This window comes from Dasypus novemcinctus, chromosome 30 (genome assembly GCF_030445035.2).
Source record: "Dasypus novemcinctus isolate mDasNov1 chromosome 30, mDasNov1.1.hap2, whole genome shotgun sequence".
NCBI classification, from domain to species: Eukaryota; Metazoa; Chordata; class Mammalia; order Cingulata; family Dasypodidae; genus Dasypus; species Dasypus novemcinctus.
In genome coordinates, this window is record NC_080702.1 from 28,317,145 (window position 1) to 28,389,233 (window position 72,089).

A 72,089-nucleotide genomic window follows, 5' to 3' on the forward strand; every position below is an offset into this window, starting at 1 on the left:
AGGAAAAAAGACAGGGAAAAGAATGCAAAAAATTGAACAAGGGTCTCAGGGAAATGAATGGCAACACAAAATGCACAAACATATGCATTATAGGTGTCCCAGGAGAAGAGAATGGAAAAGAGGCAGAAAGAATATTTGAGGGAATACTGACTGAAAATTTGCCAACCCATGAAAGACCTGAATATCAATACTCAAGGACAATGTACCCCAAACAGAATAAATCCTTAATAGACTTACTTCATGACATCTACTATTCAGATTGTCAAGGCCAAACATAAAAAGGATTTTGAGAGCAGCAAAAGAAAAGCAATGCACTCCTTACAAGGGAGACTTAATAAGGCTAAGTGCTTCAGAAGGCAGTGGTATGATATATTTAAGGTGTTGAAAGAGAAAAACTGCCAGCCAAGAATTCTTTATCCAGCAAAACTATCCTTCAGAAATGAAGATGAGTTTACAGTCTTTACAGACAGACAAAAACAATGTCCCCAGGAGACTGAATCTACAAGAGCTATTAAAGGGTGTGTTACAGCCTGATAGGAAATGAAAAGAGAGAGCATGCTGGAGAAGAGTGTAGAAATGAAGAACATAAGTAAGAGAAATTCACAGGGTTAAAAGACAGACAATAGAAAGATATGACAACAGAAAACCATGAGATAAAATGAATGAAGTAAGGCCTTTATGGTAATAACACTGAATGTTAAAAGGATGGAAATCCCCAATTAAAAGGCATAGACTGCGATATGGATTAAAAAAACATAAGCCATCTATTTGTTGTCTATTAAAGACTCACCTTAGACACAAGGACACAATCAAGGCTGAAAGTAAATGGTTGGATAAAGATATTGCATGCTAATAGCAATAAAAAAAAAAAAGAGCAGGTGTGGTGATACGAATATTGGATGAAATAGATTTTAAATGCAAAACTGTTACAAGAGATGAAGTAGGTTACTATATATTAATAAAAGGGACAAGTCACCAAGAAGAAATAACAATAATAAATATTTATGCACAGGCCCAAAATATACAAGAGACACACTGGCAAAACTGAAGGGAGAAATATATGTCTCTAAAATAATAACTGGAGACTTCAACACTCCACTCTTCGTATTAGATAGAACATCTGGACGGGATAAATAAGGAAACTGAGAAGCTTATTATGACAAATGAACTAGACCTAACAGACATTTGTAGAGCATTACCTCCCAAAACAACAGGATATACATTCTTCTCAAGTGCTCATGGATCTTTCTCCAGAATAGACCATATGTTGGGACATAAAGTCAGATCTCAAAAAATTTTAAAACATTAAAAGTATACAAAAACACTTTCTCTGACCATGATGGAATTATGTTGGAAATTAATAAGTGGAGGAAAAAGGGAAAATGCACAAATATGGAGATTAAGCAATATATTCTTAAATATTTTTAATCAGTGGATGTGGCAGTTTGAGATTATTTTATGGCTCCCCAGAAGAGAAAGATTATGTTTGTAAACTATTCCTCTGGGTGTGATACCTTTTCATTGCATTAAATTCAGTTGAGAAGCCTGAGATTAGATTACATGTTAAGATTGCTGTAGGACTTTTTATTGGACTACATCAGTGAGGAGTGAATCAGGTTGAGTACCTGCCCCTTGCTACGACTGACATAAATGGAAACAGAGAAAGACAGACTCTGAAAGACACAAGAATGGAGAATACTGTCATTTTTTTGATCCTACCATGTGGCAGAAAGGAGAGGCTCACACAGCTGAGGCCCCGGGGAGAGATGAGACATTTGCCTGATAGCTCACAGAACTTGGGAAGAGTGTGAAACAGCCAAGACTAATATAGGAGGCCCAGAAAGAAAGTCTGTGTCAGGAGAGGACTACAGGATCATGTAAGCAGGAAGCCCTAAGAGGCTGGGCCCATGCAGCAGCTCAAGAAGAATGAGCCCAGAAGGGAAGAGTGAAACCTGGGCAGAGATCAGTGGCCGTCTTGCTTAACCACATGGCAACACGCCAGCCTCAACAGTAGCTGACTTTGGTGAGAAAGCATCTCCAATGATGCCTCAGTTTAGACTTTTCATGACCTGAGAACTGTAAGTTTTTACCCCAAATAAATCCCCTTTATAAAAGTCAGCATATTTCCTGGTACTTTATATCAGCAGCCATTTGGCAAACTAAAACTGGGTTTAAAAACATTACAAGAGAAGTCAAGAAATTCCTGAAGGCAAATGAAAACAAGAACACACCATACCAAATACTTACAGGATACAACAGCAAAGGCAGTGATGAGAGGGAAATTTATAACCCTCAATGCTTATCTTAAAAAAGAAGAAAGAGCTCAAATCAAAGACCTAACTACATACCTGGAGGAATTAGGAAAAGAACAGCAAACCAATCCCAAAGCAAGCAGAAAGAAAGAAATAATAAAGATTAGAGCAGAAATAAATGAAATGGAGAAAAAATGGAGAAAATCAACAGAACTAAGAGTTGGTTCTTATGAAGATCAACAAAATTGATAAACTCTTAGCTAGATTATTAAAGAAAAAGAAGATGCAGATAAAATCAGAAATAAGAAGGGTAACATTACCACTGACGCAGTAGCAATGAAAGAGAAAATAAGAGGATACCATGAATAACTCTGCCAACAAACTAGACGACATTGAAGAAATGGACAAAGTTCTAGAAACACATGAACCAGACTGACCCTAGAAGAAATAGAAGACCTCAACAAAACAATCACAAGTAAATAAATTGCAACAGTTATAGAAAACCTTGCCAAAATGAAAAATCTAGGACCAGATGGCTTCCCAGGTTAATTCTATCAATCATTTAAAGAAGATCTAATACCAGTCTTATTCAAACTCTTCCAAAAAATTGAACAGGAAGTTTATTAGTCTGCCAAAGGGGTGCTGAGGCAAAGTATCAGAAATCTGCTGACTTTTACAAGGGGTATTTATTTGGAGTAAAAGCTTACAGTTACAAGGCCCTAAAGAGTCCAACTCAAGGCTGCTTTTTCACCAAAGTCAGTTGCCACATGTTGAGGCAAGATGGTCACTGATATATGCCTGGTCTCTCCTTCCTGGGCTTCCTCTCTCTCTTGGCATAGGGCTTGTGTCTTTCCAGGCTTTCTATATCAGCTGCCAACTATTAGGTGAATGACTCATCTATCCCTGGGGCCCCAGGATGAAAAATGACAGAGCTTTTCCTCTTAAGTGAGTCTTCTTGAGTGAGTGTTCATTTATATCAATCCATCAAGGGGTTAGGGACTCAACTTAAGTCACACCCTACTGACATAGTTGAGTCAAAGCCCTAATCTTAACAGGTAATTTAATCAAGACATCTCAGCTGAATCTAATACAATCAAAGGGTATCACACCCAGAGAAATAGATTAGTTCACAACACAATCTTTTTCTTTTTGGGATTTACAAAAATAATCTCAAACTGTCACAGGAAGGAATGCTACCAAACTCATTCTATGACGCTAACATCACCCTAATACCAAACCCAAGTAAAGATATTATGAAAAAAGAAAATTACCAATTTAGTGAATATGGATGCAGAAATCCTCAACAAAATACTGCTAACCAAATCCAAAAACACATTAAAAATTATACATCATGATCAAGTGGGCTTTATCCCAGGTTTGCAAGGGTGGTTCAACATCAGAAAATCAATCAGTGTAATACACTAAGTTGATAAAAAAGAAAAACCACGTGATCATTTCAATTGATACAGAAAAGGCATTTGACAAAATGCAATATTCTTGGTGAAAAAAACAACACTCCAAAAGATAGGACTCTAAATATGATACAGTGCATATATAAAAAACCCACAGCGAACATTTTACGTAATGGTGAAAGACTGAAAGCTTTCCTGCTGAGAATGGGAATAAGGCAAGGATGCTCGCTCTCCTGACTGTTATTCAATATTGTGCTAGAAGTTCTAGCTGGAGCAGTTAGGCAAGAAAAAGAAAGAAAAGGTACCCAAATAGGAAAGGAAGAAGTAAAACTTATATTATTCACTGATGATATGATCCTATACTTGGAAATTCTAAAAAATCCACAACAAAACTATTAGAACTTAGTTTCAGCAAGGTGGCAGGATACAAGATTAATATGAAAAATCAATAGTGTTTATATACACTAGTAAGGAGTGATCTAAGGAGGAAGTCAGAAAAAAATTCCATTTTCAATAACAACTAAAAGAATCAAATATTTAGGAATAAATGTAACCAAGGACATAAAGGACCTGTATTCAGAAAACCTTAAAACGTTGCTATAAGAAATCAGTGATGATCTAGATAACTGGAAGTACAATTCTGTGTTCATGGGTTGGAAAACTAAATATCATTAAGATGTCAATTCTGCCCAAACTCATCTACAGATTTAAGGCAATCCTGGTAAAAATTCCAATATCCTTTGTAGAATTGGAAAAGTCAATTATCAAATTTATATGGAAGGATAAGGGCCCTCAAATAGCCAAAAATATCTTTAAAAAAATAACAAATTGGGAAACGGACTTGGCCCAGCAGTTAGGGCATCCGTCTACCACATGGGAGGTCCGCGGTTCAAACCCCGGGCCTCCTTGACCCGTGTGGAGCTGGCCCATGTGCAGTGCTGATGCACGCAAGGAGTGCCGCGCCACGCAGGGGTGTCCCCTGTGTAGGGGAGCCCCATGCGCAAGGAGTGCACCCCGTAAGGAGAGCCGCCCAGCGCGAAAGAAAGTGCAGCCTGCCCAGGAATGGCGGCGCCCACACTTCCGTGCCACTGATGACAACAGAAGCGGACAAAGAAACAAGACGCAGCAAATAGACACAAAGAACAGACAACTGGGGGTGGGAAGAAATTAAATAAATAAATAAATCTTTTAAAAAATAATGCTGAATCAAGAAAAAGGCCACGTAAAAGTGGTAAGATGTTTAAACAAATAAATAAATTTGGAGGACTCTCACTTCTAGACTTTAAGGCATATTATCTATCTGTAGTGGTTAAAACAGCCAGGTGCTGGCATAAAGACAGACTGACCAATGGAAATGAATTGAGAGTTTGGAAATGCACCCTCACATCCATGGTCAAATGATTTTTGACAAGGCTGTCAAAACCACTCAGCTGGGTCAGAATAACCTATTCAACAAGTGGTGCTGTGAATACTGGATATCCAAATTTAAAAGAGGACCCTTATATATCACACCTTATGCATAAATTAAAAATGGATCAAGGACCTAAATATAAAAACTAGAACCATAAATCTCTTAGATGAATATCTAAGAAACTTCTTCAAGATCTTGTGCTTGGTGGTGATTTTATAAATCTTACACTGAGAGCATGAGCAACAAAAGAAAAAATAGATGAATGGGACTGCCTCAAAATTAGATTCTTCTGTTCCTCAAAAGAATTTGTCAAGAAGGTAAAAAGGCAGCCTACTCAGTGGGGAAAAAAATTCTTCAGAAACTATATATCTGATGAGATTATCTCCATGGTATATAAAAAGATCACACAGCTTAATGACAAAATGACAAGCAACCCCATTAAAAAGTGGCTAAAAGAACTGAACATTTTTCCAAAGTGAAAATAGAAATGGTTAAAAGACACATGAAAAGATGTTCAACATCACTAGCTATTAGGGAAATTCAAACCAAAACTACATGAGATAGCATCTTACACCACACAGAATGCCCATTATTAAAAGAACAGAAAACTTAAAGTGCTGGAGAGGATGTGTAGAAATAGGAACACTCCTGCACTGTTGGTGGGACTGTAAAATGGTGCAACCTCAGTGGAAGATGATCGGGCAGTTCCTCAGGAAATTAAATATAGAACTGCCATATGATCCAGCCATCCTGCTACTAGGAATATATTTGGAAGAACTGAAGTAAGATGCAAACAGATGTGGTTTATGTAGAATGTTTAATAAGGTTAAGTGTAAATATGATAATGGTTAGACTTGATGGTAACACATTATAATGAATGTAACAAACATTGTTGATTTATGGATGTGATTGTGGCTGAAACAAGTAGTCTACAAAGATTGTTACTTGGAGGACAGCTGGAGGATAATACTGGCAATGTATAACAATAATTTTGCAACCAGATGATGATTGTGGTCAATATGAATTCAGAAATTTTCTACTACAGGGTATTTGTGGTGATACATGGGGAAAATAGAACTAATGTAATTTATGCACTATAGTTAGCAACATTGTAAAGTTTTCTAGCAAAAACAGTTGAATTAAGAATATGAATTCTTAAGGTTAAAAAAAAGAACATGGTGTTTAGTTTTGTGAAATGTGAATACGATTAGGCATTCTTTCACTTTTTTTTTCATTAATAAGGATACCTTGATATTATCATTTAACTAATCTGTGTATCTTTCTGAACACTAGAAGAACAGCAGAGTTGGCAGTTGGAATTAGATGAGAGAAAAGTGCCTGAAAAAGAACTTTTTAGGAGTAATGTTTCCATAACTTGTTGAGCTGCCTTTTTTTGTTTTTATTTTTGTGAATTTGAAATAGTTAATTTTTTTTTAATTTGTTTATTCATTTTTTAAAAATATTACATTCAAAAAATATGAAATAGTTAATTTTTTAAAAAGCCAACATAGTGTCATGAGAACATGAGGAGCACTGCAAATCTGCTCCCTGGTGGAACTGGTGAAAATTATTTTTAAAGCTACTTAAAGCCGTTGGCAATGGTCCTAAGGGTATAGAGTAAATGAAGAAACATTTATTTAAGGAAATCTGCTAAGAAAGCAAGAGTCTGATATTTCAACCAAGACCCATTCTAAAACCATTTTCCCACACTCCTAAAGTAGATAGAAAACCCTGCTGGACCACCTAAACACAAAACGGACCTTTTTGGATTGACTCCATTGGGTCCCTGGGGAAGGGAAACCCTAAAGGGGAAGAAACTGGGAACAGAAAAGCCCCCAGAAAACAAAAAATGGGGGAACAGAAATGCTGAAAGACAGGAGGGGTTCCAGAACTGAAAAGTATAATGAAAAGGAAACCCTGGGTGAGGGAAAGAAATTAAACAAATCGTAGGAGCTGGAGAGAAAATTCTCCACAAAAATAAACAGAAAAGATCAAGATTCTTAGAGAAGAGAGAGGGGAAAGGAAGCTTTCTTCTGGAGGTTAAACAATTGTACACAAAAAGGGCAATATTATGGAGTAGCTATAGCTAAAGTGGTTGAGTGCCTGCGTCCCATGTATGAGATCCTAGGTTTGATCCCCGCTATCTCCTAAAAACAAATGAAAAGACTATCATTGGGGAGTGAATGTGGCAACACTGGATTAAAAAAGTACAATCCCACTACATGTTGTTTACAAGGGACTAACCTTAGACTCAAAGAAACAAATAGGTTGAAAGTGAAAGGATGGGAAAAAATATTCCATCAAGTGATAACCAAAAAATAACTGGGGTAGCTATAGGAATATTGGACAAAATAGACTTTTTAAGCCAAAAGCTATTACAAGGGACAAAGGACACTATAAATTAATAAAAGGGTCAATCCACCAAGAAGAAATAACAATCTTAAATATTAATGCACCTAACCACGGTTCCTCAAAATACATGAGGTGAACATTGGCAAAACTAAAGGGAAAAATAGAGACCTCTACAAAAATAGTTGGAGACTTGAATACACCACTCTCATCTACAGAGCAATTAGTTAATACACCAATAAGGAAACAGAGAACTTGAATAATAACCCTTACAAACATATATAGAACATTACATCCCCATACAGCAGGATATACATTCTTCTCAAGTGCCCATGGATCATTTTACAGGATAGACAACATTTTGGATCATCAAACAAGTCTCAATAAATTGAAGAAAGACTGAAATTATACAAAGCATCTCTCACCACAGTGGTAAGAACCTGGAAATCAATAACACGCAGAGAACTAGAAAACCAACAAATATATGGAAGTCAACACACTCTTAATCAATGGATCAAAGAATGAATTACAGGGGTGATTCAGTAAATATATTGAGACAAATAAAAATGAGAAGACAACATATCAAAACTTACAGGATGCAATGAAACGACAAATGAGAGAAATTTATAGCCCTCGATGTGTACATTAAAAAAGAGCCCAAATCAATGACCTAACTACACAGCTGGAAGAACTGGAAAAAGAACAGCAAATATTCCCAAAGAAGGCAGAAGGAATGAAGTAACAAAGATCAGAAAAGAAATAAATGAAGTTGAGAACAGAAAAACAAAACAATTAATAAAACTATAAGTTGATTCTTTAAGAAGATTAACAAAATTGACAAACCCTTAGCTAGACTGACAAAAAAAGAGAAGATGCAAATAAAATCAGAAATGAACATGGGGACATTACTACTGACCCCAAAGAAATCATAAAAGGATACTAGGAACAAATGTACACCAATAAACTAGACAATGTAGATGAAATGGAAAAATTCCTAGGAACATATGAAAAACCTAAATTGACCCTAGAAGAAATAGCAGACTGCACCAAACCAATCTCAAGTAAGGAGATTAAAACAGTCATCAAACAAATCGCCAAAATGAAAACCCCAGGACTAGATGGCTTCATAGGTGAATTCTACCAAGCATTAAATAAAAGATTTATTACCAATCCTACTCAAATCCTTCAAAAGAAAATAAGCAGGAAGAAATGCTACCAAACTCATTGATTTCATAGAAAACCAATATTACCCTAATACCAAAGCCAGATAGGGAAACGGACTTTGGCCCAGTGGTTAGGGCATCCGTCTACCATATGGGAGGTCCGCGGTTCAAACCCCGGGCCTCCTTGACCCGTGTGGAGCTGGCCATGCGCAGTGCTGATGCGCGCAAGGAGTGCCGTGCCACGCAAGGGTGTCCCCTGCGTGGGGGAGGCCCCACGCGCAAGGAGTGCGCCAGTGAGGAAAGCCGCCCAGCGTGAAAAGAAAGTGCAGCCTGCCCAGGAATGGCGCCGCCCACACTTCCTGTGCCGCTGACGACAACAGAAGCGGACAAAGAAACAAAAGCAGACAAAGAAACAAGATGCAACAAATAGACACCAAGAACAGACAACCAGGGGGGGGGGGGGATTAAATAAATAAATAAATCTTTAAAAAAAAAAAAAAAAAGCCAGATAAAGATATTACAGAAAAAGAAAGTTACAGAACCATTTCCCTAATGAATGTAGATGTTAAAATCCTCAAAGAAATACTAATCAAATCCAACAACAAATTAAAAGAATTGTTCATCATGATCAAATGGGTTTTACACCAGGCATGCAAGGGTGGTTCAACACAAGGAAATCAATCAGTGTAGGGAGTGGATATAGCTCAAGTGGTTGAACACCTGCTTCCCATATACAAGGTCCCAGATTTGATCCCCATTACCTCCAAAAAAAAAAAAAGGAAAAAAACCAACTCTCATGGGGAAGCAGGTGTAGCTCAGTGGTTGAGTGCCTGCCTCCTATGTTCTAGGTCCTAGGTCCATTTCCTGGTAACTCCTAAAAAAAAAAAAAAAAAAAAATCAGTGTTATACACCACATTAATAAGCCAAAGGAGAAAAATCATAATCAGTTCAATTAATGCAAAAAAGACATTTGACAAAATACAGCATCATTTCTTGACAAAAACACTCCAAAAGATAGGAACTGAAGGAAATTTTCTTAACATGATATAGAGCATATATGAAGAACCCACAGTTAACACTGTACTCATGCTGAAAGACTCATATCATTTCCATTGAAATCAGGAGCAAGATAAGAATGCCCACTGTCACTGCTGTCATTTGATATAATGCTAGAGGTTCTAGCTAGAGAAATCTGGCAAGAAAAAGAAAAAAAGAAGGCATCCATATTGGAAAGGAAAAAGTAAAGCTTTCACTATTCTCATATGATGTGATCCTATATCTTAAAAATCCTGAAAAATCTACAACAAAGCTACTAGAACTAATAAACAAGTTGGCGAAGTGACAGACTACAAGATTAATAAGCAAAAATTGGTAGTGTCCCTATACACTACTAACAAGCAATTTGAGGAGGAAGTCAAGAAAAAAATTCCATTTACAATAGTGACTAAAAGAATCAAATATTTAGGAATAGTTTTAAAAGGATGTAAAGCACTTGTATTCAGAAAATTACAATGCATTGCTAATAGACATCAAAGAAGACCTAAATAAATGGAAGAACATTCCATGTTCATGGATTGGAAGACTAAATATCATCAAGGTATCAATTCTACCTAAATTGATATACAGATTCAAAGCAACCCCAGTAAAAAAAAAGAAAGATGGTCCCTATCTCATACCTTACACAAAAATTAACTCAAAATGGATCAAAGACCTAAATATAAAAGTTGTTGATGTGGGAGGAGTAGGGGGGTGAGAAGTGGGGTATGTGGGACCTCTTATATTTTTTTAATGTAACATTTTTTTAAATTATTTATTTTTAAAAATTACATTAAAAAAATATGAGGTCCCATTCAACCCCACCGCCCCCACCCCGTCTCCCCCCACAGCAACACTCTCTCCCATCATCGTGACACATCCATTGCACCTGGTAAGTACATCTCTGAGCATCACTGCACCCCATAGTCAATGGTCCACATCATAGCCCACACTCTTCCATGTTCCATCCAGTGGGCCCTGGGGGGATCTACAATGTCCCATAATTGTCCGTGAAGCACCACCCAGGACATCTCCATGTCCCGAAAACGCCTCCACATCTCATCTCTTCCTCCCATTCCCCAAACCCAGCAGCCACCATGGCTACCCTTCCCACACCCATTCCACATTTTCTCTGTGGACATTGGATTGGTTGTGTCCATTGCACATCTATGTCAAGTGGGGGCTTAGATTCCACATGGATACTGGATGCACTCCTCCTGCTTTCAGTTGTAGACACTCTAGGCTCCATGGTATGGTGGTTGACCTTCTTCAACTCCATGTTAGCTGAGTGGGGTAAGTCCAATAAATCAAAGTGTAGGAGCTGAAGACTGTTGAGGCTCTGGGCCTGGGTGTCATATTATCAGTCCAGAGATTCAAATCCCCTAAATATATCTAAAACCCCAGCACCAACTACAATTCCAATAAAGTAGCATGCAAGTCTTGTGAAAGGAGATCCCCTCTGAGTCCAATCCCATCATGCAGAAACACCAGCTCCAAAGAAGAGCCATCTGCCATGGCAGTGAACCCCATCTGCCATGACCATAGAACCCGTGGGTCTCTTTATTCCTCAAAAGAACCAATACCTGGGGTTGTATCTACTTTATCTGTCTCTTAGACTCTGCTCAGTTGTGCATAAGGGCATTCCTTCTGACAACCTCCAGACTCTTTTTTTAGAGACTCATAGCCTTATATTCTCATTTCTCCTTTCCATTTCCACCTTACATTAGGTCAAACAGCATTTTGAAGTCATGTTATTATATATAGACAGGGATATTCTGCTGATCCTTGTTGAACCTTTAATTCAAGGTCATTTTCTAGTTGCATCTTCAGCTGGTATGTGGTAGTGATCCCTCGGTGCCAGGGAGGCTCATCCCCGGGTGTCATGTCCCACGCTGGGGGGAATGCACTGCATCTACATGCTGAGTTTGGCTGTGAGAGTGGCCACATTTGAGTAACATGAAGGCTGTCAGGAGGAAACTCCCAGGCACAGTCTAATCTAGGCCTTGTTCTTATTGCAGGTGTACAGGCTCAAAAGCATAGCCATTAGTATCAGGAGCCCACTGTTGGGCCCTCCTTCCTTCCTGGTTCTTGCCGTTGCACCTGGGGGATTGCCACTGCTCCCCCAGGGTCCACAACAGTGACCCCACGGCCGGGGTCCCAGTACCCCCCCAGCTGTTGTTTTTAATTGTTTCCACTATGAGTATATCTAGACATTACTATATACCCTGGGCATATGCCCTGTATAACTCCCTGTCAACCCTATATATCCTGTCAATAACATCCTATATCAGTATTCCTCCACTGCCATTGTTGAACCACTCTGTGATCCAAAACTTCCTATAAAGTGAATCCCAACAAATTGTCAGCTTCACAAGAGTCTTAGATCACAGAAATTCATATATACAATATACAGTACTTCCCCAGATCCACCATAAAACCTTTTCCCTTCCGCAGCGATAATCTTTTAACTTATTCATATCATATTTCCTGAAACTGATGTAGAGATTTCGAGACAATAGCTTTCAAACAAGGTGACAGCTGTACTTACTATGTGGTCCATACTTTAGGTTGTACAGTTTTCTAAATTTTTTAGTTATCCTATGTTTTGCCTTATGGTTTACATTATTAGTCTGTCATCCCCTATATGTTTTTGGTGTAATATTACATGTTTTATATTCATCTTTGTGTACTCTCACAAAACTCCTCTCGTGCCCCCATATTTACCTTGGTTCCATCCATTCCACATCCATTTTCCCCTCCCCTTGGGGCCCACAACGCCAGCCAATCTCCATTTCCTGAGAAGCCATGTCCAGAGATACTTGCAGCAGTATTCAGGGCCTGACTTTCTCAACTGCCCTAATGCCCTGGGAGCCATCCTTTCTCACTAGAGATACATTTCTCTCTATTTGATGGCATTAGCCCTCCCCAGGATGTGGGTCCACCCCCACTCTCACTTCTTGGGTCTCTTCCCAATGGTACAACCCACCTTGGCAAAATGAGCCTTCAGCTATTCGCCCAGAGTCCATCCCGCATCAGACCATACCCCCTGAGCATCCTAAACAGGTAACCCTCCTACTTATACTTTGATACGATTTTCTCAACATTTTGTTCTCAACGAACACCTGACACTCTCCCATGTTCGTATGTTGCCCCTCCCTCCCCCCAATTTTTGGACAATATTACCCCTCTGCCCATCCCCAGCCCCCCTCAAACCCACAAAGCCCCACCCAAAGGTAACCCCTTGCCCCCATTTTGTCCCTTCTTTGTGCTCATACTTACCGCCAGCTCATCACAGATTCCACCCCTCCAGACGTTAACTCAGATCCTTCCTCCACCCCCCAATTTCCTGTAAGCCTCTTTTCCGGTGTCTAGCTCTCTGAGGCAGTTTGCTTATTTCATATCATTGAGGTCATGTAGTATTTGTCCTTCAATGCCTGGGTTGCTTCACTCAACATAAGATTCTCAAGGTTCATCCATGTTATCACGTGTGATTGTAGTGTATTTGTTCTAACAGCCGAGTAGTATTCCATTGTGTGTATGTACCACATTTTATTGATCCACTTTTCCGTTGATGGACATTTGGATTGATTCCAACTTTTGGCGATAGTAAACAATGCTGCTATGAACATTGGTGTACATATATCGGTTTGTGTCCTTGTTTTCAGTTCTGATGGGTATATACCCAGCAGTGGTATTGCTGGGCTATATGGCAAATCTATGGTTAGCTTTTTGAGAAACTGCCAAACTGTCCTCCAGAATGGTTGGATCCTTCTGCATTCCCACCAGCAGTGGATGAGTGTTCCCCTTTCTTCACATCCTCTCCAGCACTTGTATTCTTCTGTTTTTTTCATAGCTGCCAATCTTATGGGAGTAAGGTGGTATCTCATTGTAGTTTTGATTTGCATTTCCCTGATAGCTAGAGATTTGGAGCATTTTTTTCATGTGCTTTTTAGCCATTTGTATTTCTTCTTTGGAGAAGTGTCTGTTTAACTCTTTTTCCCATTTTTTAAATGGGTTGTTTATCTTTTTGTTTTCAAGATTTATGAGTTCTTTATATATGCAAGTTATAAGTCTCTTATCAGATATATGGTTGCCAAATATTTTCTCCCATTGTGTAGGTTCCCTTTTTACTTTCTTGACAAACTCCTTTGAGGTGCAGAAGGCTTTAATTTTGAGGAAGTCCCATTTATCTATTTGTTCTTTTGCTGCTCTTGCTTTTGGTGTGATATTCATGAAGCCATTTCCTATTACAAGGTCCTGTAGATGTTTCCCTACACTGCTTTCCAAGATCTTTATGGTCTTGGCTCTTATATTTAGGTCTTTGATCCATCTTGAGTTGATCTTTGTATAAGGTGTGAGATGGTAATCCTCTTTCATTCTTCTACATATGGCTATCCAGTTCTCCAGGCACCATTTGTTGAATAGGCCATTCTCTCCCAGTTGAGAGGGTTTGGTGGCTTTATCGAATATTATATGGCTATATACATGAGGTTCTATATCTGAAGTTTCAATTCGATTCCATTGGTCTGTGTGTCTCTCCTTATGACAATACCATGCTGTTTTCACTACTGTAGCTTTGTAGTATGTTTTGAAGTCAGGAAGTGTGATTCCTCCTATTTCGTTTTTCTTTTTCAATATGTCTTTGGCTATTCGGGGCCTCTTTCCTTTCCAAATAAATTTCATAGTTAGTTTTTCTAGTTCCTTAAAGAAGGCTGTGTTGATTTTTATTGGGATTGCATTGAATGTGTAGATCAGTTTTGGTGGGATAGACATCTTAATGATATTCAGTCTTCCTATCCATGAACAAGGAATATTCTTCCATTTATTTAGGTCTTCTTTAATTTCTTTGAACAGTCTTGTATAGTTCTCGGTGTATAAGTTTTTTACCTCTTTAGTTAAATTTATTCCTAAGTATTTGATTTTTTAATTTACTATTGTGAATGGTATTTGTTTCTTGATTTCCTCCTGATCTTGCTCATTATTGGTGTACAGAAATGCTACTGATTTTTGCGCATTGATCTTATAACCTGCGACTTTGCTGAACTCATTTATGAGTTCTAGAAGCTTCGTTGTAGATCTCTCAGGGTTTTCTATGTATAGGATCATGTCATCTGCAAATAATGAAATTTTGACTTTCTTCCCTTCCAATTTGAATGCCTTTTATATCTGGTTCTTGCCTCAGTGCTCGTGCAAGTACTTCCAAGACAATGTTAAATAGGAGCGGAGACAATGGGCATCCTTGTCTTGTTCCTGAGTTTAGAGGAAAGGATTTCAGAATTTCACCATTGTAAACAATGTTGGCTGTAGGTTTTTCATATATACTCTTTATCATGTTCAAAAAATTTCCTTGTATTCCGATCTTTTGGAGTGTTTTTATCAAGAAGGGGTGCTGTATTTTGTCAAATGCCTTTTCTGCATCTATAGATATAATCATGTGATTTTTTTTCCCTTCAATCTGTTTATATGGTGTGTCACATTAATTGATTTTCTTATGTTGAACCATCCTTGCATACCTGGAATAAATCCCACTTGGTCATGGTGTATAATTCTTTTAATGTGTTGTTGAATACGATTAGCAAGTATTTTTGCATCTAGGTTCATTAGAGAAATTGGTCTGTAATTTTCCTTTCTTGTGATGTCTTTGGCTTTGGTACTAGGATAATGTTGGCATCATAGAAGGAGTTCGGCAATGTTCCTTCTGTTTTGATTTTTTGGAATAGTTTCAACAGGATTGGTGTTAGTTCTTTCCGGAATGTTTTGTAGAATTCACCTGTGAAGCCGTCTGGCCCTGGGCTCTTCTTAGTTGGGAGATTTTTAATGACTGATTCTATCTCTTTGCTTGTGATTGGTTTGTTAAGATCCTCAATTTCTTCTTTCATCAATATGGGCTGCCAATGTGTTTCTAGGAATTTGTCCATTTCCTCTAAATTGTCATTTTTGTTGGAATATAGTTTTTCAAAGTATCCTCTTATGATAGTCTTTCTGTGGGGTCAGTGGTGATATAACCTTTCTCATTTCTTATTTTGTGTATTTGCATCTTTTCCCTTTTATACTTTGTTAGTCTCGCTAAAGGTTTGTCAATTTTGTTGATCTTCTCAAAAAACCAGCTCTTGTTCTTGTTTATTTTTTCAAGTGCTTTCTTATTTTCTATTTCATTTAGTTCTGCTCTTATCTTTGTTATTTCCTTCCTTCTTCTTCCTGTTGGGTTACTTTGTTGTTGTTTTTCTAATTCCGTCAAAAGTGCAGTTCTTCAATTTTTGCTCTTTCTTCTTTTTTGATATGTGAATTTATGGCTATAAATTTCCCTCTCAGTACTGCTTTTGCTGCATCCCATAAATTTTGGTATGTTATGTTATCATTATCGTTTGTTTCAAGGTAGTCATTGATTTCTTTTGAGATTTCCTCTTTGACCCAGTGTTTTTCTAAAAGTGTGCTGTTTAATTTCCAAATCGTGGTGTGAAGTCTGGGCCTCCATCCCTTGCGAATTTCCAGCTTCACTCCACTGTGGTCAGAGATATTGTTTTGTATGATTTCGATCTTTCTGAATTCATTAAGCCTTTCTTTGTGGCCTAGCATATGGTCTATCTTGGAGAATGTTCCATGTGCGCTTGAGAAAAATGTATATCCTGCTGTGTTTGGGTGTAATGATCTATATATGTCTATTAGATCCAGCTCTTCTAATATACTGTTCAACTGTTTTGTTTCTTTAGTGATTCTCTTTTGAGATGTTCTGTCCAGAGTTGATAGTGGTGTATTAAAATCCCCCACTATAATTGTAGATGCATCTATTTTTTCACTTAGTTTTTCCAGCGTTTGTCTCGCGTATTTAGAGGCACCCTTGTTAGGAGCATAAATATTTATGATCGTTTGATCTTCTTGACAGATTGTCCCTTTCACTAAAATGTAGTATCCTTCTTTTTCTCTCACAATTGTTTTGCATTTAAAGTCTATTTTGTCTGATATTAATATAGCTACTCCTGCCTTTTTTTGGTTGTTGTTTGCTTGTATGATTGTTTTCCAGCCATTCACTTTCAACCTCCATGAGTCTCTGGGTCTAAGATGTGTCTCTTGTAGACAGCATATAGATGGGTCATATTTCCTTATCCAATGTCCCAGTCTGAATCTTTTGATAGGTGAGTTTAATCCGTTGACATTCAGTGTTATTACGTTCAGAGAATTATTTGTGGTAGCCATATTTTGGTTAGATTTGTGTTTGTTATATTTTGTTTGTAATATTTTATTTTCCCCTTCTATTTTTGTCTTTTTTGTTGCTCTTACACTCTCCTCCATCTCTGACTGTCCTGTTTTTTCCTTTCTTCCTGCAGAACTCCCTTAAGAATTTCTTGAAGGGGAGGTTTCTTGTTGATATACTCTTTCAGTTTCTGTTTATCTGTGAATATTTTGAACTCTTCATCATTTTTGAATGCTAGTTTAGCTGGATAGAGTATTCTTGGTTGGAAATTTTTTTCCTTTAGTACCTTGATTATATCATACCACTGCCTTCTTGCCTCCATCGTTTCAGATGAGAAATCAGCACTTAATCTTATGGAGCTTCCCTTGTATGTGATGGTTTTCTTTTCTTTTCTCTTGATGCTTTTAGAATTTTCTCTTTGTCTTGAGCATTGGATAATTTGACAAGTATATGTCTTGGGGTGGGCCTGTTGGGGTTTATGACCAGTGGAGTGCGCTGTGCTTCTTGGATATGTACATCTGTCTCTTTCAGTAGATTTGCGAAGTTTTCAGTCATTATTTCCTGCAACACTCCTTCTGACCCCTTTCCCTTCTCTTCCCCTTCTGGAATGCCTATAATACGTATGTTTGAGCGTTTTGCGTTATCATTCAGGTCCCTAAGTCCTATCTGGATTTTTTCTACCTTTTTATTGACCACTTCTACTATCTGTTTGATTTCCAATGTACTGTCTTCCACATCACTAATTCTCTGCTTGCCTCTTCTAGTCTGCTGATATTTGCTGCAAGTGTATTTTTGATTTCTTGAATTGTGGTGTTCATTTCCATCATATCTGTTATTTTTTTGCGCATGTCTGCAATTTCCCCTCCAAGTGTTGTCTTCATGTTGTTAACCTCTTTCATTACTTCATCAAATTTGTCGGTGATAAATGTTCTGAGATCTTTCATTGCTTGTGCGAAGATCTGCTCCCCTTCCTGATTTTTAGTTTGTTGATTGGATTCAGCCATGTTTTCCTGATTACTGGTTTGTAGATTTTTGTAGCTGTCTTGTCATCATTTTTTCTTGATGGGTTTAATCAGTTCCTTAGCTTCTTTGTCTAGTCTTGGAGATTAATTAGCTGTTGTTTTTGCATAAGTGTTATATCTTCTCTTTGTCCCTTTGTTCTTCTTATTCCAATTTCTTATTGCTGGTTAAGTTCACTTTAAAAGAAAGTATTAATGCTGGGGAAAGGCAATTGTGTAAGGAAGGAAAAAGTGTAAAGTAGTATTGGTGATATATGTTAACAAAGCAACAATATGAGTTCTGGGAGGATGGAGGTTAGATCGTGTAAATTGTGTAGAGTTATAGTAGTAGGAAAGTACCTATAATGAGGTAGACGACTGAATATGGGAGGAATATGGTACGTACTAAGAAGCTATTGTTTTCGTAAGAGAGGGAAAGAGAAAAGAGAGGTAATAGTTTCAAGGGTGGATACCAGATGGAAAACTAAACAAAGGTATTAGAAATTAAGAGTTAGACACTTTGTGGGTCAAAGAAAGTGAGGTGGAATATAGGAGAGATAGCAGATGGTGGAGGATATCAAGTTGTAGGGGAAAGGGGATAGTGTAGATAGCCTAAATCTATTCACAGAGAAATGAGGCAGTGGAGGATGAGGAAACCCAGCAAATGTGAGGTGTTTCCTGCAGGACCTATTGTATTGTTAAGATAAAATAGAAGAAGAAGATGATCAGGGACAAGAAAGAGAGGATAAAAAAAAAAAGAGAGACTTTGGGGGATACGCTGGGAGAAAAGACTAGGGGATAATGCAATGCCAGGAATCAGAACATTAAAAATCTAGAATAAAAATAAAAACAAAATAAAACAGAAGAAAAAACGCAAACGTTGAGGGCTAGGACATTCAAGGGCCTCAGATGAACCTCAGAGTGTGGTGGATTCAGGGATGGACAGTCTGAGGTATTGAGGCCTCAAGAGGTGTGAGTCTCTGGCATATGGGCCGCCAGACTCCAGGGAACTCAGACCTGGCAACCTCAAGTCCAGTTAACAGGAAGCCTGGGAGCACCACAGTGCATCACTGCCTTCAGGGATCCCCGCAGCTGGGTGCCAGCCCTATGGGTGAGGTCTCATCCACAAGCTCTATCCTGTGTTCTGTGTTCTAGAATTCACTTACTTACTAGCGTCTATTGTGTGGATATATCACCAATTGACTTCAGGAACCCTCCCACCCTGAGGTCCCCGGGAACGTCCACCTGGGGGCTCCTCTAGGCTGCAGCCAATTTAATGACTCAGATCAATATCCAGTTCCGGAGGAGGGGCTCCAGCCAGAAACGCTAATAACAGAGTCCAAACCCAAAATTCCCACGCTTCACAAAATATTCCCCTAATCAGCTTCCAAACGTCTGCCACCCCACGAGACCCTGGTAGCGTCTCTTTGTTGCTATTCCTTTGAGACTGCTGTAAGTCAGCAGCCGGGCTTGGGGAGGGGGACGTGGCTCTAGGCGGAAACGCTATTGTGTCCGCAATCAAAAATTGCCCCCACTTTGCCCTAAAATCCCCGTCTGTCTGCCCAAATGGGTCTGCAAGCACCTCCCTTCCCACCAACCCCCAATAGGCTGCCCAGGGCCCACGAACTCCCCAGTCCTGCGGAGCCTCAAAAAAAAAAAAACAGAACAGAAACCCCACCGCCGGGCTTGGCCCAGCTCTCCCGGCCGCCGCCGCTCGCCGCTCGGCCCGGCTCCCCCCACCGCTGCCGCTCGGCTCGGCTCCCCCCGCCACCGCGGTGCTAGATGCCTCGGCTCCGCCTACCCAAGGAGGGAATCCTCCACACGTAGCTGGGATGTCCGTATATATTTCACAGACGGATCCTCTCTGTTACCTTCCCTCCAAATCGATGTCCAGACACCTTCGGACCAGCAAAATTCCCGAAACAGCCCGGTTCCAAAGAGTCTCCAACGCTGCCCAGCTGATTCCCTGCAGGAGCTAGTAACCGGGAAGTTCACTCAGCCGCCATCTTGCTCTCCTCTCCAATGTAACATATTTTTGTGATTTATGTATCTTTTAAAAAAAGACTATTATAAAAATAAATAAGTTTTTTTTTAAAAAAGCTAGAACATTAAAAATTCTAGAAGAAAATGTGAAGAAACATCTTTAAGACCTGGTGGTAGGTGGTGGTTTCTTAAACTTTACACTGAAAGCCCGAGCAAGGAAAAAAAAAAGAAAAAGGATAAATGGGACTTCCTGAAACTTAAACAATTTAGCATTTCAAAGGACTTTGTCAAGAAGGTGAAAAGGCACCCCATTCAGTGGGAGAAAATATTTGGAAACCATGTATCTGATAAGGGTTTAATGTCCATGCTATATAAAAAGACCATACAACTAAACAAAAAGCAAGCAAACCAACTTAAAAAATGGGCAAAAGCCTTAGACATTTCTGCAAAGGGGAAATACAAATGGTGAAAAATCTCTTTAAAAAAATGTTCAATGTCACTAGCTATTAGGGAAATGCAAGTCAAAACTACAATGAGATATCACCTCACACCTCATAGAATGGTCATTTAAAAAAAAAAAAAGGGAACACAAGTGCTGCAGAGGATATGAAGAAATAGGAACACTCCTTCACTGTTTTTGGGAAGGTAGTCTGGTACAGCCTCTGTGGAAGATAGTTTTGTGGTTTCCCAGGAAGTTAAATATAGAATTGCTGTATGATCTGGCTAGGAATATATCCAGAATTGAAAACAGTCCTGTGAAAAGACATTTGCACACTGTATTAGTCAGGGTTCTCTAGGGAAACAGAATAAACAAGAGGTATCTGTCAATAGTATGTGATTTTATAAGAGTCTCTCGTGCAACTGCAGGGATGCAAAAGTCCAGGTTCCACAGGCAGGCTGCCACCTGGGGCTCCAATGAAAGTCCACTGAAGGTTCTTGATGAGTTCTGGGAGAAGTTGGCTGTCCAAAGACGAGCTGGGAAATTCTCACTCAATGTTGGAATCACTTCCCCTTTTAAGGCATTCAGTTGGATAAAGCGTCACTCATTGCAGATGGCAACCTCCCTGACTGATGTAATTGTAATCAGCTATCTATGATTTACCACTGCAGTAAAGTCAATGGCGACTAAAGCCCATAAATACGCTTGTATTACAATTAGCCAGTGCTTGCTTGACCAAACAACTGAGCACAATTACCTGGCCAAGTTGACACATTAGCCTAACCATCACATACACCAATGTTCGTAGCAGAGTGAGATGGAAACAAAATGTTCCCTCAACCAATGAACGAAGAAACAAAATGTGTATATACACAGGATGGAATACTATAATGCTGTAAGAAGAAATGGAGTGGATAGCCCAAGTAGTTGAGCACCTGCTTCCCATGTATGAGGATCTGGGTTCAATCCCCACTAACTCCTAAAAACAAAACAAATGAAAAAAATCAACTCATTGGGGGAGCACATGTAGTTCAGCGGTTGAGTGCCTGCTTCCCATGTACAAGTCCTGGGTTCAATCCCCAGTGCCTCTTTAAAAAAAAATGAAATTGGGACACAAAGGATATCATGGATGAACCTTGAAGACATGCTGAGTAAAATAAGTCAGACACAAAAGGACAAATACTGTATGGTCTCACTAATATGAACTAAATAAGAACAAATACATGGAGTTGAAACTTTGAGTAAATGTTACTAGGAAATAGCAGGAGGGCTGAGTAAGGATACTGATGCTTAATGTATGTAAAATTTTCAATAGCTTGACTGTAAAAGTATAGAAATTTTCAATAGCTTGACTGTAAAAGTATAGGTAAGACATTATAGTGAGTCTAACTATAATAATATGGCTGGTTTATAAATGGGATTGTGGCTGAATGGGGAAGTTTAGGGACATAAATGTCACTTGAAAGAAAGCTAGAGAATAATCTAGGGACTGAATAACAGAATGAACCCAGAGGTGGATGAGGACTGGGGATAATAGTTAAAATACAAGACTGTTCCTCTGTGAACTACAATAAATGTACATTACTTTTACAAGGTGGTAAGAATATGGTGATGCATAGGGAAAATACAATTAATGTAACTTATTGACTATTAGTTAACAGCAATACTATAATATTCTTGCATCAATGTCAAGGGTCAACAAAGGGGTGTTATGGGATTTTTTCTTTTAAACTAAGGAAAATGTTAAAAAATGTACTAAAATGCATCTCTGACAGAACTGGAGCAGTTAATGTCTGCTGCTAAGGTTTCCACTATAGATGCAAGAAAAAGAAGGTCCTTGTACTTTCTGTCTGTCTGGTTGTGGCAGCCAAGATTGAATGGAATATAGGAAATTCTAAAAACATGGGGAAGGGGAAATAATCTCTGGAACTCAGAAATAAACTTAAAAACAGCAAAAAAAAATTTTTTTTAATTTAAATAAATTTTTAAAATGTACTGAGACAATGACTGCACAACTCTGATAAAAGTGAGAGCCACTCATGACAACGCAAGGTGTTGGTGGAGGCTGATGTATGGGATCCTTGTATGATGTTATGCATGTTTGCTTTGTAAGTTCACAACTTTTACTAGATACTTATTTATGTATGTTCATATATAAATGATATAAAGATAACAATAGGATTTGTTGGGGGAAAATACTTTGTTTAGTAGTAATATTTTGACAATGCTCTTTAATCATTAGTTAAAAAGGTTTAACAACAATGCAAGTTATTGGTAGGGTGAGTTTTTATATATGTTTGATGTTATATGTTTGTTTTGTAAGTTCACAACTATTATTACACTTATTGTTTATGTATGAGTGATATATTTCAATACATTTTTTAAAAAGTGAGAGCCACCAACTGTACACTGTAGATAGATCGTACAAGCATGGCACCATATATAATACAGTGAACCATCTTGGTGGAAGATGGACTGTGGTTAACAGTACAAATAGGAGTGTTCTCTCATGAACTATAACAAATGTACAATACTAATACATGGTGTTAATAATAGGGGGTGTATGAAAAAATATACCAAATGATGTAAGTAATGGAACATAAATTAATAACCTGGTATGTTCTTTCATAAGCTATAACACTGTTCCATAACCATGTAAGGTATTGGTGGAGGGGTGATATATGGGAATTCTGCACATTATGTATGATTGTTTTGTAAGCTCACAGTTTCTTTAATAAAAAAATACAGATTTTAAAAATAAAGAGCTAAAATTAAAAACCTAACTGCACACCTATAAGAACTAGAAAAACAAAGCAAGAGGAAGGAAGAAATACAGTTTGGAGAAGAAATAAGTGAAATAGAGAATAAGGGAAAAAAAAGAGCATTAACAAAACCAAAAGTTGTTTCTTTGAAAATATCAATAAAATTGACAAACCTTTAGCTAGACCAAGAAAGAAAATTAGAAGATGCTGATAAAATCAGAAATTAGAGAGGGGACGTTACAGCTGACCCCACAGAAATAAAAAGCATCATAAAAGGCTACTATGAACAACCGTATGCCAACAAATTAGACAACTTAAATGAAACTGGCCAATCCTAGAAACACACAAACATCCTACACTGACACCAGAAGGAAGATCTCAACAGACTGATTACAAGCCAAGAGACTGAATCAGTCATCAAAAACCTCCCAACAGGTGAGGCAAGATAGCAGGTCTGCCAGTCTCTTTCTCCTCAAGTTCAAATGTAGGGATCAGTCCTCTCTCCTTGGGCCTTGTCTCCTTGAGTTTCTCAGGACTTCTTTCTGCAGCTGTGGGTGAACCTGGAGTCCTCTTTCATGTGGCTGGCTCAAAATGGCAGAGCTCCCTTTTCTGTGTGTCTTTCTCTCTGTGTGTTTTCAGTTTATAAGACCCAGCAAGAGGGCGGAGACCTAACCTGGATCATGCCTCACGGATTGAGCCCAGTTAAAACTCTTAAAGTGGTCTAAATCAAGGGCCCCTTACATGAATTTAATGCAAAGGCTCCCACACCCACAGGAATGGATTAGTTGAAGAAAAATCTTTTGGGGAAATTCACAAATTCAAACTGTCCCACTCCAACATGTGTGAGAAGACTCCATGTTTGCCTAAAGCTGCAAAAAGACATAGAAGCCCTGAGAGGTTCAAGGACATACCTGATGACCCACAGCTGAGCTCCAGGAGATAGCAGAGACCAGCAGACCTGTATCCTGCCTCACCACATGGCAGGACTCCAGGGTCTGCCAGCAGCCACCCTTGGGTGAGAAAGCATCTCTGATGATGCCTCGATTTGGACAATTTCACAGCCTTGAAACTGTAAGCTTTTCCCCTGATAAAATTCACATTATAAAAGTCAAATTATATCTGGTATATTGCACTGGAAGCCTTTGGCAAACCAATACAGTCACCTTAGACCCAAGGAAAGAAACAGGTTGAAAGCGAAAGGCTGGAAAATGACATTCCATGCAAAAACAGTAACCAAAAAAAAAAAGCCGGGGTAGCTATATTAATATCAGACAAAGTAGATGCTAAGTGCAAAACTGTTATAAGAGACAAAGAAGGACACTATATATTCATAAAGGGGACAAGCTAACGAGAGGAAAGAACAATCATTAATATTTATTCCACTAACAACAGTGCCCCAAAATACACGAGGCAAACATTGGTGAAACTGAGAGGAGAAATAGTTGCCTCTACAATAATAGTGTTAGACTTCATTACACCGCTCTGTAATATATAGAACATCTAGACAGAGGATCAATAAGGAAAAATGTTTTTTCTTATGAGAAAAGAATATTATCAAGAGATCTTGAATAATATTCTGAATGAACTAGACCTAACAGACATATACAGAACACTGTATCCCAAAACAATAGGATATATATTCCTTCTCGAGTGCTGATTATTCTGAATGAACTGAACCGAACAGACATATTCAGAACACTGCACCCCAAAACAATAGGACATATATTCCTTCTCAAGTGCTCATGGATCACTCTCCAGGATAGACAACAGGTTAGGTCATAAAACAGGTCTCAATGAATTTAGAAAGATTGGAATTATACAAAGCACGTTCTCTGAACAGATAAAGCTGGAAATTAAAAATGGGTGGAAAACTGGAAAATTTACAAATAAATGGAAGTTAACACAAACAATCAGTGGACCAAAGAAAGTGCAAGACTGAATACCATTGATTGTACTCTTTGGATGGATTTACATAGGAAGGAAACATGTATGTTACTAACAGCACAAATAAGCCAATGGGAAAAAAACTGAACCTGTCTTAGGAAATAATGTATTCTTGGATTTCTAGCACCTATAAATGTAATCTTTATAAAAATGCCATTATTAAAAATGGAGAAATAGGAGTATAGGGGTATGATTTTTATTATCTCCTTGGAATATGTGTATATGTTCTGATACATTACAATCTATATGGTAAGTCCCAAACCACCTCAAAAATAACTTCGAAGTGTGAAAAAAATCATTAAAGTCATTGAAATGTTTTACTCAGAACAGTCTTCAGACACACAGAAACAAAAGTGAAATGGATTTAAATCTAACTGTATCAGTAATGTTAAATGTGAATGGGTGAAAATACAACCAGAAGGCATACATTTTGGGAGTGGGTGTGGCTCAAGCAGTTAGGTGCCCACCTCCCTCATGGGAGGTCCCAGGTTCAGTTCCCAGTGCCTCCTGAAAAAAAAAAAAAAGAAAAAGAAAAACAAATAAAACCAACTCAGGGAAGCCAGTGTGGCTCAGTGAAGGGGGTAGGGGAATAAATTTGTCAAACTTCATAAGAAAAAGCGTATGGTGTCTACAGGAGACACACTTTAGATTCAAATATACAAATAGACTGGAAGGAGAAAAATGGGAAAAAATGAGGCAAAGAGGAACCAAAAGATAGGAATGAACAATTCAACAATAATTGGAGACTTTAATACTCTGGCTTTTGGAGGGTCTGGGCTTTCTGCCCTCATGTGATTTTTGGGGAGAGTGACTAGCCCCAGGGCTTGTAGAGGATGGGGCCTATTTTGGTATTTGGGGAGAGCTTGTCCACTGCCCCAGCCCTTGGAAAATATGTGGATGCTGATACAGTACGCCCAGAAGGGAAAATCAACAGTTGACAGATTTTCAGACCTCAGAACCTAATGGAGTTTGCCTTGCTACGGTTCAGACCTATTTTGAACCCATGACCCCGGCTCAAAGGGGATCAGATGTCTAGGAGAATATCTATCTTACGGATGACCCATCATTGTATTTTTTTTTAAGGTACCTGGGCCGGGGATTGATCCTGAGACCTCATGTGTGGGAAGTCGGCACTCAACTACTGAGCCACATTGGCTTCCTTGAGTTGGTTTTGTCAATTGTTCTCCTTTTCTGTTGTTGCTTTTTCAGGAGGCACCAGGAACCTAACCCAGGATCTCCCATGTGGGAGGTAGGAACTCAACTGCTTGAGACATATCCATTTCCCCGTCATTGTATTTTGGAAGCAGATAACTTGCTTTCTAGTTCTCACATGTCCACAGAAGGAGAGGAATATGGTCCCAGGACTGACCATGATATAAATGACTCTGATGAAATTTGGCACTCAGAGCTGTTACCACAAAGTGGAAACAACCCAAGTGCCCTACAGACAGAGAAACCAAATATGGTATATACATACAGTGGATAGGGGAAGTGGACTTGGCCCAATGGATAGGGCATCCACCTACCACATGGGAGGTCCATAGTTCAAATCCCAGACCTTCTATGTGCAGCTGGCCCATGCGCAGTGATGATGTGCACAAGGAGTGCCCTGCCACACAGGGGTGTCCCCCATGTAGGGGTGTCCCCCATGTAGGGGTGTCCCCCGCATAGGGGTGTTCCCCGCGTAGGGGAGCCCCACACACAGGAGTGCACCCCATTAGGAGAGCCACCCAACGTGAAAGCCAAGCAGGGGTGTCCCTCGTGTAGGGGTGTCCCCCGCATAGGGGTGCCCCACGCACAAGGAGTGCACCCCATTAGGAGAGCCACCCAGCGTGAAAGAAAGTGCAGCCTGCCCAAGAACGGTGCTGCACACATGGAGAGCTGACACAACAAGATGACAACAAAAAAGAAATGCAGATTCTCGATGCCGCTGACAAGGATTGAAGCGGTCACAGAGGAGCATGCAGCAAATGGACACAGAGAGCAGACAACTGGGGGAGGGGAGGAGAAGGGGAGAGAAAATTTAAAAAAATAAAAATACATACAATGGTTATATATACACATACATTATTAAGTCAGGAAAATACATACATTATTAAGTCAGGTAATGTTATGATACATGTTACAACATGGATGAACACAGGAAACACTATACCAAGCAAACAATGCCAGACACAAAAGCACAAATATTGAATGATTCCACTTATAAAAATATTAAATAACTGGAATACACTAATAGGTACAGAGAGTAAGTGAAGAATGGGCAGTAACTGCATAATGTTTTCTGAACAAATTGCAGAAAAGATGAAAGTCTGCAGGCTGCCATAACCCTTCCTCAAACTGGCAGGCACAGCACTGCTTTTCTGGGGTACAAATTTTATTAGCAGAAAATTCACTCAAGTCCATTTAAAATTCTTTCAGGGCGGTGGACTTGGCCCAGTGGTTAGGATGTCCGTCTACCACATGGGAGGTCCGCGGTTCAAACCCCGGGCCTCCTTGACCTGTGTGGAGCTGGCCCATGTGCAGTGCTGATGCACGCAAGGAGTGCCCTGCCACGCAGGGGTGTCCCCCGCGTAGGGGAGCCCCACGCGCAAGGAGTGCACCCCGTAAGGAGAGCTGCCCAGCACGAAAGAAAGTGCAGCCTGCCCAGGAATGGCGCCGCCCACATAGAGAGCTGACACAAGACGACGCAACCAAAAGAAACACAGATTCCTGGTACCGCTGACAACAACAGAAACAGACAAAGAAGACACAGCAAACAGACACAGAACAGACAACTGGGGGGGGAATAAATAAATATTCTAAAAAAAAATAAAATTCTTTCAAAGGGACATTAAACATAAATACCCACTCTCTGTAACCCAGTTCAGTGGGAAGTATCAACACCCACCCATGTCCAAACTCATGATCGCATGTCCCTAAACTTCTAACATTGCAAAAATGAGGTTCCACCATGCCTGTGCCTTTGCTTTGATAGGGAATCACTACAGTTAACTTCACAGATGCTGGGCTGTCTCAGTGTCACTCCCTACTTATAGACACACCTGCGCAGTTCTTGAAACAGTGTTAAGACAGATGGTGGATATATAAACAAAATTAAAGATGACACGTTCACTCCCTGATACCACTATGCTACAAAGAGATCATACATACAAGGCACACCTGGCACTTTCTATTACTTCACCTCCGAGTTTATTTTCCTTCCAAGTTCTTTTTCCTTCTTATGAACCAAAATGTTAACATTCTTAACGTACTTTTTCCTATAAAACTCTAGGCAACAGGATTGCAAGGACTTGTTTGATGCCACTATATCCAGAATATAGAGGACATTGATCACTTGTGCTGAGTTGTGTGCATTTTGAATAGTGTGTTCCTAGCACGAGGGACTAAATATGAGTTACTTGATGGCAAACACTTAGAATGGTGTACACATATTTCACTGTTTAGATAATAAGTGAGAAAGGCAGTAGTATTCCCAGACTGGGACCCTCACCACTAGGACAGGTTTTATCCGTTGAAGAAACAATCTACATACTTCCATCACCAGACAAGGCTACTCAGTGTCTGTAATGGATCGTGACAAAAACAAAGGCACTCTATCATCAAAAAATTACAAGGCTGGGCAGATAATCCACAGTCACAATGGGATATTTTGAATGAAGACAACATTTGTTTGTATTCAACATTTTTAAGAACACTGTTAACAGGGTATACTCTATCTACAGAGGCCTTTCTTTTTTACACACACAAAAAAGACTTTGGTTTTAATGACATGATCGAACTCAATGACTGAATATATACTGAGGGACTCCATTCTACTCCAAGGCACAAGCAGCACACATGATCTCCCTGCTAGGAGGGAGTTATCCTCCCCACAGGGTCTGGGTCAGCAGTCACCGGCCAGGGCAGTTGAGGACTGAAATCCCCCCTGCTTGCTTTTTCTGAATACACCACTCTAGCTGGACGGTGGAATCAAGTACATAAAGCCACTAGCAGTATGAATAGAACCTGATCCTTGCTGTACAAATTAAACTGCATACAAATGCTCAAGTACAGGGGTGTCTGAAACTGAGCAACAATCTCAACCATATGGACACACGGGGGCATACAGGAACATGCATTTGAATGTATCACTGATGTGGAGCATGTGGAGACATCTGTGGAAGACCACAGCTCTCAGAAAATGGGAGTCAAGCAGCTGAGAATGTTCCTGAAGGGAAGGGTCAAGAATGAGGAAGGAATCGGGAAAATACGCTGGAAGCTGGTCCATAACTTGCCTGTGTATGTCTTATCACCCTGTTTTATGATTCCAAAATCTCAGTAATGGCCTTCTAACTTCTGCATCCAAGTCTTATGCAATTAGGGTGGTGAGCTCTACCATGCATCCATAACAAAACTCAATTCTGGAAAACGTACTTTCCCATTACCCATGTTGACACAGTATAATCCAAGAGAGCTAGCTCTAATGCTAGGTTTTATGGTCATACCATAAGTCTCACTTAAGTCAAACTCTAGCATCCAAATCCCAATCAGAATCAAGAACAAAGGGCAAAGAGAAAACTGATTCCTGTTAAGAATATACTCTGATAAATTATTTACAAATACACACCAATCATTTATTAGCACAGAAAATAGCATAAGGTGCTTCAGGCTAAATAAATAAATAAACTTTTCTTAGTAAGAAACAACAGTGGAATATCAATAATTGGTGACATCCACTTCCTGCCACATGAGGCCAGTTAGAAAACCCCAACCAATACCAAGTATAATTTTTCATTGTACCCTTAATTATAGAACAATTATTTCTATCATGATGTAAATTTGGGGGAATATTCCACAAGTTAATTAGCATCAACCATTCTCAGTTTACATTTATAGAGTCTCCCTTCAGTGTGATTTTCCACACAGTTTTGTAATGATGAGTACCAGTTGAAGGCTTTCCCATACTTTTCACATTTATAGAGTTTCTATCCAGTGTGTATCCTCATGTTTTTGTGTAGATAAAATCCAGTGTTCCCCACATTGTGTCATTCTTAGGGTTTCTCTTCATTGTGCTTTCTTGCATGATTTTTAAGGATAAGGACCTACTGAAAGCTTTCTCACACTTTTTACAGTAATAGATTTCTGACCAGTGTGCATCCTTTTTGTAAGGTTTACAGCCGCTTGAAGCTTTTCCCACACTGCATTTCTAGGGTTTTCCTTCACTGTGCAATCTCATGTGGTTTTTATAGGATGAGGGCCAGCTGAAAGCTTTCCCACATGTTTCACATTTATATTGCTTCTCTCCCATATGTGCTCTAACATGTCCTTGAAAGGACTCAGCCCAACGGAAGACTTTGCCACAATACTTACATTCATAGGGCATCTCTCCAGTGTGAATCCTTTTATGTCTTTCAAAGGATTCTGGAAAAGCAAAGGCTTTGCCACACTGTTTACACTGATAGGGTTTCTCTCCAGTGTGCATTCTCATGTGTCCTTTAAAGTATCTTAGCAAACGGAAGGCTTTTCCACAATACTCACATTCATAGGGCTTCTCTCCAGTGTGAATCTTTTCGTGTCCTTTTAATGAACTGAGACTTCGGAAGGCTTTGCCACACTGTTTACATTCATAGGGATTCTCGCCGGTGTGCATCCTAACATGTCCTGTAAAGGCTGTAAGCCAACGGAAGGCTTTCCCACAATACTTACATTCATAGGGCTTCTCTCCAGTGTGAATCCACTCGTGTTTTTGAACTGACCTGGCACAAGTGAAGACTTTACCACACTGTTTACATTCATAGGGTTTCTCTCCAGCATGCATTCTCACGTGTCCTTTAAAGCACTCACGTGACCGGAAGGCTTTCCCACAATACTGACATTTAAAGGGTTTTTCTCCAGTGTGAGATTTTCCGTGTATTTGAAAGGATTGAGAATACCTGAAGTTTTTACCACATTGATTACAATGATAGGGTTTCTCCCCCGTGTGAACCCTGTCGTGTCTTCGAAAGGAGGCAGAAGACGTGAAGGTTTTAGCACACTGTTTACATTCATAGCGATTCTCTTGAGTGTGTGTTATCATGTGTTTTTTAAAGGATCCGAGATAAACGAACTCTTTTCCACATTCCTTACACTTACCTGCCTTCTTTCCACTGTGAGTTCTCGCATGTCTGGTAAAACTTGAGAACTCATTGACAAAGTTCCCAGACGGCTGGGATTCATAGGTTTTATCTGAAGTGTGAGTCCTGATATGTTGACTGAGCCAATAGCGATAATGGGAGATTTTCCCTGAAAATTTACATATGTAGGCTTTCTTTCTGCTACGAGTTCTCATGCATGTTCTTAGGTAGGAAGGAGAAGTGCAGGCTGGCCCACTTTCTTGACAGTCATCTGGTTTGTGTCCAGTGAGACACCTGATGTGTTGCTTAAGGGAGGAGTGATGCATGAAGGCCTTTCCACACTCACTGCATTCATATAGATGTATTCCAGAAGGAGTTTTCTTATGCAGAGGAAGATTTGGCATCTGGCTCAGGATTTCTCCACATTGATCAACTTCATTATTTTCACAGACTTTCTCCTCCATATGACTTCTGCTAAAAATGAGAACAATATTAATGATTTGTTTCTTAATGACTTAATATTTATTCTTCAGTATTAGAATTACATTTTTACCATTGTCAATGAAAGTGGTTTTCTACCCTTTGTGAAATGACAGCACAGTAAACATTCTGATTATTATGGAAGACAGCATGACCCTCATCATCATTAAAAGTGTTTCTCATATATGGGGTTTCCCAATACTGTTTCCAACTGAATTAGGTTTCCAATACTGAACAGGTATTTCACAGATAAGAAAGAAATAGTTCAAGTAAAATTATCTGAAAAGAAACAAATTTGAAGCTGGATGTGCTTGTTTTGAGATTTCATGATGTACTAATATTCATTCTCTTTTGCGAACGGTTTCTCCTACTTACCGACAATGCCTGCCCAGGGTTTTGAACTGATTTTCAATGTTACAGTCGGCCAAATATTTTCGTAGAGCACTGGCACTAGAATCATTTCTTGTGAATTTTGCCAGTATCTGTTCCTTGCACATCTTTTTCTTAAAAACACTCTTCTGAGCCACTGACCCACTGGCTTGAAATTTAGCCTCCTCATCTGTAAAATTCAGTGAACAAATATTATAGGGAATATACCAGTAAGCAAAGGAAGACATTCAGAGATTTCCATTTCAGATTGTCATCAGAAACAAGTACAGGGGGTCAAAAGGTAGGCAATTTAACAAACACAGTAAACTATCCTGATGTTGGGGAGAAAAACAAAAAACCCTTGATATGTGCACCCATGCAAATACTTTATGCCAGGAGTTTGTAAACAAGGGGTCAATGAGCTTGGATTTAAATTTTAAAAAAACAGTGCTCTTGTGGGGATGTGTTGGTGCAGATGTGATCTATTTATTAAATAATACACAGTAGAGTGTGGACTTAGTAAGGAGTCCGTGGCTTTCACCTGACTGGCAGAGGGGTCCGTGGAACAAAAAAGGTTAAGAATGCCTGTTATACGCACTCTGACGAAACTAAAGGAGCTTTAAGTCTCTTACCCAAGACAGAAAGAAAAACTCAGTTGAACAGATTTTCATTGTCATGGAAATATCGGATTCCAGGTCCATGGTGGCTGAGACTATGCCTAGCTTATTTATTCATATGGCTGAGACCATCCCTACCTTATATGCCATACCCTTCCCATATGAAAAATGTGGCATTGATTGACGAGCAAGCAATACCTGTTCTCTAAATGCTTACATGAAGAAATGATGCCACTCTTACCTACTGAGGAGAGGTTCCCAAAGGTTTCCAGCATTACATCCCTGTAGAGATTCCTCTGAGAAGAATCCAGCAAAGCCCACTCCTCCAGGGTGAAGTTCACAGTCACATCCTCAAACGTCACTGAGTCCTAAAACATCCCACATACGTGTGTAGGAAGATGAGTGAAGATGACAGCACTGGGAATCTACACTGAATTCATAGAAAGTTCACATCAGACTCTGTGAACTCCCAACACTGATGCTATGACTTGGTTGTCAAAACTTGTCCACACTCATTACCTCAAGCACCAGCATGGACACATTGAACTTATCTCTACATTTTTACTGCAGTGATAGTTGCATATTCTGTTAATGTAACTGCACACTTAAAATGGATAAATGGTATGGTACATTGGGTATATGTCAATAAAGTTGTTTATAATAAAGCTAACCTATACAATGGTAAAACCAATCTCACCTAAGTAATAAAGTCTAATGAAAGAGAAGCATCCTAAAAGAAAATTTTAGGAAATGACATTAGATAATACCAAAACAGAATGAAATAAATGAAAGATGGAATCTGTTCTTAAAAAGAACTCAATGTCAGCCAGATGTCACCTCTCCCAAGAGACCTAAAGACTTTACAAAATTCCATCAAGTACCCTGTATTAGTCAGCCAAAGGGGTTCTGAAGCAAAATACCAAAGCCTGTTGGTTTTTATAAAGGGTATTTATTTGGGGTAGGAGCTTACAGATACCAGGCCATAAAGCATAAGTTACTTCCCTCACCAAAGTCTACTTTCACATGTTGGAGCTGCTGACATCTGCCAGGTTCAGGCTTCCTGGGTTCCTCCCTTCCTGGGTCTTGCTTCTTTCTGGGCTCAGGGATCCTCTCTTCCAAGGGCTTGCTTCTCTTTCCTCTGTGTACTTACTTCCCAGGGTCCCAAAGTAAAGAGTTTTGCATCAAACTCCAACATCAAAATTCCAACATTAAAAACCCTCCCACTCGATCTTTTGCCATGCCTTTCATCTGTGCGTTCCCCCCATCATGGGGTGGGGGCTCAATGCCCTAATGATGTGGCCCAATCAAAGCCCTAATCATAATTTAATTATGCCCAGATACAGGCCAGTTTACAAACATAATACAGTACCTATTTTTGGAATTCATAACTATATCAAACTGCTACATACCCCAAAAATATTTTTTAGGACTTAACAAATACATCATCTCCAAAACTATTTTAAAAATATATCTCAAGAACATTGCCAGTATTCAGAAGAACAAGGTGAATGCGCGTGCCTCATCTCACATATATCAAGGATTTTAAAACTATAGTGATCCAGTCATATAGTATTAGCAGGGAGATAAACAAATAGAGTAAGTTCACAGAAAAGTATCTTGAACAGGCCCCCATGTATATGGAAATCTGTTGAATGACAGAATAGGCATGGCAGAGCACTGGTGGAAATGACATATATGGATCAGCGACAAACTTATTTAAATGGAATATTGTATTCACATCTGTTCCTTGTATAATTGTAAGTTTACTACAGATTGAAATGCGAAAGAAAAACCAGACTACTTCCAGAGTTGGAGGCAAATGACCTGATGATGTAAGAATAGGGAGAATTTTCTCATATAAGAAAAAAAAAAGAATAAGCCATAAAGGAAGAGACTGACAAATACCAACTATATTAAATTTAAGTGAGTGAAAAGATAAACTACAAACTGGGAGAAAACTACTTGCAATACATACCAATATCCAAGAATGAGTCTGTGGACTAAAAATGGATGAACAGAGAAAAAAATTAAAAATAGGAAAATGACAAAACGGATCTAATGAAAGGGAAAACACCAGTATGATGGCTAATTTTCCATGTCAACTTGCTTAGGTTGTGGTGCCTACTTGTACAGTCAACTACTACTCCTAATGTGCTGTGAAGGTATTTTGTAGATGTGATTGGCATCTATAATCAGTTGACTTTAAGGGAATTTCCTTCAATATTATGGGTGACCTCACTGAATGAGAACCCTGACTGGTACAGACCACATATGACAAAAGGTCAACCTCAGCAATAAGCAAATAAGAAATAGCAAAATAAAATCTCAAGCAGAATACCTATAAGGCATATAAATGTGCTCAAGTGTTCACAGAGCAGTGTCACTGTGGGTGAAGATTCACACAATAAACAAAAGAATATCAAATTTCCATCCTGGGGAGCTCTGCCACATTCTCTAATGGGACAGCAAGAATCCCCGGAGTACAGGGGCAGTGACTAGTGAAGGCGTGACGGACCACTGACAGGTCTTTAATACTGATGTTAGTACTTACAAACCTTTACTTTTGAAACTGAAAGTTAAGTTTAGTATTATATGTTGCCTAAGAGTTTCCTCCTGAGAGCCTCCTTGTTGCTCAAATGTGGCCTCTCTCTAAGCCAATCTCAGCATATAAATGCATTACCTTCCCTGCCAGCATGGGACATGACTCCTGGGAATGAGCCTCCCTGGCACTGAGGGATTGCTATACGCACCAGCTAGCAATGCAACTGGAAAAAGACCTTGACCAAAAGGAGGAAAGGGTAAAGACAAATGAGTTTATATGGCCAAGAGACTTCAAAGTGAGTCAGGTCATTCCAGAGGTTTTGTTTATGCACATCTCCACAGGATCTCATTGCCAAAATAAATATTGCCTCAAATTGTTGGGCTTCTGAGGGTTCTGCAGACAACCAGACACTATAGGCAGGGCAGACAGCTCAGGAGTTTAGTGCCCTGCCAGTGGACATTACCTGGGAATTTATGCTCCCCAGCGTGACAGAATTGAACTCAGTTGTGGTTTCCCGACACATGGCTCTTCTGCCCCTTTTATTTGCTATAGTTAGGACTAGATTGATAATTGTATGTCCAAAAGACTTAGACCTTTGGGTTGTCCATGTGCCAGCTGGGTCCTGAATCTTAACAGAGTTGCAGCACCTATTCTCGAGTTCATTCAACTCACCCAGGACAACTAACAAGGAGATGATGATGGACAATGACCATCCCAAGGAACAGAGAGAGTCTATAACTTCAAGCAAGACAGTCCCATCCATCTGCCCCATGGGATCAAAACCTACTCTCAATTAGAGGTGGAGTGGGCATCACCATCTCAGAATCCTCAATGAATGATGGACTAGAGTAAACTTACTGGTGGTATTCTACTATAGACTTACTGTGATTCTAGCAATGGAAGAACTTTTATCATTGATGTGGAGGCAGTGGCCACCTGAGGTTCTAAGGGGAGGGAGAGGGAAAAGCAGGTGTAGTATGTGGGCATTTTTGGGACTTGGGAATTGTTATGAATGACACTGCAATAACAGATACAGGCTATTATATATCATCTTAACTTAGAAAATTGTGCAGAAGAGAGTGTAACCTACAATGTACACTATAATCCATGCTTAGTGGCAGTGCTTCAAAATGTGTTCATCAATTGTAACCAATATACCACACTAATGAAGGATGTTGTTAATATGGGAAAATGTGGGAGGAGTAGGGAGTGGAGCATATGGGAATCCCCTATATTTTTTATGTAATATTTATGTACTCTAAGTATCTTTTTAAAAAAAAAATTTAAGGTGTTAAAAATAAAATTTTAAAAATATATTTAGGGAACATTTTGGGATTGGAATGCTCAGAGACCTTTAAGGAAAAAAAAAAAACTCAAGCAGATCCCATTTCACACCAATTAGAAGGGCAAAAAGGAGTAAATCACATAATCCCAAGTACTGATTTCAGATGGAATTAATAATTGCACACAGTGGTGGGAAGGTAAACTGATACACTCCACTGTCATTTCCTAGCAAATTTGAACTTGGCCATGATCCACAATGCATGGAGGTTTATTATGCAATTAAACTTAGGAGAATGAAACAAGGATAGGAGCCTAAAAAATAAACATCAAAACACCCAAACACTGTGCACACTGGAATGAGAGTAAAGTGGATGGCCCACAGTCTCACAAACCATCATGTGAGAAACACACAGAGGCAAGGAAGCCACAGAAAACCCATTTCAATATAATCCATTAATATTTAATAAAAGTTGAACAGAAGAAAAACAGAAAACTGTCTATTAGAAAATAATAAAAGAGTAAAGTTATGGGGAAAAAAAAAGAATCAGGACAATGGACATCAACGGGCTAGACAGACTGAGTTCAGGGAGGGGCAGGCCAGGAGATTCTAAGAACTGCCAAGACCCATTTATTAATTGTTCATGATGATCCCAATGATGTTTTAATTGCTATTACTAATAAAACTTATTGTAAGATATTAAATTCTTTTGAGACTATATCTCAAAAATGTTAAACATTGAGGGAGTTCGGAAAAGAACATGATTTTTATCTATCTATATTATCCTCTAAAATGGCAATCTCATTTTAATTCATAGTTTTGGAAGCAAAAGTTTGGAAACATGTCAAGTGTCTAAACAGAATCAGTTACATAAGCGCATCATTGTATGTACATTCATAAAACCCAAGGACATTAGATATTCATATGAAAAGTTCTTTAGGATTTATCAATAGAATAAGTAAAGTGCATTGTGGTGTGCACACGTTACTTTCTTATAAGATGGGGAACAATGCATTTATAATTTTTTTTTAATAACAAGAAACACTGCCAGGATGCATGAGAAATGGTTAATATTGGTTAAGTGGGGGTGGCTGAAGCATAGTGTGAAAGTGACCTTGGGACTTGCTGGCAGTGAGTCTTCATTAGACTTGCTTACCTTCTGGATATTTTTAAACCATTGTATGTATACTTATGTAATATAACAATTAACTTACATATTTACTTTTTAAAAATTGAATTAAACCAATCTCAAATTAGAATGGTTACTGAAACTATTTGAGTTAATCCTTTAAGTACGAACATTTATGAAAATGCAAAACGTAAAAGATGAGATTTATCAAGTATCTCTAACTAATGACAAGGGCATCACAGTTTGTACTTCCTATCTGAGACACTGGAGTATATTCAGAAACGACTAGCATAGTCGAAGCATCGAGGGTGGGCGTAATCTGTTCAATAGATTAGGATATTCAAGGTCATAAGCTTTTATTTAAAATGGGAATTCAACTGTCTTCTAAATAGGCATGCAAAAGTACAAAAACAGGTCTAGAAAATGAAAAAATGTACCTGAGAATTTAAATAAACACATTTCATATCTTGAGGTTCCCTTGACAAAAAGGAACAAAAATTCTGTTTGAACAAAAATTCTATTTAATTACAGAATGTGCGTGTGTTCCTCGCATCTTAAGTTTCAATCCACCTAGATCTTCACCAAGAAAATACAAGTCTTACATGCTCAGACAATACAATTACCAAATGCTTAGGACACCAATAGTTAAGACAGCAGCAGTATTTCATAAAAGAATCAAGGGGAAGAAGAACAAGCATCTGAATCAGCCCAGTAAGCAGCCTGCTTCACCCAGGGTTCATGGGGAAAACTCAGTCAGAGGGTGAAATACTCCCAAGCTTGGGTTCCAGCTTGGGGCCCGTGAGGCACAACCTCTGGGGTGGGTCAGTCCTTGGAATGGAAGGGAGGGGACCTGGGTAGCCCAGGAATTAACTTGGGGTACTCCTCACCCTCCTCTTCTCCCCTGCCAGTATGGAAATGCTCCCTTCTCCAGGTTTCAATTCCCACAGCAAGGAAATGTTCAGATGGATTCAGCTGAAGATCCTGACCCAAATGAACTCTTAAATTCATGAGCCCAAAAGAGGTTTTTTCTACGTCATGTACCATTACTGGGAGCAAAAACCAACCCTCCTGGCTACAAGCGGCCACAAGGAACCACAACCTCAGAAGGGGCTTCATTCCCAATCTCAGCTGCCTGTCACCTGCAGCTTCTCCTCAGAGGGGAGAGGGGGGAACAGGCTTGGGCCACTGCAGAGAACACCTGGGCCTTCAGTTACCTCCCTTAGCAGGATCAAGACTGGCCTCAGCTTGGACTGGAGGCCTCAGGGCTCTGCGCCCGGTCAAGGTTATTCACTGCTCTCTCTGGGCCACCACTGAAACTTAATTGAGACAAAGCCAGTGGGAACACCGAGCAAAATCATTCAAGCCCACTACTGATGCATAAAGGAGGGAAGGAGGGCAGCGGATGTGGCCCAGTGGTTAGGCCGTCCGTCTACCACATGGGAGGTCTGCGGTTCAAACCTCGGGCCTCCTTGACCCGTGTGGAGCTGGCCCATGAGCAGTGCTGATGTGCACAAGGAGTGCCCTGCCATGCAGGGGTGTCCCCCATGTAGGAAGCCCCACGGGCAAGGATTGTGCGCTCTAAGGAGAGCCGCCCAGGGTGAAACAAAGTGCAGCCTGCCCAGGAATGGCGCTGCACACACGGAGAGCTGACACAACAAGATGACGCAACAAAAAGAAATACAGATTCCCGCTGCCGCTGACAACAACAGAAGTGGACAAAGAAGACGCAGCAAAGAGACACAGAGAACAGAACAGACAACGGGGCGGGGAGGGGAGAGAAATAAATCTTTTAAAAAAAAAAAGGAGGGAAGAAAATGGCAAAGCCCTTTTTTTTTGGTTCACAAGAAAACCCAAGTTTCTATTCCTTTCAAAATATGAAACTGCCTGCTTATTACTTCAGGGTAATAAATTGTTTGTAAACTATCTGCTAAACACCTCTAGGTATTGCAAAGCTCATCCCATAGTAACAGTAATTAATCTCCAAAGTCCAGATAACAGGAAACAAAAGAATTGCCCATTACACAAATCCACCACCCTGCAATGAAGAGGAACTAATACGTTCAGAAATATTTTGAAATGCATCGATTTATCCATCACGCTTTGGGGTGGTGGTGGTGGTGGTGGTGGAATTGTTATTTTTCTGTAAGGCATAATAGAAGGATTTTCTTTTTTCCCCTGTGATCTCTTTTCCCACCAGCATTCCCAAAGCTCGGCCCTGGAATTCCATTTCTTTTCACCCAAAAGAAAAAAGCAGACCTGAGAAGAAACCGTGCAGAAGAAAAAAGGTGAAGAATTTTTAATAAATGCAATGTAACACTGGAATTCTTTTTTTTTTTCTTCTGATATTCGCCTCTTTCTGGCATCCCTGGAAAGATTTAGTATTGCTCTCAAAATACATTTCTGCATTAGGCTCATTCAGTGAATTCATCTTTTCACGGTGACAAGCCACGGGGCAGGGGCAGCTGAACTGGAGCCCAGACCTGTCTCACTCCATCCACTTCGGTCATGCCAACACGGGGACCTTCCCCCACCTGCTTCCTGCCCTCCCTCCCAAGAAAGGAAAACTAGGTTTGGGCAAGAAAATCCCTGGGTTGCCCCCCAGGGAGTATCTGAGGTTGCCCCCCAGGGAGTATCTGAGGCTTCTTCCCAAGCCCATGAGATCTCCACCCTTAAGCCCACTGCCATCCACCACCGGGAGGTCACCCCGGGGCTGACGGTCACTAGACTCCACAAGAAAGAGGGCAGCTCCGGGCTTCCAGGGTCAACCCCGGTGTCCAGCGGTCATTCTCTATTTTCCTCTCCTATAAAACAGTCGCGAACAAAGAGCAGATGCAGGCCCTTACATACCCTGCCATAACCCACTGAACGGACGGGACAGGGTAAACTACCAGGTAAAGTGTAATCCATGGGGTGCAGCAGTGCTCCAAAATGTGTTCCCCAAATGCAATGAATGTGCCATGATGATGAAAGAGGTGGTTGATGTGGGAGGAGTGCGTGAGGCGAGGTGTGGCGGTATAGGGAACCTGTTATATGTTTTTTTTTTCCTACAACCTCTTTCATCATTGTGGCACATTCATTGCCTTTGGTGACTACATTTTGGAGCACTGCTGCACGGCATGGATAATAGTTTACATTGTAGTTTACACTCTCCCCCAGTCCATTCGGTGGGTTACGGCAGGATATATAATGTCCAGCAACTGTCCTTGCAATACCATATAGGACAACTCCAAGTCCCGAAAATGCCCCCACATCATTATATTTTTAATGTAACATTTCTTGTGATCTATGTCTCTTTTTTAAAAAAGAATTAAATAAAAAAAATTTGTTAATGCACTACAAAAAAAAATAAACTTAGTTAAAATTGCAAAAAAAAAAAAGGAAACCTTTGAAAAGGCGCCATCTAGGCACCTTGTGGAAAAACGCACACACACTGCAAACACTGCCTGTGTGAAACGTAGCCCCGGGACAAAGAGGACGAGGTCAGGTTTCCCCTGCAAATGGAAAGCTCGGGGAAAATGGGATCCCCCGGAGGAGAAGGGCGGGGGGGGGGGGGCGCGGGACCCACCCACCACCCTGCGGGGCTCGTTCTCTGCGGGCTCCGTTGGGGGAAGGGTCCTGAGAGCGGGGACCCTCCCCCGGGGCCTCCCGGCGCCCACCCCCGAGTCCCCGGAGCGCAGAGCTGCCCTGGGGGTCGCTCCGGGCCGGGGGCGAGGGCGCGGCGCGCGGGGACGGGGCAGGACGCCCGCGCCCACCCTGCAGGCCGAGGGAGCCCCGAGCCCCCGGCCTGGCGCGCGGACGCGACCCGCGGCCCCGCGCCCCCAGCCGGTTCCCGCCGGTTCCCAGCCGCGTCCGGCTCCCCCCCACGACCCCCTGTCCCCCGCGCTCACCATTTCCGACCCGCCGCCGGGGCGGGCGACAGAGCGACGAGGCGCGGCCACCGGGCGGGCAGGGGACGCTCAGGCCGCGCGCCGAGAGGGAAAGCGCACGCGCGGGGGGGCGGGGCGACGCCGCGGCCCCGGCGCCCCTGATTGGACAGCGCTCCTGGCCCCGCCCCCTATCATTGAGTGACAGGGGGGCGTGAGGCCGCGTGGCTTCTGCACAGCCGCATTCAGGAGCCCGGCTGCTGGAGGGCACAGGACCTGCTCCCACCCGGGCATAGTTACCTCCCCGCTTCCAGAAGACACGCGCGTCTTCTAGACGCTCAGGGGACCCTTTCTTCTTTTTTCGTGGGGTCCCAAGAGGTCAGATTCAGATTCCAATGGAGCCATCCCCCTGTCTCAGAGCAGGAGAGCGTCCGGCCAGGTCACAGCCACCCACGAGGGTTTGATGTCCTCCAAGGCTCAGGAGCTCGGGGTGAGGCTGCAGGAGCCGGGAGCGAGAGTTCCTCCCACGTTCTCTCTCAATCCACTCATATTTTCAGCCACGAAGATGAACATCTTACACAAGGAATTAGTAAGCATTATTAATAGTTACTGTACATGAAAAAAACCTGGAATTATATGGCAGCAATATCGTATAAAGGAATCAAAGGGGAAGAAAGTCAGAGTTTTGTGAAAACTTTGAGCACATTTATTACAATCCCATCACAACAAAACTTCACGACAGCATGTCCAGGCTAGTTTATTGTGACCTTAGCTAGGATTAGTCATGATACTACAAAGAATTTTTTTGCAGTGAAGTTTAATTTGTTAGTAGGTATGTGTTGACATTAAGATCACCAGATTAAATGGATGTACTGTCAAGTCTTAACATAATAGTAATGGGTTACTGGAAAACTAAACTGTTAGGACCAAGTTGTTTTCCCATTTCAAAATACCTATGAATATTAATATATGATTTGCAGATATAAATTTGAAAAAGTAAAATATAGAAACCTAGGGGGAAAAAGGAATAAAGGCAGGCATTTGACCAGCTCAAAGCAGCAGACTGTTTCACCCACCATTCTCAGGGACACCAGCTTTCAGCACCATGGACAGGCTCCCAAGCTTGGGGGCCAGAACCTGCTGAAGGGTGGCCCCAGGGTGGCTCAGTCCCGGAGGATGGAGCAGGGAAACCTGAGAGATGTAACTCTGGGGGTCCAGCATGCCTTCCTCTCCCCTCTTCTTAGTGGGGAAACATCCTCTCTTTTGAGGCCTTCATTTTCCCCAGTGATGAAACTCACCTGGAGTTTCAGGTTTTGAGTAAATAAACACCCAAACTCATAAACCCTTGCTCCAGCAGACCAGCCAAAGGTGTCTTTCTCTAGGTCTGACCTTTACACACCTCTATATATACAAATGATAAAAACTTTCAACAAATTTAAATTTAGGATCTCTTAGCTTAATGAGTGATTCATGAATTGGGCAGCATCCCATTCAGAAAGTAAAAGGTTTTCCTAGATGCCCTTTATCAGGTTGAAGAAGTTCCCTTTTACACACGGTTCCTGAGAGGTTTTATAATGAATGCATGTTCAATTTTGTCAAATGTTTGGTTTTTTTTTTTCTGCAAGTACTGGGATGATCATACAGTTTTTCTTCTTTAGTCTTTTCATATAAAGATATACATGTATTAATTTTCACATTTTCAACCAAGCTTGCATTGTTAGGATAAACCCCATTTGATCATAAACACTACTCTTGGCAGGCGCCACCAATGTTAATATGTCACGTTTTCCTTTTCATTTAATTAAAAACGCTTTCTAAATTACCTTTTGTCTGATTATTTGACGTACAGAATATGACAAAGTGTTTTCTTTAATTCTAAATACTAGGAGTTTTTCAGATATCTGTTATTGGTTTCTAGTTTAATTCCATTGTGTTCAGAGAGCAAATTATATATGATTCCAATTGTTTCCATTTTGTTATTTGTTGTGAGGTTTTTTTGCTCAGGATATGGTCTATTTTGAGAATGTGCCAGATGTAATTGAAAGGAATATATATTCTGCTCTGGTTGAGTGGTGTTCTACAAGTGTCAGTTAGGTCAAGTTGGTTGATTGTGTTGTGTAGTGTGATAGTTTGAGATTGTATTTACCCCAGAAAAGAACATGTCCTTAGAGCTACTGCATTCCCGTGGGTGTGAGCGTGGAGTGAGACCTTTTGATTAGATACAGTTAAAGGCCATTTGATTAGGTTACTTCAGTAGGGCGTGGCCCAGGGTGGATCTTAATCCCCTTACTGGTATCCTTTATAAATGGGATGAATGTGAATAGAGACAGAAAAATGCCCAGAAGCTGAGAAAGTCCTGACAGCCAGAAGCCAAAATCAATACAATGCAGATGCACAGAGGGAAAGCCACAGGAGCTGAGAGGAAACCAGAGGAAACCAGAAGCTGAGAGCAACGAGACACGGAAGAGAAGGGAGAGACCGCAGGTGCCGCCATTGTGCCATGTGACAGGAGTCCAGGATTCACCACCAGTCAGTTTTTGGGGAGACAATTTTGCCTGATGCCTTGACTTGGACATTTTTCCCAGCCTCAGAACTGTAAGCTTATACATTAATAAATCTCCATTGTGGGAAACGGACTTTGGCCCAGTGGTTAGGGCGTCCGTCTACCATATGGGAGGTCCGCGGTTCAAACCCCAGGCCTCCTCGACCCGTGTGGAGCTGGCCATGCGCAGTGCTGATGCGTGCAAGGAGTGCCGTGCCACGCAAGGGTGTCCCCCGCGTGGGGGAGCCCCACGCGCAAGGAGTGCGCCCGTGAGGAAAGCCGCCCAGCGTGAAAAGAAAGTGCAGCCTGCCCAGGAATGGCGCCGCCCACACTTCCCGTGCCGCTGACGACAACAGAAGCGGACAAAGAAACAAGACGCAGCAAAGAGACACCAAGAACAGACAACCAGGGGAGGGGAGGGGAGGGGAGGGGAGGGGAGGGGAGGGGATTAAATAAATAAATAAATCTTTAAAAAAAATAAAAATAAAAAAAAATAAATCGCCACTGTGAGAGCCAACCCATTTCTGGTATATTGCTTTGGAAGCCCTTAACAAACTAAAACAAATAACTAATTCTTTTCCACTTGTTCTGTCAATTACTATGGCATATATGTTGCAGTCTTCAGTAATTGTTGCTGTATTTCTCCTATTGGTTAATCAGTTAACACTTTACATATTTTGCAGTTCTGTTGTCAATTTCACAGATTTAATACTATTCTGTCTACTTAATGAGTTAACCCTTTATCATTATGCATTACTGCTCTTTTTCTATTACAATATCCCTTTTTCTGATAGCCACTTTGTCTGTTACTAACATATTCATTCCAGCTTTTTACTTTTGGGGTTTGCATATCTCTTTTTTCATCCTTTCAGTTGTCAGCTATGTAGTCACATTTAATGTAGGTCCATTTGTGGTTTTATTTAATGTGAAGTTTTAGGCCTTTACAGTTAACAGTGTTATGTTTTGATGTAAATCTAACACCTTCCCAGTTGTTTTCTGTTCATTGTCCCTTTTCCCCGCCTCTCTGCCTACTTCTGAACTGACAATTTTATTATTCCATTTTACCCTTGCTATTGGATTACTCCCTCTTTCTAGTTTTTACTAGATGCTCTCAGTTTTCAATATACATCAAGAATGTATCACATTCTACTTGAAAATAATTTTATACCATTCATACAAAGTGTAGAAACTTTATTTATTTATTTATTTTTCTCCCCTCCCCCAGTTGTCTGTTCTCTGTGTCTATTTGCTGTGTCTTGTTTCTTTGTCCGCTTCTGTTGTAGTCAGTGGCACGGGAAGTGTGGGCGGCGCCATTCCTGGGCAGGCTGTACCTTCTTTCGCGCTGGGCGGCTCTCCTTATGGGGCGCACTCCTTGCGCATGGGGCACCCCTATGCGGGGGACCCCCCTGCTTGGCGCAGCACTCCTTGTGTGCATCAGCACTGCGCATGGGCCACCTCCACACAGGTCAAGGAGGCCCGGGGTTTGAACCGCAGACCTCCCATGTGGTAGACGGACGCCCTAACCACTGGGCCAAGTCCGTTTCCCGAAACTTTATAATATAATACTTTCTTTATTTTCTTCCCATTCTTCGGATTATTGGTGTCACACATTTTATTGATCTCTGGTTAATAGAAGTATCCCAAATGGTATTTATTAATGAGACTGAACATATTCTCTGTGGCTCTAGTACTGAGCCAAGAAGTAAATAAATGTTGGATAATAAGAGGAAGGTTTCTCAATGCTGTAGAAGGACTGGAAAACAGGAAGACTACAATGAAGTCTGTAGTTGAATTGGAATTGGAGGCATCAATATGAACTCCCAATTTTTCATATATTGCTAGATAAATGTAGGAATAGATGTGTATGTTTTTCTTACACAAACACATACATCAATTTCCAAGTTTTGCCTGCTGAGGACAAGAAACAAAGACATCCCAGTAGCAATGAGCCCATGTTGCTCACAGATATGAATACTATTCTTCACTAAAAGGAACCAAGGTTATTTGGAGAAATGGCTCATTCCAGGGTTGCAACAAAATAGGTATAAGGTGAACCTGGAAAGTAATCTTTGTTTTAGAAGGTAAAGAACATTACAAAAATGATTGTGATATGCCAGCCATACACAGAAGATGTTTTGAAAGGGCTCCTAATGAAAAAATTTGTAAAAATTTGAGCATCAAAAAGTATAATAAGTCAGAGGAGGGTATATGGAAACTCTACTTTCTGTATATTTTTCTGTAAAATGACAACTTGTCTAAATAAAAAATCAATAATGAAAGCAATAGTTCCTAATCAATATAGCAAGTGATGAACAAACATTGATTGAAGAGGAAAAAGTGGAAAAGGGGAGGAATAGGAGGAAAGAAGAAAAAATAAGTAAAGCTTCCTCCTCATAATAGACCACAAAATAATAGGTAGAAAAGATGAGGGCATTAGAAAGTCATCACTCATAAATATAATAAAATTAGATTTTAACAAAAATCATCATTAGCTTGATGAGAAAAGAATGCTCAAATAGGCTCAAAGAAGAAATGCAGACTTCTGGTCGACCAAGATGGTGGTCGACCCTCAGAATCCTTGAATACCTAGCAAGCAGGCAGAGTTAAACAGTTAAAGGATTGCAGTAATGGGACAAGCTCTGAATCAAGACAACTGGATTTTAAAATGGTAGAAGCATGTAGTCCCATTGCAGGACACCCCCAAACCCACCCTGGTGCAGTGGGAGCTGGGCTGTGCTCTTGGTGTGGGTTCCTGGCCCTGTTCTGGAGGAGGCACAACAGTGTATTTTGGGCTAGGTCTAGAGCTGTAGGGTGCCTAAGAGCTACCTCCTGAGAGCCTCCATGTTACTCAAATGTGGCCACTCTCTAAGCCAAACTCAGCATGTAAATGCATTACCTTCCCCCCAGTGTGGGACATGACTCCTGGCACCAAGGGATTACTACCAAGCACCAGCTGATGATGTAACTAGAAAAAGACTTTGAATAAAAGGGTCAACTCAGACTAGCAAAATATCTCAGCCTACATATAAGATCAGGTGTTAAAAACTGCTCTTTGACCTTGGATAAAAGGGGGAAATGGAAAGGACTGCGGTCACCCCTCGGGCTGAAGTGTGGTTTGCTGGCCTGGCGGGGGAGTGGCCGTGGCAGGCCAAGCCGCTGCCCCCATAATAGGGTGGCTGGTCGGACTCACTGCCACCCCTGAAGGAAGCTCGGCATGGGCGCAGAGTGCCCTCGGGTCTCCCCTTCTCGGCAGCCATGCTTCCGCGGCCGCCCCTCCTCCCGGATGGCGCCACCCGATGCCTGTGGGGCAGCACCCTTCTTCTTCTTTCTCCCTGCGCAGGCGCAGGGCGGAAAATTCCAGTCTGCCCTTTTCCCCTCCCCCGACAGCAGCAACAGCCAGGCGTGGGTGGAAAAATCCAGCCCGCCCTTTTCCCCTCCCCCGACAGCAGCAACAGCCAGGCGTGGGCGGAAAAATCCAGCCCGCCCTTTTCCCCTCCCCCGACAGCAGCAACAGCCAGGCGTGGGCGGAAAAATCCAGCCCGCCCTTTTCCCCTCCCCCGACAGCAGCAACAGCCAGGCGTGGGCGGGAAACTCAAGTCTGCCCTCCACCCCAGCAACAGCAGCCACCAATCCCTAAACCCTGCCCCTTCCCCCAGCAACAGCGACAGCCAATCCCTAACCACCACCCCTCCCCCGTCCAGTACCGCCCACTGACCTTTCGCCGGCAACCAATCAGAACAGGGCGTGGCTTCGACCAATCAGCCTTCCCCAGCCCCTATAAAACTGTTGCCTCTCCCTCAGTAAAGTGGACTTGCGTGTTTACCTTGTCTCCGCGGTAGTTCTTCTGCCGTGCGCCCTCCAGTCCTGAGAGCCCCCGACAAGGGCCTGGCCTCCCTTGTCCCCAGTTCGTCGCCTGCTTCTCCGGGCGACCCCTTCGTCGCCAGCTTCACCGGGCGACCCTTTCGTCGCCGGCTTCGCCGGGCGACCCCGTCAGCCGAACCGCGCAACCCCTTGTGAGACCGATCCCTCGTCTGCTGCCGGACCGACCCCTCGTCCCAAGCAGGACCGACCCCTTGTCCAGAGCTGGACCGACCCCTCGTCCGCAGCCAGACCCCACCTCTACCGACCGAGCAAGCCGCCGCAAAGGACAAATGAGTTTATATGGCTATGAGTCTTCAAAAAGTAGTTGGGAGATTATCAGAGGGGTTGCGCTTACACACACCTCACCAGGGTCCCAGAGACAGCCAAAGTAGATACAAGCCCAGGTACTGGTTCTCCTGAGGGCTATAGAGACCCACAGGTTCTATGGGCATGGCAGATGACTCTGGAGTTCAGTACCATGTCAGTTGGCCCTACTTTGGAGTTTGTGTGCCTGAGTGTGATGAATTTGGACTCAGATATGACCTTTCTACACATGCCTCTTCTGTCACTTTTACTGAACCTGTGGTTGGTGCTGGGGTTGGTGTATACAGAGGAGACCTTAATTTCTGGACTGTCCATGTGACAGCCAGGCCCTGAGCCTCAGCAGACTTGCAACTCCTACACTCTGGTTCATTGGACTCACCCCGGCCACCTAACAGGGAGGTGAAGAAGGTCAACCACCTCACCAGGGAGGCGAGAGTGCCTACAACTGCAAGCAGGAGAATTGCATCCATCATCCATGAGGAATCTAAGCCCCCTCTCAATATAGAGGTGGAGTGGACATCACCATCCCAGGGTCCACAGGATGGAGGAATAGAGTATGGATTAGAGAGGACTTACTGATATTCTACTATGGAACTATTGTGATTAGTAATGCAAGAAATTGTATTATTGATGTGGAGAAAGTGGCCACAGTAGCTGCTGAGGGTAGGGAGAGGGAAGAAGAGGTGTGATGTGGGGCATTTTCAGGACTTGGAGTTTTGCTGAACATTGTATGTCCTGCCGTGGCCCACTGGGTGGACTGGGGGAGAGTGTAAACTACAATTTAAACCATGATCCATGTGGTGCAGCAGTGCTCCAAAATGTATTCACCAAATGCAGTAAACGTGCCACAGTGATGAAAGATGTTGATGTGCAAGGAGTGGGGTGAGAGAGATGGGGGTATTTGGGGACCGCTTATATTTTTTCAATGTAACATTTTTTAAAAAATAAAGAGAAAAAAAAACAGTGTATGTTGGTGCCAGTCTATCAGTTGGCAGACTGAAGGACTAAACCAGAACACTCATCTCTGCTTTATAGTCCCAGAACATGCCTAGTATACAAAAGCAGGCTGCTGACAGCTAAAGCAGTGTAAGAAATGATCAAAGAGAATTGGCCTGGGGCAAATGATTACTAGAATCAAGACATACAATATGTATGAAATACATGTGGCTTCCATAATCCAAGCAGTCTCGCCAAATTTGGCACCTCTCTCTTTTAGTGAACATTAAGTATATATTATATGAGTTATCCCATCTTGTTCTCAGACAACTGAAACCCTAACAAATTCACTAACATATTGGCCCATAAACTTTCACACTTATCTCCCACAATCTGACATGCATTTGTCTGGTTTCAAGATAAACACTGTTGACCTAGCTGTAAGACAAGACTGTCAAAGTACACTGTTGTGTCTGCCAAGTGAAGAATGTTTTCTTCTGATTATTTCTAAAAAACAGAGATGAGCAAACAGCATTTACTAAAAGAAGAACTGCATACAGATGCCAGAAGACTTCTTCATATGCAACAGTAAAGACAACACATTTAGGATACAGCTATGATTAACATCCCACAGTAATTAAACTTGCCATATTCTAATCACACTCTCCATAGCTTTTCTAACAACCAAACAGGCAAGTTGAAGAAGATGGGAGAAAATGCCCCTACTCTCTTAGATCGTTCATCCTTCTTGAACGAACTCCATGTTTACTTCCAATTTATTGTTTTCATTGGTGACCAGTTCTAGAAGCATCCACTTGACATCTTCCTGACAAAATATGCCTCAATGAAAGCATAAGACACCAAAATAGGTGTTTTTCCAGGTAATAAGTACTGTACACCTACTCCCACAATGCATCCTGGGTCTGAGGAATTAAAATGTCATGAAACCAATGTTTACTGCACAGACTGTGAAATGGTCTGGAAGCAGGTTTTCTTCTTTTGTGACCTTCATTAGCATCACTCTGAGTGGAGGGCAGCATGGTGGTTTGTGTCTCTGGAATTGGTGCCAGTGTAGAATCCATGCCTTATATCCAGAAACTCTTGTTCTCTGACAACTAAATTCTGCAAACTACCCTCTAAAACAGCAGAATCAGACTCCCTTTAAAGTTGGAGGGGAAGGGGGGGAATCCAGGCAAGCAAGAGAGTGGTGTAAGATTCTCCCTCAGAATCATTGAACAACTAGCAAAAACTGGTAGAGCCATCTTCCTCAAAACTCCAGAAAACAGTAAAGGGTTACAATAAGTGGGTGGGTGCCATAGAAAGAAAATGAAGCTTTAAACGCACTAGGAGGGAAAGGATGGTAGGAAAATGCCAGAGTGGGAAGCTCCAGGAATCAAAAACCTCCATCAGAACAACTACTAAACTATGGCAGAAATTTCCTGGATCAACACTTTTGAAACTCTGGGGTCTAGAAGAACACTGTGCAGGGAATAGCAAAAGGAAAAGTCTGATAAACTGTGGTAAATACTGGTGAATTTCACTTTCCATGCAGGGGCTAGCATTGCTCATCCTCCAGCCTGGCAGCAATGACAGTCACACTTTTGTCTCCTGATACAGGTTGCTGATGCCACGATGAGAGATAAAGACCTAATCCCCCAAGATCCGAGGGTATGCGGTCCAATCGCTGATCAGTGCATTTTGCTCAACTACTTCAGATAGCTGGGGGCCCGGATGTGAAAGAGAACACTGTTTCAACCCTCAGTGGAAAAGTGGGAGTGGAGTCTTAATGACAATATCTTTCCTCAAAACTATTGAAAAGAGTTACTGGACTGCATTTATGGGTCAAGTTCCAAATCAAGAAAACACAGCTTCAAAGAACCATAGGAGAGGGAAGCAGATTTGGCTCAACAGATAGAGCATCCGCCTACCACATGGTAGGTCCAGGGTTCACACCCAGGGCCTCCTGACCCATGTGGTGAGCTGGCCCATGCGCAGTGCTGATGCACATGAGGAGTGCTGTGCCACACAGGGGTGTCCCCTGCATAGGGGAGCACCACATTCAAGGAATGCACCCCTCAAGGAGAGCCACCCCGCATGATAAAAGTGCGGTCCACCCAGGAGTGGTGCTGCACACACAGAGAACTGGCACAGCAAGATGACAACAAAAAGAGACCAGATTCCCGGTGCTGCTGACAGGAATGCAAGCAGACACAGAAGAGCACACAGTGAATGGACACAGAGAGCAAACAATGGGGAGGGGGGGGAGAGGGAAAGGGGAGAGAAATAAATTTTAATATAAAATAAAATAAATCTTTTTTAAAAAGCCATAGGAGCAGCTTCTGGCACCCTTGCCAGTCACTCTCTCACACTATCTCCAAGGCAGTATGGAGTTAGGCATCATTCCCTTTGTGGGTCCCTGGCAAGAAATGACCTAAGACACCCCTTTCTGGCTTGCCCCTGCTCCAAGGATTTGCCCTCCAGGCAAAAGAAGCTTCAGACAATGAGAGCAGAGTAAGAAATAATGGAGTTTGAAAGGATTGAAGAAAATGTTTACCTGCTCCTATGGCAGAGCAGGAGAAAGGGAGGAGATCTGTTTCCCAGCAACTAGGGGAGACATTTGTATTCCTGTAAATGGGTGTAGTAGTTTCATATGGTTATGAATTCCAAAAATAGATATTGGATTATGTCTGTATTCTGATCTGTACCTCGGCATGATTGAGTTATGATTAGGGTGTTGAGTCCCCACCTCTTGTAGAGTAGGAACCCACAGATAAATGGCATGGCAAAGGACACAGTTGAGGGGTTTCTGATGTTGGAGTTCGATGCTGAACTTTAAAGCTGGAGCTCAGGGAAAGAGACAGAGGCATACGCCTGATAGTCTACAGCTGACCTTGTGGAGGAAACAGAGGAGCTGAGCCCAGAGGAATCCAGGAAGCCTGAACCCTTGCAGACATCAGTAGCCATCTTGCTCCAACATGCGGAAATAGACTTTGGTGAGGAAAGTAACTTATGCTTTATGGCCTGGTAACTGTAAGCTTCTACCCCAAATAAATACCCTTTATAATACCCAGCAGGTTTCTGGTATTTTGCATCAGCACCTCTTTGACTAATACAATGAGGTAACTCCAAAAGCCATTACCAAGCACAAGTCTAGGACAAGACACAGGCTTAGAAAAGACAAGGACTCTGCACTTTGCATTCACCTTGAGCTGACCTTCTTTACAGGAAGGCGGAACTCAGAAGAGCACCAGCCAATGGACAAGAAATTTGCAAAGATGGTGAAAGCTGTTTTTTTCGTTGGTTTGCTTGGTTTTGTTACCTCCTGGCACTCAGGAAAATCTCTGTCATATTGATACAAACTCAAGAAGCAGACAGCTCAGGGACAAAATTCAAGAGTTAACATCTGAAAATAAGATGTATGGTGTACAATGAAAGATTACATGACAACCAAAGGAATAGGTAATGATGGATCATCCAAAGGCAGTGGATAAAAATCCAGAGAACACCAGTGACGACAATCAGACTGTGGTCACCCAAAGACTTTAAATCAATATGCTCAAGGAGATGAAGGAACACACAGAGAAAGAATGAAAGGATATAAAGAAAACAATGAATAATATTAATAAAGAGATGTAAAATTTTTATGCTCTGTGAAAGAACTCAGAAACAAATGACCACATATTGGAGGATTCCATTTATATGAAATACGCAGATATCCAGAATATCCCGGAGTGACAGGTCTACCCCTAAAGGGTCCCAGGAAAGAATCCATAGAGACAGAGGGTAGATGAGTGGTCTCCAGGGGTGGAGTTGGGGGATGGGGCGTGACTGCTGATGGGCATGTGGTTTCCTTTTGGAGCAATGAAAACATTCTGGAACTAGAGAGAGGTTGTGGCTGCACAACACTGTAAATGCACTAAATGCAACTGAATTGCACACTTTAACATGGTTAATTCTAGATTATGTGAATTTCACCTCAATAAAAGAAAATGCAAACTGGAAAAAAAAAAAGAGATGTAAAATTTTTAAAAGAATCGACTAGAACTACAGGGGTTGAAGATAACAATAACTGAAATGAAAAAATTCCCAGTAGGGTTTCAACAGCAGCTTGAACCTGGCAGAAGAACAAGTGAACTCAAAGGCAAGATAATTGAAATGAGTGAGGCTGAAGAGCCAAAAGAAAAAATAATTTTTATAAAAAGAAAATAGCCTAAGAGACCTGTGGAATACCATTAAGTGTACCAATATATGCATTACAGGAGCCCCAGAAGGGGCAGAAGGAATATTTAAAGAAATAAGGAAACAGAAAGACTCCCAAACTTAGCAAAAGATATTAATATGCACATCCAAGAAGCCAATAAACACAAAACAGGACAAAGTTGAAGAGAAATAAACCCAGACACACAGTGGTCAAACAGTCAAGAGTTCTGAAAGCTGCAAGAAAAAAAAACTGTGGTGTGTACAAGAAAGTCCCAAATAGATTGTCATTTACACCAGAAACTATGGAGGTAATAGGTAAGTGGGATGAAATATATAAGTACTGAGAGAAAACAACTGCCAATCAAGATTTTTATATCCAGAGACACTTTCTTTGACAAATGAGCAAAAGATTATGACATTCAAAAAAAAAACATTGAAGGAGTTCATTACCACTAGACCTGCCCTACTAGCAATGCTCAGGGGAATTCTTCACACTGAAAGGAAAGGACACTAGACAGTGGATCAAAGCAGCAATAGGAAATAAGGAACTATGGTAAAGCAAATCAACTATATGGATAGTTGTAAATGCCAGTACTATTGATTGAGCTTTTCAATGTGTTTTAGGGTGCCAGAGCAATATACCAGAAAATGGATTGGCTTTTATAATGGGAATTTACTAGGTTAAAAGCTTACAGTTCTGAGGCCATGAAAGTGTCCAAATCAAGACATCATCAAGAGATGCTGTTTCAGCAAGTCGTAGCAGTTGGTGATTGGTGATCAGGCATATGGCAATGTCATCTAAAGATGCTTTCTCTCTGAGCTCAGCTGTGGGCAATCAGGCACATGGCAGGGCATAATGGCAGCTCTGCTCATCTCTCCTGGCTTCTCTATAGCTTTTATCTTGTGTCTCTGTGAGCCTTTTATTCCTCCATTTATTAAAAAAAAAACTCCAGTAAGAGGATTAAGACCCACCCTACCATCCACATGTAAAATGTTATTAATAGAGGAAAGGGGGAAAGGGGGAAAGGGGGAGGACGTTGGGTATCTGGGAATCCCCTATATTGTACCTGACTTCTGTAACCTAAAGCTTCTTTGAAGATAAAATGAAAAAAATAAGACACTGGGGGAATAAATGGAAGAAAATGCCACTATACATACAAGACAATACATCTTACAGTGATGAAAGACATAGTCAAAACTTTTTCAATTTTTTATTTTTTTATTTCACATTTTTAAATTTTTTGTATTGTATTTATTATTTTTAAAAGTTATAAAAGGCTTATACACAGAAAACTACACAACACTGTTTAAGGATATCAAAGAGGGAAACGGACTTTGGCCCAGTGGTTAGGGCGTCCGTCTACCATATGGGAGGTCCGTGGTTCAAACCCCGGGCCTCCTTGACCCGTGTGGAGCTGGCCATGCGCAGTGCTGATGCGCGCAAGGAGTGCCGCGCCACGCAAGGGTGACCCCCGCGTGGGGGAGCCCCACGCGCAAGGAGTGCGCCCGTGAGGAGCTGCCCAGCGTGTAAAGAAAGTGCAGCCTGCCCAGGAATGGCGCCGCTCACACTTCCCACGCCGCTGAAGACAACAGAAGCGGACAAAGAAACAAGACGCAGCAAATGGACACCAAGAACAGACAACCAGGGGAGGGGGGGGGGGGGGGAAATTAAATAAATAAATAAATCTTTAAAAAAAAAATTAAAAAAAAAAAAAAAGGATATCAAAGAAAATCTAAATAAATGGAAGAATATTCCCTGTTCATGGGTAGGAAGACTAAATATTATTAAGATGTCTATCCTACCAAAACTGATTTACAGATTCAATGCAATCCCAATAAAAATCAACACAGCATTTTAAAAAAATATTTATTTATTTATTTATTTCTCTCCCCTTCCCCCCACACCCCGGTTGTCTGTTCTCTGTGTCTATTTGCTGCATCTTCTTTGTCTGCTTCGGTTGTTGTCAGCGGCACAGGAATCTGTGTTTCTTTTGGTTGCAGCATCTTGTGTCAGCTCTCCGTGTGTGTGGCACCATTCCTGGGCAGGCTGCACTTTCTTTTGTGTTGAGTGGCTCTCCTTACGGGGCACACTCCATTAGTATGGGGCTTCCCTATGTGGGGGACACCCCTGCATGGCAGGGCACTCCTATGCGCGCGCAGCACTGCACATGGGCCAGCTCCACACGAGTCAGGGAGGCCCAGGGTTTGAACCATGGACCTCCCATATGGTAGATGGACACCCTAACCACTGGGCCAAGTCTGCCACCAGAATTTTTTAATGAACTAGAAAAACTAACTATGAAATTTATTTGGAAAGGAAAGAGACCCCAAATAGCCAAAGACATATTGAAAAAGAAAAATGAAACTGGAAGAATCATATTGATGAGGGGCACATGAGTGGGGCAGAGTTCTCCAGGGCATGTATTTAGGGGACATAAAAATGTTCTAATATATCTTGGGTATTTTTATAGTAGTTACAGTTACAAACATCAACCGAAGGAGTGCTGAGTTCCTTCCCCAATGGAACAATAATAATCCCCCAAGTGCACTGGCAAAGACCAACAAGGAGCGATGGTCCACTAATGAGCCCTTGATATTGATGACTATGCTTATGAGCCTGTGTACCTGAAATATAAACTAGGCCTAGAGCTGCAGGGTGCCTAAGACTTACCTCCTGAGAGCCTCCATGTTGCTCAAATGTGGCCACTCTCTAAACCAAACTGAGCATGTAATTGCATTACCTTCCCCCCAATGTGGGACATGACTCCCAGGGATGAGCCTTCCTGGCGCTGAGGGATTACTACCACACACAGAGAGCTGACACAACAAAAAGAAACACAGATTCCCAGTGCTGTTAATAAGGATAGACGCTGTTACAGAAGAACATACAGCTAATGGACACAAAGCAGACAACTGGGGAGGGAGGAGAGAGAAATAAATAAATAAATCTTTTATTTTTTTTAAGAGACCTTGATTAAAAGGGTCAACTAAGACCAGCAGAATATCTCAGCCTACATGTTGGATCAAGTGTTAAAAACTGCTTTTTGACCTTGAATAAAAGGGGGAAATGGCAAAGACAAATGAGTTTATATGGCTAAGAGTCTTCCAAAAAGAGTCAGGAGGTCATCAGAGGGATCTTATGCACACTTCAGCAGGACACCAGAGAGAACCAAAATAGATATAACCCTAGGTGCTGGTTCTCCTGAAGGCTATGGAGATCCACAGGGTATATGGTCATGGCAGATGGATTTGTAGTTCTGTGCCATGGCAGAGGGCCCTACTTTGGAATTTGTGCTCCTGAGTGCGATAGAGCTGGACTCAGATGTGACCTTCCTACAAATGTCTCTTCAGTCACTTTTACTGAACCTGTGGTTGGCGCTAGGAATGTGCATACTCAGGGGACTTGAATCTCTGGACTGCCCATGTGCCAGCTGGGCCCAGAGCCTCAGCAGAGTTGTGACTCCTACTCTCTGGTTCATTGGACTTACACAGGTCAGCTTACAAGGAGGTGAAGATGGTCAACCACCACATCAGGGAATCAAGAGTGCCAACAACTGCAAGCAGAGGAATTGCATCCATCATCCATATGGAATCCAAGGCCTCTCTTGATCTAAAGGTGGAGTGGACACCACCATCCCAAGGTCCACAGAATGGAGGAATAAAATATGGATTGGAGTGGACTTACTGATATTCTATTAAAAAAACTATTGTGACTAGTAATAAAAGAAATTGTAGCATCAAGGTGGAGAAAGTGGCCACAGTAGTTGCTGAGGGCAGGGAGAGGGAAGAGATGTGTTGTGGGGGCATTTTTGGGATTTTGAGTTGTCCTAAATGATATTGCAGGGTCAGATGCTGGACTTTATATATCCTGCCATAATCCACTGAATGTACTGGGGGATAGTGTGAGCTACAGGGTAAACGATTATCTATGTGATGCAGCAGTGCTCCAAAATGTGTTCACCAAGTGCAATGAGTATGCCACAATGATGGAGGAGGTTGTTGGTGTGGGAGGAGTGGGGTGGGGAGGTGAGTGGTATACAGGCACCTCTTATATTTTTTAATGTAACTTTTTTTGTGTGATGTATATATCTTTACAAAAATGATGGGGTGGGGGGCTGGGGCGTGGGATATATGGGAACCTCTTATGTTTTTTTAAGTTTTTTTTGTGTTTTTTTATGTAACGTTCTTTGTGCTCTATTAATCTTAATTTAAAAAGTGTAAACAATTTTAAAAATAATAAAAAGACAACAGATTTTACAGTGATGGAAGGCATAGTCAAAATTTTTTAAATTTTTAATTATTTTATTATTTCAAATTTTAAAATTTTTGCATTATATTTATTATTTTTTAAACTTTCATTATAATTTCATTTTCTTATTAATTGTATTTGGTCATTTTATTGGCTTCATTTTTTAAAAAGTTTTGGATCACAGAAGGTTACAACTATGGCAGAGGAGGATCCTTGGTGTGGCATATGAGTGATGGGGGATGCATGGGAGGAGGTTCACCTGGGGCATCCATATAAGGCATTTGCATGTATTCATCTGTTCACCCACAGTGTCACGGTGGGTGGAGATCCACATAATAAACAAAAGAATATCAAATTCCCATCCTGGGAATCTCTACCATGTTCTCTAATAGGACAGCAAGGATTCCCTGAGTACAGGGGCTAATGAAGGGGTGAAGGAAGATGGACCATTGACAGGCCCTTGATATTGATGGCTGTACTTATGAACCATAACTTTTGAAATTGAAACCTAACCTACTATTATAGGATGTTTAAGAGTTACCTCCCAAGAGCCTCCCTGTGTTCAAATGTGGACTCTCTCTGATCCAAACTCAGCATATAAATCCATTACTTTCCCCCAGCATGGGACATGACTCTCAGAAGCCTCTCTGGCACTGGGAGATTATTATCAAGCACCAACTAGCAATGCAACTAGCAAAGCAATTGGAAAAAGACATGACCAAAAGGGAGAAATGGTAAAGACAAATGAGCTTATATGGCTAAGTGAGTCAGGAGGTCATTCCAGAAGTTATGTTTATGCACATCTCAGCAGGATCTCATTAACTGACAAAATAAATACTGCCTCAAACAGCAGAGCTCTTGAGGGTTCTGGAGACATTCATATACTATAGACAGGGCAGACAGCTCAGCAGTTTAGTGCCCTGCCAGTGGGCTCTACTTGGGAATTTATTCTCCCCAGTGTGACAGAGTTGGACTCCTTTGTGGTTTCCCTACACATGGCTCTGCTGACCCTCTATTTGAACCTATAGTTGGTACTAGAGTTGATAGGTTTATGTCCAAGAGACTTAAATCTTTGGGCTGTCCATGTGCCAGTTGGGCCCTGAATCTCAACAGAGTTGCAGAACCTATTCTCCAGTTACTTGAACTCACCCAGGACAACTAACAAAGAGATGATGATGGACAACAATCATCCCAAGGAACACAGGGAGTCTGTAACTTCAAGCAAGATACTCCCATCCATCTGTCACATGGGATCTAAGCCCCCTCTCAGTTAGAGATGGATTGGGCATCACCATCTCAGAATCCTTAGGATTGAGGAATAAACGATGGACTAGGGTAGACTTCTGTTATTCTAATATAGACTTGTTGTTACTCTAGCAATGAAAGAACTTTTATCATTGATGTGGAGGCAGTGGAGGTTCTGAGGGGAGGGAGAGGGAAAGACAGGTGTAATAAAGGGGCACTTTGAAGACATTGAAATTGGCCTTCATGACAGATACAGACCATTATATGTCTTGTCATAACTTACAAAATTGTGCAAGAGAGTATAAACTACAATGTAAACTACAATCCAAGCTTAGGGGCAATGCTTCAATATAAGTTCATCAATTGTAACAAACATACCACACTAATGAAGGATGCTGTTAATGTGGGAAAATGTGGGAGGGGTAGGGACTTCAGCATATGGGAACACCCTATATTTTTTTATGTAACATTTATGTAATCTAAGTATCTTTTAAAAAGTATATATATATTTTTAAAGATTTATTTATTCATTTATTTCTCTCCCCTTCCCCCTCCCACCCCAGTTGTCTGTTTTCTGTGTCTATTTGCTGCGTCTTCTTTGTCCGCTTCTGTTGTTGTCAGCAGCATGGGACTCTGCGTTTTTCTTTTTGTTGCGTCATCTTGTTGTGTCAGCTCTCCGTGTGTGAAGCACCATTCCTGGGCAGGCTGCACTTTCTGTCACGCTGGGCGGCTCTCCTTACAGGGTGCACTCTTTGCACATGGGGCTCCCCTACACAGCGGACACCCCTGCATGGCAGGGCACTCCTTGCGCACATCAGCACTGCACATGGGCCAGCTCCACACAGGTAAAGGAGGCCCGGGGTTTCAACCGTGGACCTCCCATGTGGTAGATGGACGCCCTAACCACTGGGCCAAGTCCGCCGCCTAAAAAGTATATTTTTAAAAAGACTCACCTTAAATGAGGAGGGTAACTTCTCAAATTAAGACACTTCTTGCCATAAGATCCTACTTATAAAGGGTTTACACCCATAGAAATGGATTAACTTTAAGAAATACTTTTCTAGGGTCCATGCAACTTCAAACTATCACACTCCACCCACTGGACCCCAAAAAAGAACTTCTTTCCATATGCAAAATACATTCATTCCATCACAATATTTCAAAAAGACTTAAATCATTTCAGTAACAACTCTAAATGCAAAATCTCTTTAAAATCAGTTATAGGCATGTAGTCTACCTTGTCGCAAAATTCCCATCTGCCTGTATACCTGCAAAATTCAGAAAACAAGTTATCTGCTTCCAATACACAAAGGAGGGACAGTCATAGAATAAATATTTCCATTACCATAGGGAGAAATTGGAAGGAAAATCAGCCACAGGTCACAAACAGTTCTGAAAACCTGTAGGACATACTCTGTTAGGTTCCAAAGTCTGAGAGTTATCTACAAAATGTCTTCTTTTCCTTGGGGCCTCATGGAGGTCCACGTCTTCCAAGAGCTTGCCCATTAGTCATCTTCTTGGCTCCGCCCTCACCAAACATCTGGGTGATGGCCAAACTCTGGACCTCACCCTCCAAGAAAACTGGGGTGAGGGCCACACTCTCCCCAATCTCTGGGACCCAGGCTCAACTACCTCAGAACAGTGGGGCGAACCCCAAACTCTCCCCAATATATGGAAATGTGCCTACCCTCTCTAAAGCCCAGGACAGCCAAACTTCCTGAACAACAAGGTGGACGGCCTGTCCTCTCCAAGCTCTGGGGTATACTCACACATGGCTGGGGTCCCTTTCTTGGCCTGAAAAGATGTACTTAGCATGGACCTCAGTTTCCATGCTTTTGCCCTTGAAAATGTTTTGCCTTCAATCTCTCCCTGTTCTGTCCCTTTTCTGTCACAAAAAGCTTATTAGTTTAGCATGCAGGAGACAAGGTCAAGCAGTCAGACAGCAAGACTTCCCACAGATCCTTCCTGGACAACTGCATTTCCAATCCTGACTTACACCGAAATAACTGGGTGGTTCCAAGTACAGTTAATTCTCCACATGGGGCATCACTCTCTAGGGACTAATTTCCCAGTAGCTCAGAATGTCCTAAACCATCAATTTCTGGTTTCTTTGTGCCCAGGAATTCAGTTCTCAGCTTATCCCTTTCTTCTCCCTTTTTTGCTATAAGCTCTAGGAATCCAGGTGGCACTTTCCTCATTTAGTTTGGAAATCTCCTCAGCTAATTATCCAAGCTTGTCACTTTATAGTCCTGCCTTCCATCTAACATCAGGAGCCAATTTGCCAAGTTCTCTGACACTTTAGAAGGAAAGTGCCTTATCAATTAGGCCACTGGGGCACTCCGCCACTTTAAAGCAAAGACTGCCTTCCTTCCATTTTGCAATGATACACTCATTATTTCTAAGGCTTTATCAGAAGTGGCTTCAGCATCCATGTTTTCACCAAGTCTCTTCAAAGCAATTGCACAATTATTCCAGAATCTACCCCTTACCCATTTATAAAACTGTTCCAACATTTGTGGTATTTGCGAGCAATAGCACCTCACTTTCCTCGTACCAATTTCTGTTTGTTTACCAAAGGCTGCCAGAGCAATATACCAGAAAATGAGTTACCTTTTATAATTTATTAGGTCAAAAGCTTACAGTTCTGAGACCATGAAAGTGTCCAAATCAAGACATCATCAAGAGATGCTGTCTAAGCAAGTTGTAGCTGTTGGTGATAAGGCATATGGCAGCAACTTCTCTCCAAGTTCAGCTGTGTTTGATCATAATGCCATAATGGCAGCTCTGTTTATCTCTCCTGGCTTCTCTGTAGCTTTTTTCTTGTGTTTCTGTGAGGCTTTTATTCCTCTGCTTATAAAGGATTGTAGTAAGAGGATTAAGACCCACCCTGAATGAGGTGGGTCACATCTTAAGATCCTATTTGCCCAAAGATCTTATGTGCAAAGGGTCCACACCCACAAGAATGGATTAATTTTAAGAACATTCTTTTGCAGGGTCCATAATACAGTTTCAAATCATCACAATATTAACTCCACATCTTATTCCTTAGACGTGCAAAAGTGAAAAGGCATAAGAAGTTAGGATAAATCTATGATTTTGGACACAGGATATGCATATATCAAAAAAATGAGGTGACTTTTTAAAAAGATCTGAAGGATCTTAAAAAAAGAAGAACAAAATAAACCCAAAGTGAGCATAAGGAAGAACATAAAGATTACAGCAGAGATAAGTGAAATAAAGGGTAAAAAAAAACCAAACAAACAGAATTAACAAAAACAAAAATTGAAATGATCAATAAAATCAACAAATATTTATCAAGACTAATATAGAAAAAAGAGAGGACAGAAATAACCAAAATCAGCAATGAAAATGGGGGTGTTACTACAACCCCACAGAATTAAAAAGGACTACAAGAGGATATTATGAACAACCAAATCCAGGAAGGACCAGACAGCTTCACAGGTTAATTTTTTCAAATGTTCCCAGAAGAATTAATACCAATTCTGCTCAAACTCTGCAAAACTTGGAGAGTAGGGAACAGTAACTCATTCTGAAGCCCATATCACCCTCATACCAAAGCCAAATAAAGATATCATGAGAAAAGTACAGACCAATATCCCTTATGTATAGGTGCAAAATCCTCAATAAAATACCAGCAAACCTAATCCAACAGCACATAAAAAGAATTATACACCATGAAAAGAGTAGGTGGTTCAGTATAAGAAAATCAATAAATGTAATAAAGGGAAAAAAACACGTGATCATCTCAATTGAAGAAAAGGCATTTGACAAAATCCAGCATTTCTTCTTGAAAAGGGCACTTAGTAAACTGGAAATAGAAGGAAAATTCTTCAACATGATAAAGGGCATATATGAAAAACTCACATCTAACATCATACTTAATGGTAAAAGACAAAGATTTCCCTCTCTAAGATCAGGAACGAGACAAAGTTGCCCCTTGTCACCACTGTTACTTAACATTGTGCTGGAAGTTCTAGCCAGAGCAATTAGGCAACTGAAAGAATTATGAGTCATTCACATTGAAAAGCAAGAAGTGGAATTTTCCCTATTTGTAGATGACATGGTACATATACAGAAAGTCCTGATAAATCTACAACAAACCTAGTAGGATTAACGTACCAATTCCGCATAATGCTGGGGTACAAGATCAACACACAAAAAACAGTAGTGTTTCTATACACTAGAAATGAACGATATCACAAAGAAATCAAGAAAATTTTCCATTTACAATAGCAACTACAAGAATAAAATAGGAATAAATACAGTGAAGGCTGTAGAGGACTTGTACACAGAAAACTACAAAACATTGCTAAAAGAAATCAAAGACTTAAACGGAAGGTCTTTGGAAGGACATTCCTTGTTTATGGATTGGAAGACTAAATGTTACTAAGAAGTCTATTCCACCCAAAGGGATTTACAAATTCAATGCAATCCCAATCAAATTCCAACAGACTTCTTCACAGAAATGGAAAAATCAATTATTCAAATTTATTTGAATAGCCAAAACCATCTTGCAAAAGAACAGTTGGAGGAGTCACACTTCCTGATATTATAACCTATTATAAAGTCACAATAATCAAAACAACATGGTACTGGACATGTACACAGACCCATGGAATTGAATTCAGAATTCAATAATCAATTCACATTTATAGCCAATTGATTTCTGACAAAGGTGCCAAGGTCACTCTATTGTGAAAGAATAGTCACTTCAACAAGTGGTGCTGACTTTGTACTAGGGGAAACGCCTTATGAAGGACATAGATTGCTGAATAAAAAAAATGGAGTGGGGAGTTGAGGTCAAGTGCAGACCACCCAGCTATCCATCAGAGGAGCTGAACCTGCCCCCCCCCCCCCGCCCTAGAACTTGTCACAGGCAGGTTTTAGTTCTCTGGAGTTCAGGAACTGGTGAGTTTAGAAAATTGGTCTCTTCCATGTTGCTTTTCTTAATCCAGGGGTTAGAATCCGGAAGGACCAAATAATAAATAGCTTAGATAATGCAGGCCATCCATCCTTGAACTACTTTAACTCTACTGTGTATAGCATTTTGAAAGCAGCCACAAAAAATAAAAGTAAATCAGTGATCATGGCTTTGTTCTAATAAAACTTTATTTGTAGACATTCAACCTAGAAATGATAAACTACATCTGCAAAGAATTCTTCCCTTTTTGATTCCTTACCCCTACTCCAGCTTTGTCTGAAATGCTATGTGGATACCTGTTGGCCTATCTCCTCAAACAGATAGCAGACTCCCACCTAGTCGCTTTCCTCTCCCCCCCCCCACCTCTAGCCTCTCCGCCTGCCCTCTGCCTAGCAACTAATCGCAACCACCTATCGGAAGGCAGTACCCGCCTGCACCAATCCCCGTCCCTATAGACAGATCTGCCCCCATCCCTAGTAACTGCTTACGGCAGCCAACCACAAGTCCACCCATGCTTCTGCCAATCCCCTACTGCCACGTCTCCCCCCCCCCCCCCCCCCGCCCTCTGCGTTTCCTATATAACCCACTGTACTCCCTCAATAAATCGGACTTGCGCACAGACCTGGTCTCCGCGGCATCTTCCTTTCCCCGTCGTGCGTCCTCCACACCTGAGAGCCCCCGAGGCCGTCTGCCGCGACCTCGAACCCCGCTAAGGTGCGGCCCTCCTGACCCCTCCAGCCGCCCCCGTCAGGAGGGGAAACCCCCGCAGATACCCTTGCCCATCCCCAATAGCTCAGAACCCTGGTAAACTGGAGATAAGGTGGTGGGGCTCAGGGCGGGATAGAGAGGGGGGTGATTCCTACCACTGGCCTCAGTCCTTCAATGAGTAGGTATGGAGTGTGGCCCCACCAACATTCTGTTCTTTGCTTGGATGAAATGTTTCAGCTATCCCACTGGACAACAGCATCAAATCTAGTCAAGATAAAATGGTGCAGAAATGTGACTGGAGCTCAATATAGCTACCATAGTGGGATAATCTGGGCTATAAAAGGGTTGAATCTTTTGTCCTGGCCTCAGACCATCTTCAGGTTGGACTTCATTAAGAAACAACCCTGCTGTCAAGTCTTGAAAGAAGTGAAGGAAAGAGCCAAGGGGGTGCCTCAATGAAGAAAATTCCAGAAACAAGGATCAAATGAGGCAATTTATAAAAAGTACGTCCTGAAAGTTGAAGGCTTCAAGGAAAACAATAATTGTAAAATAGCAGATCTCTTGTGCAAGAAAGAACAGGAGCCAACACCACAGATGATGAATGGAAAATAACCCAAAAGAACCCAAATGCCAGGACAATGAAAATTATCTTTGCTGGGGTATAATATGTCAATGAAGATGCTGACAGTCTCTTTGTCAAGGTGATTTCAAAAGCGAAGCCCATCACTTCAAAGATTTTGAACAGATACCCCAGGGTCATGCTCAAAAAGTAGGAAAGGCCTTGAGTCAAGGTAATACTCATGCATTGAAGATTGCAACTAATATGGCGTCAACATCAAAATCAGTGGCCGGGAGTCAGACTTGGCCCAGTGGTTAGGGCATCTGTCTACCACATGGGAGGTCCGCAGTTCAAACCCGGGGCCTCCTTGACCCGTGTGGAGCTGGCCCATGTGCAGTGCTGATGTGCGCAAGGAGTGCCGAGCCACGCGGGGGTGTCCCCTGCGTAGGGGAGCCCCACGCGCAAGGAGTGCACTCTGTAAGGAGAGCCACCCAGCGCGAAAGTTAAGTCCAGCCTGCCCAGGAGTGACACCACACACACAGAGAGAGCTGACGCAGCAAGATGACACAACAACAGAAAAAGAGACACAGATTCCTGGTGCTGCTGACAAGGATACAAGCACACACAGAAGAACACATAGCGAATGGACACAGAGAACAGACAACTGGGTCGGGGCAGGAAGGGGAGAGAAATAAATAAAAATGAATCTTTAAAACAAAATCAACAAACCATTAGCTAGACTGAAGAAGAAAAAAAGGGAAAAGATGCAAACAAATAAAAGAAAAAATGAAAATGGGGACATTACTACTGAACACAGAGAAATAAAAGAGATCATAAGAGAATACTATGAACAACTATATGTCAACAAACTAGACAATGTAGATTAAATGGAAAAATTTCTAGGCATGTACAATCTACACTGACCCTAGAAAAAAGAGAAGACCTCAACAAACCAATCACAAGTAAAGAGATTGAAACAGCCATCAAACAACTCTCCAAAATGGAAAGCCCAGAACCAGATGGTTTCAAAAGTTAGTTCTACCAAACATTCAAAGGTTTAACACCAATCTTACTCAAGCACTTCCAAAAATTTGAACAAGAAGGAATGCTGCTGACTTCCAGGAAGATACTAGACTAGAACTACATGGGACTCTCTTCTCCTCCAGAAATATAGCTAGAGGACGGGCTGAAACAGCCCAGAAAAAGATCTTCTAGACTTTAGGACACCAGGCAAAGGTTGGACACTGACAGAGGAGAGAGGGACAAAGGAGGGAACTCAAGACAACAGAACAGTCAGTTGAAACTTGTGGCAGCTGCTGCAGGCACCATCCCCCACACTAAAAACACTTTAGAATTATCAGGCCTCTGGGCCTGCGGCTACAGACAAAGGAAGGTCCAGAGATGCACTATCCCAGGAAAGGGGAGAGAGAGGGACACAGCCTAAAGCTAACTTACCTTCTGACCACAAATTTAGTGTGCTGTGTTCCACGAGCCCTTCCAGGCCAGATGAGACCACACACTGATTTGCCCTGGATGCTGGGGAAGGACTGAAGAAATCTGACCCTCCCAACCTCCCTCTCTTCTAGCTGGGACTAATTGTTGAGGACACCCCAGGAAAGGGAGAAAAAGAGAAACAGCCTAAGGCTGACTCAGCTTTTGACTCCCAAATTTGGTCTGCTGTGTCCCAGTGTTACTGGATTTTACCTAGGTTCTTGGCTTTGCTGCAGAAATGAATTTCAAGAGCATGCCAGGTGAGTTAGACCAGTAATTTATTCAGGTAGGAAGGGAAGAGAAATGGAAGAAAATAAAAGAGCAGGGGTTCCAGGTAGAGAGGACGGGGGTGAAAAGGGATAAAGAGGGGAGATTACAAGCTATAATCCCCCATTATAGATTATAAATCCCCAGGTTTACTTGTGAGACCACATGGCAGAGGAAAAATGGTGAGGGCAGTGCACAGAGGGCAGGACAGGTTTGCAGGCAAGAGAGCAGGGCAAGAGCCCACACTCCGGCCTATGTCTGGCTTTTAAACTGTTAATTATTCCACCCCTTTGCTAATGGCAGGAAAAGGGGTTCCAGCTGTTTGCTGTTTTGATTGATTTACCCCACCTATCAATCCCTTAGTGAGAATCCAATGATAAAGTTACTAGGGAACATCCGGGGCTTTTCCTTGCTCTCAGGAAGAAGACTTTGTTCTAGACTGCAGAATCCTGGGGGTGAGGGTCTACCAGCAGCCATCTTGGGGGTTACTGATATCCACATGGACTCTCTGCCAGGTTCCAGATCCATCTATTAATTCCCTATCTTACTAGCCTGCTTCACCAGCACTTCCAGGCTGGATGGGGCTGTGCCATTGTTTGTCTTGGAGCCAGCAAGGGACTAAAGATATACAACCCTCCCAATGCCCTCTTTTACTAAGAGGGACTGATTGTTGAAGACTCAGAGGGAGTGGAAATATTTCCAAACCAGGAAAAGGGAGGGGACTGAGAGAGAAGGCTGGGGAACTATCTCAGAGAAAGTATGAATTACAAGGCTCATACCCTCCAGACAGGAAGCTCTATTACACTGATCCTGTCTAAGCTACAACGAATACCCTATGACCAGGCAATGAACTGAGAGCTGTGAAAGACTGCCATTGACTGACAGACCAAGGAAGTGCCTACAAGAAAATTAAAAAGTAGGAGAGGCTTTTTCCAGCCTCTATAACCTCCTTTCCCAAGGCCCTAGGAAGTGACTCTACAACCAATTACTGGGTACAGTGCCAACTTTTGAGCAACCAGCAGGACAATCCTAACAATCCAGGTCAAGCTGAGAATCAAAGAGCAGTGGTAACACACAGCCTCCTGCCACTAAATGCCTATAAAACAGAAAGAAATTGAGCATCTAAGTAAACTAAATCCTAATCAGATACCTAGATATCAGCAAAAAATTACCAGCCATATTAAGAAAATAGAAGACAGGGCCCAAGAAAAGGAATATCTAAAGCCCTAGAAGAGATGTAGAATTTGAGAGAATTAATCAGTGAGATGCACACAAATTTCCAAAATCAAATTAATGAGTTGAAAGACAATATGGTCAAAGAGATAAATAACATCAAGAAGACATTGAGTTGTAATCACTCTAGGCTCCATGGTGTGGTGGTTGTCCTTCTTCAACTCCATCTTAGCTGAGTGTGGGTATGGGGAAAGGCAGGAAGAGATGAGAGGTGGAGGCGTCTTTGGGACATGGAGCTGCCCCGGATGGTGCTTCAGAGGTAATCACCGGACATTGTAAATCCTCACAGGGCCCACTGGATGGAATAGAGGAGAGTATGGGCCATGATGTGGACCATTGTCTATGAGGTGCAGAGGTGCCCAAAGATGTACTTACCAAATCCAATGGATGTGTCATGATGATGGGAACGAGTGTTGTTGGGGGGGGGGAGAGGTGGGGTGGGGGGGGTTGAATGGGACCTCACATATATATTTTTAATGTAATATTATTACAAAGTCAATTAAAAAATATGAATGGAAAAAAAAAAAGAAGACATTGAGTGAGCAAAAGAATTTGAAATCCTGAAGAGAAAAGTAACAGAGCTCATGGGAATGAAAGACACAAGAGGTGAGATCAAAAACACATTTGAGGCATACATCAGCGAACTCAAAATGATAAAGAATAAGTGATACCAAAGAAAGAAGAGCTAAAATTGAAGACAGAAAAGAACAGAGAGAAAAGAATGGAAAAAATTGAACAGGGGCTCAGAGAGTTTAATGACAACACAAAACACAACACCATATATGTCACAGGAGTTCCAGGAGGAGAAGAGAAGGGAAAAGGGGAAGAAAGAGTATTTGATGAAATCACAGCTGAAAATTTCCCAACACTCATGAAAGAAATGAACTTACACATTCAAGAAACACAACATATACCAATCAGAATAAGTATGAATAGACCTACTCCAAGACACATACTACTCAGATTGTCAAATGTCAGAGATAGAGAAAAGTCTCAGAGGAGTACAGGAGAAGCAAACTATCACATACAAAGGATGTCGGGTAAGACTTAGTACAGATTTCTCTTTAGAAACAATGGAGGCAAGAAGACAGTGGTATGAAACCAGGATACAGAAAGAGAAAAACTCCCAGCCAAGAATTCTTTATCCAGCAAGATTGTCCTTCAAATACAAAGGTGAATATAAAATATTCACAAACAAACAAACTAAGAGAGTTTGTAAAAAAGAATCCTAATTTACAGGATATATTAAAGGAAGTCTTAGAACCTGAAAGAAAAAAACAAGAGACACAGGCTTAGAAGAGAGTATAGAAGAAAGAATAGCAGAAAGGATAACCAAAAGAGTGAAAAGACAAAAATATGACATATGAAAACCAAAGGATAAAATGGAGGAAGTAAATAGTGCATTTACTGTAATATCATTGAATGTGAATGGATTTAACTCCCCAATCAAAAGAGAAAGGCTGACAGAATGGATAAAAAACATGAGCCATCCATATGCTGAGTTACAAGAAACTCACCTTAGACCCAGGGATACAAACTGGCTAAAAGTGAAAGGATGGAAAAAGATACTCAGTGCAAATAGTAACCAGAAAAGAGCAGGGATAGCTATACTAATATCAGGGGGGAAAAACCAAACTGTAAATGCAAAAAAAAGTTGTAAGAGATACAGAAGGCCATAATATATTAATAAAAGGGACAATCCACCAGGAAGGTATAACAGTCATAAATATCTATGCGCCTAATGAGGGTGCCCCCAAATACAGGAGAAAAACTCTGGTAAAACTGAAGGGAGAAATAGGCATCTCTACAATAATCATTGAAGACTTCAACAACCCACTCACATCATTAGATAGAACAACTAGGCAAATATCAACAAGGAAAAAGAGAACTTAAACAATATGATAAATGAGTTAGTTAGACCTAACAGACATATACAGAACACTTCATCTGAACTCAGCAGGTTATACATTCTACTCAAGTGCCCACAGATCTTTCTCCAGGATAGACCACATGTTAGGGTACAATGCAGCTCTCAATAAATATAAAAAGACTGAAATTATACAAAGCACCTTCTCAGATCATAATGGAATGAAACTGGAAGCCAATAATAGACAGCGAAAAAGTAAATTCATAAGCATGTGGAGGCTGTACAAAACACTCCTAAATAATCAGTGGGTTAAAGAAGAAATTGCAAGTGAAATCATTGAATATATTGAGATAAATGAAAATGAGAACACAACATATCAAAACTTATGGGATACAGCAAAGGCAGTCTTGAGAAGGAAATTTATAGCCCTAAATGCCTATATTAAAAAAGAAAGAGCTAAAATCAAATATTTAACTCAACAACTAGAGAAACTAGAAAAAGAACAGCAAACCAATCCCAAAGCAAGCAGAGGGAAAGAAATAATAGATATGAGAGCAAAAATAAATGAAATTAAGAACAAAAAAAAAAAAAGAGAGAAAATCATCAGAACCAAAACCTGGTTCTTTGAGAAGATTGATAAAATTGACAAACCCCTAGCTAGACTAACAAAGAAAAAAAGAAAGAAGATGCAAATAAATACAGTCAGAAATTAAAGGTGGGAAGTTAAAAAAGACTCTTAAGAGGATATTATGAGAAACTATGTGCCAATAAACTAGACAACCTAGATGAAAAGGACAAATTCCTAGAAATGCACAACCAACCTACACTGATGTTACAAGAAATACAAGAACTTAACAAACCAATCACATTTAAGAAGATTGAATTCATCATCAAAAATCTCCCAGCAAAGACAAGTCCAGGGCTTCACAGGTGAATTCTATCAAGTGTTTCAAAAAGAATTCACACCAATCCTGTTTAAACTCTTTTATAAAACTGAAGAGGAGGGAAAATTATCCAACACATTTTATGAAGCCAACATCACCCTAATAACAAAGTCAGATAAAGATACTAAAAGAAAATAAAATTATAGACCAATCTCTCTAATAAGCATAAATGCAAAAATTCTCAAAAAAGACTTGCAAATCAAATCCAACAGTATATCAAAACTTATACATCATGACCAAGTGGGATTTATTCCTGGTATGTAAGACTGGTTCAACATAAGAAAATCAATCAATGTAATACACACATTTAAAAATTGACAGAAAAAAAGCACATGATCATCTCAATTGATGCAGAAAAGGTATTTAACAAAATCCAGCATCTTTTTTTGATGGAAACACTTCAAAAGATAGGAATAGATAAAAAAAAAAAACTCCTCAATACGTTAAAAGCCATATATGAAAAACCCACAGTCAACATCATACTCAATGGGGAAAGTTTGAAAGCTTTCCCTTTAAGATTGGGAACAAGACAAGTATGCTTCACTGTCACCATTGTTATTTAACATTGCACTAGACATTCTAGCTAGGGCAATTAGATAAGAAAAAAAATTAAAGGCATCCAAATAGGAAAAGGGGAAGTAAAACTCACTGTTTACAGATGACGTGATCTGGTACTTAGAAAATTCTGAAGTATCCACAGCTAATAAATGAGTTCAGCAAAGTAGCAGGATACAAGATCAACATGCAAAAATCAGTAATGTTTTTGTACACTAGTACTGAACAATCTGAGGAAGAAATCAGGGGGGAAATTCCACTTTCAACAGCAACAAAAAGATTCAAATACCTAGGAATTAATTTAACCAAAGATGTACAGGACCTATCTACAGAAAACTGTAAAACAATGCTAAAAGAAATTTTAAAAGATATAAACTAATGGAAAGAAATTCTGTGTTCATGGATTGGAAGAAAAAATATTTTGAAGATGGCAATCTTATCCAAATTGATTTATAGATTCAATGCAATACCAATCAAAATCCCAACAGCTTACTTTACAGAATTAGAAAGGGTAATTACCAAATTCATTTGGGAGGTAATGTGCACCAGAATAGCCAAAAGCATTCTAAAAAAGAAGAGCAATGTGGGAGGAATTTCACTGCCTGACCTTGAAATATATTACAAAGCTACAGTGGTCAGAACAGTATGCTACTGGCACAAAGATATACACAAAAAATCAATGGAAAAGAACTGAGAACCCAGAAATAAACCCTTGCTTATACAGACAACTGTTTTATGACAAACCTAAGAAGTTAATGTTTTTTTTTGTTTTTATTTTTTAACTTATTTTTTAATATTACATTAAAAAAATATGAGGTCCCCATATACCCCCCACCCCCTTCACCCTAC

At 41.1% G+C, this 72,089-nt stretch overlaps 1 protein-coding gene and 1 non-coding gene across 5 annotated transcripts; one reads left to right on the forward strand and one right to left on the reverse strand.

Moving 5' to 3' along the window:
• Window positions 1–20,615: 20,615 nt before the first annotated feature.
• Window positions 20,616–41,452, reverse strand: LOC101424984 (zinc finger protein 555-like). Of its 4 annotated transcripts, none has more exons than XM_058290260.2 (4): window positions 41,342–41,436; window positions 32,743–32,931; window positions 31,891–32,074; window positions 20,616–31,509 (listed from the first exon to the last, which is right to left on the reverse strand). In XM_058290260.2, the coding sequence occupies exons 2-4, from the start codon at window positions 32,774–32,776 to the stop codon at window positions 30,129–30,131; spliced, it is 1,599 nt and encodes a 532-aa protein (XP_058146243.1). In that variant the 5' UTR covers window positions 32,777–32,931; window positions 41,342–41,436; the 3' UTR covers window positions 20,616–30,128. The 4 variants fall into 4 exon arrangements, with proteins under 4 accessions (XP_058146243.1, XP_058146241.1, XP_058146242.1 ...); XM_058290258.2 differs by having other exon boundaries at window positions 28,152–31,509; window positions 32,743–32,869; window positions 41,342–41,452; XM_058290259.2 differs by having other exon boundaries at window positions 28,152–31,506; window positions 32,743–32,869; window positions 41,342–41,442.
• On the forward strand, window positions 21,995–22,124 carry LOC111762260 (small nucleolar RNA SNORA31). The gene has a single exon (XR_002795421.1). It is a non-coding gene; the product is annotated as a small nucleolar RNA SNORA31 (small nucleolar RNA).
• Window positions 41,453–72,089: the final 30,637 nt, after the last annotated feature.

Bases quoted from the DNA above. Each gene is read 5' to 3' on its own strand.
- LOC101424984 (XM_058290258.2), bottom strand. The intron at 32,075-32,742 runs GTAAGAGTGGCA...TGAATTTTACAG, and splicing joins TGGGAACCTCTCCTCAGTAG to ATGAGGAGGCTAAATTTCAA. The intron at 31,510-31,890 runs GTAAGTAGGAGA...TCTCATTTTTAG, and splicing joins ACCCTGGGCAGGCATTGTCG to CAGAAGTCATATGGAGGAGA.